Source organism: Melopsittacus undulatus, chromosome 1, assembly GCF_012275295.1.
Source record: "Melopsittacus undulatus isolate bMelUnd1 chromosome 1, bMelUnd1.mat.Z, whole genome shotgun sequence".
NCBI lineage: Eukaryota > Metazoa > Chordata > Aves > Psittaciformes > Psittaculidae > Melopsittacus > Melopsittacus undulatus.
The window spans coordinates 2,147,077-2,217,016 of record NC_047527.1 but is presented as its reverse complement, the minus strand read 5'-3'; the positions used below and the strand labels follow the sequence as shown (position 1 = coordinate 2,217,016).

General features: G+C 46.6%; 5 protein-coding genes across 5 annotated transcripts; all 5 read right to left on the bottom strand.

The window, feature by feature from the left end:
• Positions 1–3,124: 3,124 nt before the first annotated feature.
• Positions 3,125–9,008, bottom strand: LOC115947504 (ly6/PLAUR domain-containing protein 2-like). Its single transcript, XM_034068370.1, has 3 exons — positions 8,957–9,008; positions 4,521–4,640; positions 3,125–3,336 (listed from the first exon to the last, which is right to left on the bottom strand). The coding sequence occupies exons 1-3, from the start codon at positions 9,006–9,008 to the stop codon at positions 3,125–3,127; spliced, it is 384 nt and encodes a 127-aa protein (XP_033924261.1).
• A 15,348-nt stretch (positions 9,009–24,356) lies between these two features.
• LOC101869796 (lymphocyte antigen 6E) lies at positions 24,357–30,398 on the bottom strand. The gene is made up of 3 exons (XM_034060873.1): positions 30,265–30,398; positions 26,024–26,143; positions 24,357–25,184 (listed from the first exon to the last, which is right to left on the bottom strand). Exons 1-3 carry the CDS (start codon positions 30,314–30,316, stop codon positions 24,976–24,978), a joined length of 381 nt encoding a protein of 126 aa, XP_033916764.1. The 5' UTR covers positions 30,317–30,398; the 3' UTR covers positions 24,357–24,975.
• Positions 30,399–44,556: 14,158 nt separating this feature from the next.
• LOC101870076 (lymphocyte antigen 6E-like) lies at positions 44,557–50,630 on the bottom strand. The gene is made up of 3 exons (XM_005140796.3): positions 50,431–50,630; positions 46,177–46,296; positions 44,557–44,826 (listed from the first exon to the last, which is right to left on the bottom strand). Exons 1-3 carry the CDS (start codon positions 50,480–50,482, stop codon positions 44,615–44,617), a joined length of 384 nt encoding a protein of 127 aa, XP_005140853.2. The 5' UTR covers positions 50,483–50,630; the 3' UTR covers positions 44,557–44,614.
• A 5,341-nt stretch (positions 50,631–55,971) lies between these two features.
• Positions 55,972–61,509, bottom strand: LOC106023558 (lymphocyte antigen 6E-like). Its single transcript, XM_034066592.1, has 3 exons — positions 61,362–61,509; positions 57,087–57,206; positions 55,972–56,597 (listed from the first exon to the last, which is right to left on the bottom strand). Exons 1-3 carry the CDS (start codon positions 61,411–61,413, stop codon positions 56,389–56,391), a joined length of 381 nt encoding a protein of 126 aa, XP_033922483.1. The 5' UTR covers positions 61,414–61,509; the 3' UTR covers positions 55,972–56,388.
• A 3,940-nt stretch (positions 61,510–65,449) lies between these two features.
• On the bottom strand, positions 65,450–69,495 carry LOC115947219 (lymphocyte antigen 6E-like). Its single transcript, XM_034067642.1, has 3 exons — positions 69,371–69,495; positions 66,787–66,906; positions 65,450–65,930 (listed from the first exon to the last, which is right to left on the bottom strand). The coding sequence occupies exons 1-3, from the start codon at positions 69,420–69,422 to the stop codon at positions 65,722–65,724; spliced, it is 381 nt and encodes a 126-aa protein (XP_033923533.1). The 5' UTR covers positions 69,423–69,495; the 3' UTR covers positions 65,450–65,721.
• Positions 69,496–69,940: the final 445 nt, after the last annotated feature.

Below are 69,940 nucleotides of genomic sequence, written 5' to 3'. Positions count from 1 at the left end.
CCAGTGTCTGAAGGGGGCTACAAGGATGGTGGAGAGGGACTCTTCATCAGGGACTGCAGTGATAAGACAAGGGGTGATGGGCTCAGACTGAATATACACTGAAAATACACTGACAGCTGCCTTCACACTAAAAACACGTCTTCCCCTGTGTCGTCTCTCCCCAGAGCCCGGAGATTGGCAGCAGCCAGGAAAGATGGAAAACAACTTCAGGCTTGTTTTTAGCCCAGTTTTGTAAGGACACAGCTCATCTGATCGTGGGTTGGTGCATATGCAGGTAAACAACATATTGGTTGGTTTAAATTGGTTGCATGGCAAGAGTTCGTGAAGTCCCTTTGGGTTTCAGGAAAAGAGATATACAGATGGAAGAGACTTTACTGAAGCCTTCACTGGGACTGAAGACAGCTCAGCCCTTTTTAAGGCTTCAGAGGATCTGTAGTGAAGAGCTAATTGTTAATGAGGTGTCCTGGTGCCACCAGGAACCCAGACTCCACTGCCTGCTGTGGGCTGGTGCTCCTTGCATCTTGATTCCACTTGCATCTTTCATCTTGACCCCACTTGCAGCACTGTGTGCAGTTCTGGTGTCCTCAACATAAGAAGGACATGGAGCTGTTGGAGCAAGTCCAGAGAAGGCCAAGAGGATGCTCAGGGGCTGGAGCACCTCCTGTATGGAGACAGGTTGAGAACATTGGGGCTGTTCAGTCTGGAGAAGAGAAGCTGTGTGGAGACCTCAGAGCAGCTTCCAGTGTCTGAAGGGGGCTACAAGGATGCTGGAGAGGGACTCTTCATCAGGGACTGCAGTGATAGGACAAAGGGTGATGGGTTCAGACTGAAACAGGGGAAGTTCAGGTTGGAGATAAGGAAGAAGTTCTTTGCTGTGAGGGTGCTGAGGCACTGGCACAGGGTGCCCAAAGAAGTGGTGAATGCTCCACCCCTGTCAGTGTTCAAGGCCAGGCTGGACAGAGCCTTGGGTGACATGGTCTAGTGTGAGGTGTCCCTGCCCATCGCGGGGGGGTGGAACTGGATAATTCAGTCCAGGTTGGTTGTTTCCAAACCAAACCATTCTATGATTCTGTCTCTATGAGGAGAGTAGCTAAGTATTTTTACCACATCCGAAAGCCTCCATTTACAACAATGCAAATAAATGAGGCTCTCTTCATCTTTTTTTGGTGTAAGAAGATGAAGTAGGGTTTGTCACAAGTGGCTGTGGGTAGAGATGAGGAAATGCTTATCCACACATCTGGGCTCCAGCTTTGCTTTCAGGGAAACTTTGGTTTCTTCACATTGTAGAAGAAAGTTACCAGCTATGGTTAAGTGCACTGGGTTTCTGGATGCAGCAAACATCATTCAATGATGCAAAAAGAAGAGAGGTGACCATGACCAAACTCGCCACAAAGTGGCCTGTCACCATTGCATTTTACCAATGCATGAGTGTGTGTTAAATCTTAGCAACAGCAGAGCAAGAACACCAAGTGCTTACTTCACGTCTTGTCACTTGTCACATGCGGGAGTTGTAAGCATATCTGACACTCTTCTTTCCCTGTGGGATTCATTCAGGAATCTTAATGGTCCTCTGTACTGTACTCAGTATCTGGACTACAGATGGGTTCATGTACTCATGGGTTCATGAGCGATACCTGGATTTAGAGAAGTAATATTTGCCTTGGAAAATTGCTGCCAAGGTGGACATAGGGTTATATAGCATAAATGGTGTAGAAGGAATATAGAGAGGGAGCGGTCTCACTACTGCTTATCTGTCAGAACAAGGGGTGTGAATGAATCTGTGAGGCAAGGGGTTTGAAAGAGTTTGTTTGAAGCAAGCTACACTTAGTGAAATGATGGCATTAAGCCTAAAAGGGTGCTGTGAAGGCTGTGAGCATGAATAAAATTAACATGCAGTAAGACACATGGGTGATGTTTTGCTGTTGGTTACAATACACAGCGGTCCTGATGCAGCTTCTGGGACAGCAGGAACCCAAGAGTGCCAATTGTTGGAAGGGGCAGATAGAAAGGGAGAACCTCCATAAAGTTCCACAAGGCCAAATGCAAGGTCCTGCCCCTTGATCAGGCAACCCCAAGTATAGAGGCTGGTGGTGAATGGATGGAGCAGCCCTGAGAAGGACTTGGGGCTGTTCAATGAGGAGAAGCTCCCCATGACCCAGCTTCAGTGAGTGCTGGAGCCCAGAATCCCCCCATGTGCTGGGCTGCACCCCCAGAGCATGAGCAGCAGCTCAGGGAGGGGATCCTGCCTCTCTGTAGCATGAAGGGGAGACCTGAGGGCACCTCCAGAGTCTAAAGAGGCTGCAGGAAAGCTGGAGAGGGGCTTGGGAATGTAGGGACAGGCCAAGGCTTGAACCTGCCCGAGGGGAGACTGAGATTAAATATAAGGAAGAAATTATTTACTGTGAGGGTTGTGAGGCAATAAAATATAAATAATAATAATAATAATAAAATAAAGCAAATACAATTTAAAAAAAATAAAATTATAAAATTATAAAATATTCATCCAAGGATGTGTGCAGTATAAGTAACTTCAGTGATCACCACAGTTTTAACACAACCTTTTTATTGTTCTCAAGAGGGTAAAGAAAACAAGAGATTTCAGCCTCCTTGGATTAGATCACTGGCTTAAGAAGTTTCTTCTCCTGCCTCATATTTTGGACACAGAAGTGTCTCCTTAACTTATGGTGTGCAAGAAGGGAATCTAGACAGAACAAAAGCCTGGTGTGGAAAGGACCTGCCACATAACCGAGTTTCATCTGAGAAGCTTGGTCAGTTCTACTGGCTAACACCTGGGGGACAAAGTGCTCTAAGGAGGTATGGGATGCTCTCAGTGCAAGACTATTCTGCTTTTAATAAACTTCATACAGTTTAGTTCAAAACCAAACTGATTAGCACAGCAAAGACACTCCATTGTTAATTTTGTGGGAGCTTTTGAATGGATTAAGAAATGCAGGTCAGAACTTCCCGAGTTTGGTTTCTCTCTTGGTTGTGGGAAAAGGATGCTCAATGAAGTGATTCCTGGAGCTGTTGATGGTTGTCAGTGAGGCACCCAAGCAAAACGCTGGGCTAGTAGGGGTTTATTCTCACTGGGTTCTTCAGCATTAAAGACCTCGCCATCAGCTCTTCACAGTCTAGTCCAGAAGAGGATGCAGAGACAGCTTGCTAGCACCACAGCTGGCACAAAGCTGCTCCTCAGACTAGCTGCACCATCCACATTGCACAAGTCAGTATAACAGCAGGAGACGGGGCGCGTCAAGCCAATCCCATCCACATCGGACGGGATGCAGACGGAAGAGCACATCTTGGTGACAGTCAGGACTCCCGTGAAGGGATAAACTACAACACAGAAAGAAAGGAGGAACAGTTAGGAATGGGAGGAATGGAGGAGAAGTTCCCTTGTCCCTAGTGAAAGACTAGGTGCTTTCACCACCAGTCTTAGCTACATTTCAAACACAATTGATCTACTTCCTGTCAAGAACACAGCTCCCACTGAGTGGCCACAAGCTGAACAGCACTTTGCATCCTCTGTGTCTGGATCAGCTTTACCCTATAAAAGGTCAATTAGGCTCTTTTTCTGCCCTGCTTTAACTCTGCCTCTCCCATGCACAACCAGAGCAGGACCATGCAAAGACAAAGCATCCACCTTCACAGTGCATTTCTCTGTTTGGACAGGTTATGACCTGTAGGGTCACCAGTCCAACTGATGATGCCTTCCTGAGAGCTGTTTGGCCACCAGATGACCAGAAGTTGATGTCCCCACTTTACCAAGCCTTGCTCATCTCTATTGGCCTCTCTACTCCAACCATCTTTCATAGAAGCATAGAATAGGTAGGATTGGAAAGGACCTCAAGATCATCTAGTTTCAACCCCCCTGCCACTGGCAGGGACACCTCACACAAACAGATCTTGAGTCACAGCCATGTAAATGGCCTGGAGGGCCAGAACTCTTTATCTACAGGGATGCTGGTGAGGGACTCTTCATTAGGGACTATAGTGATAGGACAAGGGGTAATGGATTGAAACTTAAACAGCAGAGGTTTAGATTGGATATAGAGAAGAAGTTCTTTACTGTGAGGGTGCTGAGGCACTGGAATGGGTTGCCCAGGGAGGTTGTGAATGCTCCATCCCTGGCAGTGTTCAAGGCCATGTTGGATGAAGCCTTGGGTGATATGGTTTAGTGTGAGGTGTCCCTGCCCATGGCAGGGGGGTTGGAACTGGATGATCTTAAGGTCCTTTCCAGGCCTAACTATTCTATGATTCTATGTCTCAAGCTCAAGTCAACATATTTTTTCTAACCATTCTCAACACTGAGCATCAACTATGAGCTTGCATTCACTAAGTATTCATGCACATGAAGACTGCTTTCCACAGCAGCAGGAGGCTTCTCTATGCCTCTAAGAAGTTCTCTTCCAGGCTTACGTATTTAAGGGAGAAAAGGGTCTGCTTTCCACACAGGCAGTCTTCACATTAGAAACACTGACTCATGTTAAAAATATGAATAAAGGAGTAATTGCCCTTACCATCCTCCAGGGAATACATAGTTGTCTTGCACATGGTTTCATTACTCTTGCAAGTCTGGATTGTCGTACACTGATCGACACTGACAGGTTCAGGGCACGTGTAACATTCCAAGGTTTGCCCTGCAAGGAGGAAAAACATAGGTTGGCATTATGTTGTCCACCATATGCTGTTGGTGTTCCTTCAGCTACCTCTGGGGAGGGTATCTCCCCAAAATTCTTATACCAAGAAGAGGGATGGAATAGACAGAGGTATTTATACCAATGGGAATGAGTAATTCAGTAGACTGGTGGTCAAGTGCAGCCTCAGATGTGGGTTCAAACCCATGGTAACAAGGCGAGCAAGACAGAGTCACACACATTGAAGTCCCCATGATTCAGAATAGACCTTGCAGCTGGTATACCTCTACTCTGTTCTTACTTTGCATCTGTTTTTCTTCTTGCTTTTGCATTAGAAGAGCAGCAGAAAGAGATCATAAACTCACAGAACCACAGAATGATGCAGGTTGGAAGGAACATCTGTAAGTCATCTAGTCCAATCCTCATGCTCAAGCAGAACCACCTAACACCAGGTACCCAGGACTGTGTCTAGATGGGTTTTTACTAACTCCAAGGATGGAGACTCCCCAGCCTCCCTGGACAACCTTCCTGCTTAGTCACCATCACAGTAATAAAGTCTTTCCTGATGCTCAAAGGGAACCTCCTGTGTTTCTGTTTGTGCCATGTGCCCATTGCCTCCGGTCCTGTCACTGGGCACCACTGAAAAGTGTCTGGCTCTATCCTCTTTGCACCCTCCCTTCAAGTATTTATAGTCATTAATAGGTTTCCCCTTGAGCCTTCTCCATGTTGAACAGTCAGCTCAGAGGAAGTGGCTCTCCACTGAACTCTCTCCAGTCTGTCCATGTCTCTCTTGTACTGGGAAGCCCAGAACTGGACACAGGACCCCACATATGGCCTCACCAATGTTGAGTAGAGGGGATTAATCACCTCCCTCTACCTGCATTCTTCATCCAATGCAACCCAGATACCAGTAACCTTCTTTGTCACAAAGGCACATGGCTAGTTCATGTTCAACGTGGTGTCCACCAGGACCCCCAGATCCTTCCAGCTGGATGGCCTCCAGCATAGAGTGAAGCATGGGTTTGTTCTTTCCTATGGGCAGGACTCTGCACTTGTCCTGATGTTCCTGTCAGCTCAGTTCTAAAACCTGTCAATGTCCCTCTTGATGGCACCTATGGTGTATCACCCACTCCTCCCACTCTTGTGTCATCCACAAGCCTGCTAGGGATGAGCTCTGCCCTATCAGCTGAATCATTAATGATGGTGTTAAACAGGACTGGACCCAGCATTGACTTTTGGGGTCAATACTGGGTTAAGTTACTAATCTTCAAGTGGGCTTTGTGCTGCTGAGTACCACCCACTGATCTTGGCTATCCAGACAGTTCTCTATCCACTTCACTGTCTGTTCATCCAGTCCATACCTCAACAGCTCGTCTATGAGGATTCTATAGGAGACAGTGTCAAAGGTCTTCCTGAAGGCCAGATAGACAATATTCACTGCTCTCCCCTCATCTACCAGGCCAGACACTTCATCATAGGAGTTTATGAAGTTGGTCAAGCATGACTTCCCCTTGGTGAGGGATCTGGATACAAAGGGAAATCAGACTTGAATGTGGGTTACAGCAGGGAGGACTTTATCTGATGCTGTCCAGTCTGTCAGCTCTTTGCAAAGACTGGGAGCTCTCAGACAGGAGAGTGTCCCAGAGAGAAAGAACTGTCTCCATCAGATCCACTGAGCCATGAGAACAAAGTAAGCACAATCCTTCCTCTGTGCTGAGATTCTGGTTTTGCAAGAAGAATGTGTAAGAAGTCATTTTAAAAAGATGACAGTGACCACAATATGCACAGGGTATGTGCTGCTCTCAACAGAGACTATAGGAACAGACTTTGGTACCCAAGTCTCCAAACCCAGTTCAAATCCGCCCTGCTTCATCCTTCATCTATGCACTTCACCAGTGCGTAGATGCTCTTCATCACCTCCCTGTTGAGCTGCAAAGGCCCATGCAAGCCTGCAGGTGCCAACTGGCTCCTATACACACATCATAGCCACAGCCCAAGTCTTTCAGTGCCTAAAGTCTTTTGAGATGGAGAGATTTTAGACAAAGACACCAAAGATGCAAGTTGGTTGTTATGCAGTATTTCCAGAGCACTCCAAGCTAAACGTATTGAGCCAACACATCCCCAAGCCATTTTTGGACAAGCTTTTTGGGGTACTTTGCTTTTCTTTCTGAAGAAGCCAACAGCTGAGCTGGGTCCTTTCTTCCACCATCCTAGCAGATACCTGCATGTGTGTGCCTTACAGGCATAGCAATGCATTTTGATACCCTCATAGACAATCAGTCCCTCCTTGCTCTAGAAAGCAGTCCTTACCCCATCGATGTGACATCCTTGCTGAAATCCCTTTAAACCCCATTGAGGAGAAACAATTCAGCTTATCTCAGCACGCCTAAAGCAGGGTGTCACAACAGCAGGCTCAGTCAAGCAAGCCACCTTATGAAAACAGACAATGCAACTTCACCCTAACTAGTAAGCCAGAAAGAGCCCTTTTCTAAACAGACACAGTAATTCTCTTCCTTCTATTCAAAGCAAACTTTCTGGTTCTGTTTGCCCATTGTGGGTTACTGTTTTGCTTGCATTAATTCTACGTCTGACAGCTGTCAAATACAGCTTTAAGGAGAAAGCTTCATCGTTATTCTCAGATTTCATTATATTCATCACTGGATAAATCAAAGCCACAGGATTTGTGTTCCTCTTTAGAAAGAAAATTACGCTTGTCCCTCCCCTGCAAAATCTGCTTTCAGGCCCGATGGTGGAGGAGGGAAAACATCCTTACATAAGAAGGAAAGAAATACAAAGGAAAAGGTCCTAACATTGCTCCACATCCCAACCAGGCACAGATATAATCACACTTTACAGTGTCTGGACCTGGAAGAGTTGTGTGGAGCACTCTAATATAAAATCATAGAATGGTTTGGGTTGAAAAGGAACTTAAGATCACCTGGTTCCAATCCCTTGCCATGGGCAGGGACACTTCACCCTAGATCATGTCACCCGAGACTCTGGCCTTGAACACTGCCAAGGATGGAGCATTCACCACTTCTTTGGGCATCCTGTTCCAGCGCCTCACCACCCTCACAGTGAATACCTTCTTCCTTATATCTAATATCTACCTATCCTTATAGGTAATATCTCCATTAACATCTCCTGCACTGACCCTGCATAGAAGTTACCTTGGCCAACCAGGGTAACACCAACTTTGAGCTTGGAATCATCAGTATAAAATAAGGGGTTTGTGCAGGAAGTTATTCTGGTGGAAGCATGGAGGGATGGGGAGTCTATGCCATGACGCCCTTTCCACTGTGCAGTCACCTTCCACCAGTGGAGGTTACGGCATCACCACTCATGTGGGTCTGCCTGAAATGAGGGGATTTCCTGCTTTTTAGGGAATGAAAACGCCAATATCCCAAACATCCTCCCATGCTTGGCTTCATGGATATGGTGATGGAGAAGAAGCAACTGAATCCCATTGATGGAAACAGAAGGGTAAGATTAGCATGGCATTCCTGGACAGCCTAAACTCATATGGCTTGATCCCTACCTCCATATCCCATATAGGTCACCCCCAGTATCAGGGGTGGTTGCCTACCCAACTTTGACTGTGTGCTTCAAGCCTAACCCCTCCAGCAAGAAGATAGGGACAGAAAGGAGGGAGGAAGGATAGTGAGAGTCACTCCTTGTGGTGACAAACTCTTATATTCTGCTGCAAAGAGAAAGTCCCTGAGGAAAGTCCACAAAATGCTTCACATTTGGTTGTTTCCCAAGTAGAAAGCGTCTTTGACTTCATGCGAACCATCCCACTTCCAAATGGGTGAAGCTTAATAAACCACATGTACAACATATAACACACACTGCATTAAAGTGGCTGGATGGATTTCAGGGTTAAGTATCAAAACAGGAACAGAAAGTTAAATGTATGTATTTGATATATTTTTATTATTAAATATATATTTAAATATTTCTAATTCTATTTCTATTTATACTTATATTTATATTTGGTTTTGTATTATCAAGTAATATAATTTTTATAGAAAGCTGAGAGTGAAATGGAGCAAGAACACATGAAAGTGAGAGCTGAGATATGTATTAAAGAAATTACACAGTATAATTATGCTTTGCCTTGTAACACTTCCTAAAGAGCCTGAACTAACAATCCCGATGAGACCATGATGGTCTTTAACATGTGACAAGCTGGAGATATTCCAAAGGCAGATTGTGTTGCTGAAAACTGCTCAAAGTGGGAGGCACGGATTTGAGAGGGAAAAGGTCGATCCCACCCCATCATGCTGCATCTCCGAGGATAAATCAGAGCAGGAACTTACCAAACTCCACGTAGGTGATGGCAACCAACAGAAGAGACAGAACCACCTTCATCTTGCACAGACCCTTGTCTCCTGGTCACTGGGCTGCCACTGCTCTTCACCAGTGGCTTTAACGGCTCACGTCCTGTTGGCTTGCCATACACCGATTCTAACCCCCAATCCAATTCTACTGGAAGAACGAGTCTGATTGAGCTATAAATGAATCAAACGGGTTACAAATCAGGCCCCACCTCCTGCCATGCCGTCATCTCTTTTCATGTTCCTTGGAGAAGAAAATGAGGTTTTGTAGAGTGGACATTTTGTGAGATTTATTTAAGCCGGGTGATTTGTGGTTAGGCACGATAGGTAAGCCCAGGGGTGTTAAATAATCCCAGTGGCTGTGCCTTGCCTTTCAGCTTGGTGATGCTTCTGTTTCGCAGTTGTTTGAGCTACATCAGTGGTTTCCATGAATCCTGAGGAAGAAAACAATCTGTGAACAGCAAGACACTGAACCTCGTGTACTTCTCTCCTCTGGGTTTTACCCCCAGCAAGGGCCAGAGGTTATCAGGAGGAAAAGAAGTGGAGAGCTGATTTGCAGTCCCTTACTCACTTGGGGTTTTGGCACTGTAATATCTCTGCCCAAGCTATAGGATCAGGAGGCTGAGGGTTGGAGTGCACTGCCTCCCTCTCTCCTCTCCCTGCCCTTTACAGGCCAAGGTGGTAGGAACGCTTAGAAGACAGCATAGAATCATAGAACGGTTTGGTTTGGAAAGGACCTGAAGCTCATCCAGTTCCAATCCCCCTGCCAGGGATGCCTCACACTAGACCATGCCACCCAAGGCTCTGTCCAACCTGGCCTTGAACACTGCCAGGGATGGGGCATTCACCATTTCTTTGGGCACCCTGTGCCAGCACCTCAGCACACTCACAATAAAGAGCTTCTTCCTTATCTCCAACCTGAACTTCCCCTGTTCCACTTTGAACCCATCACCCCTTGTCCTATCACTACAGTCCCTGATGAAGAGTCCCTCTCCAGCATCCTTGTAGCCCCCTTCAGACACTGGAAGCTGCTCTGAGGTCTCCATGCAGCTTCTCTTCTCCAGGCTCAACAGCCCCAATGTTCTCAACCTGGCTCCATACAGGAGCTGCTCCAGCCTCTGAGCATCCTTGTGTCCTCCTCTAGACTTGTTCCAACAGCTCCATGTCCTCCTCATGCTGAGGACACCAGAACTGCACACAGTGCTGCAAGCGGGGTCACACAAGTGGAACAGAGCCAGGACATGAAAGTCTGAGCCGAAGGAGTTCCTCAGGTTCAGTCCATTCAGGGAAGACAGTACATGGAGAATCCCCTTTCTTCTGAGCCAGCCCTCTCTACGTGTGACAGCAAGCCCATGACCTATTTGCTTGCCAAGCAGCTTGGCTTTCCCATTCCTCGATCTTGCTGCTCCAGGCATCTTCCCACTTTTCCTGTGCCTCAGGCCAGTCCCATGTTAGTAAATCCTTCTACACTGTGTGATGAGCAAGTTTGATTGTGGAACTGCACAAACTAAGAAGAACTGTGGTTATGCCAAGTACCCACCCAAACCACACTTTTAGGAAGGAAACACAGGAGGGAAACCTGAAACAGAGAAAGTCTTGGAGATATTCCCAGCACTTACACTATCTATTACACCAACTTTAATTAGGGTTAGTATGACTCAAATTCTTGAAACATCAAAAGGTCTTCTGCTGTTCCAAGATAAATAACCCCATCATCATCTCTCCAAACCTAAAGCCCTTGTGGCAGTGCTCTCACCATTTTAGCAAGCTCAGCCTCATTTACAAAACCACTTCTGGGTGATCTATCCCTTCAGGAATTTGGACCCATTGTTTTCACACTTACCTCCATAATCATAGAATCTCAGACTGGTTTGGGCTGGAAAGGACCCTAAGATGATCCAGTTCTAACCCCCTGCCAGAGACAGGGACACTTCCCACTAGACCAGGTTGCTCCAAGCCCCTTCCAACCTGGCCTTGAACACTGCCAGGGATGGAGCATTCACCATTTCTTTGGGCAGCCCTGTTCCAGTGCCTCACTACCCTCACAGTAAAGAACTTCTTCCTTATCTACTGCAGTCATAATGTTGATCTTGAATGTTTGCCAGTTATTTCCAGCCCGAATTCATCTAGAGAAAGGCATTTAGGTGTATTCTTGGTTTGGAATTTCTCGTGTTTGGCAGAGAACTTCATAATCCTGTTAAGAAAGGAGAAATACGCTGATGGTGTCTCCTTTGTTCCTAAGGAAAGAAAAGAAAACCCTAAACATGGAAAGGGGTGTAGCTTCTGGTTTCTGGTATTAAGTGACCTCAACTAATGTGTGCAAGATGTTTGGTTTCACATGCACATCTGAAATGTGATCTTCATTACATTGTACGATTTGGGGTGGAAGAATAGATGCCAACACCCTGCTTAAATCCCGTGACCTTCTTCAGTGTGAAGGGATGTTTCTGGGGGGGGGGGGGGTGACAGCATACTTCACTTGTTTATAGTTTCAGTTGATCTTATCTGAGTCTTTAAACATGGCCTGAAATGTTTCCTCTTTTATGCACACCCTATGCAATTGCCTTGCAGTGCTGGCAAGCCACCAGAGAAATAACAACATGAGAAATGGGAACATCCAAACAGTGCTTTGTTGAATTCCTTTTGTTCTTTAGTGGGTAATCACAGCCACTTGTGTTGGGGGTTTTCCATTAATTACAGAGAAGAAAAACAACAAAGACACAAGCTGTATAAATCTGCTTCAACAACCCACAACTCTCAACAGCCTTTGAGAAAAGAAGGCATTTTGCAGTGTATTTGTTCAAGGGAAAACTGGGACAATAAATCTCTGCATTTCAGAGGAGTTTGTTATAATTTAGAGCTCAGAGTCAAATATTTACTTTGAGCCTGAGAAACCTGTGCTGATCCCCTCTCCTGTCCTACCTGGACAGCTGAGACAGTCTCTGATGGAGGCATCTTCATGTGATGTGCAGGCCTGCAGCAGTTGCATCCACTCTGGAAATAGTCTCCAATCATAGAATCATGGAATGGTTTGGGTTGGAAAGGACCTGAAGATCATCCAGTTCCAACCCCCTGCCATGGGCAGGGACACACTAAACCACGTCACCCAAAGCTCTGTCCAACCTGGCCTTTGAACACTGCCAGGGATGGAGCATTCACTACTTCTCTGGGCACCCTGTTCCAGTGCCTCATCACCATCACACTAAAGAACTTCTTCCTTATAGCTAACCTAATCATTTTAAACTCTCCATTTTCTTGGTTCTATTCAGCTCTTCATATATCTCCTAGGAATTCCCCAGCTTTCCAGTGCAGATTGATGTAGGAGCAAAAAGCAGTGATTGGATTCAAAGGTAGATGTAAACAGGTGCTGCTGTGACAGTATCATATGCTAGTGCTAAGCTTTGGCTGCACACCTACAAGTAGGTTAAACCCCAAACCACTCCTGAATGATGAGTAAATACGATTATCTCATCTCCTATTTTGTTATAAAATCAGATATCATGAAGCTGAGATGCAGAGAGGTTAATTGGGCTTGTGGATCAAGGCAGTAGTGTCTTCAGAAACAGAGCCAACATTGTATTCCACATGGGTTAACCATAGTTAATGCTCCTTTTTCATCAGTGCTCTTCAGCTCTTTTGCAACCCTGATAGGAGGTGCATGAGTTACTACAAGCAACAGTGCTGGCCTGAAAGCCACATACTTAGGGTTTTATCCTAAGCTCTGTCAATTATTTGCTACCTGGCCTTGGAAAATGAACCTCAGTTGCTCCATTCCAGGTATTAAGTTGGAACATGTTGCAAGGTTGATCATAACTACAATATAAGCTATGCATTAGAAAGGCTAAAGAGATTTGTGCAAACAATTCATGCTTTTCTCCTAGTGGCTTCAGAATAGTGTCAATCACAGAATCCCAGACTGGTTTGGGTTGGAAAGGACCTTAAAGCTCCAAGCCCTCTCCAAGAAATGATGAAAGCCAAAGAAGCCAATAGCAAGGATGGGTCAGTCTATTCAGCAAACCTGCTGGCATGAAATGTGCTGGGGATTAAACTACCATGAACTTCACCTCTGGTGCATCATATCCCCCATCTATCTTTTATAAGAATCATAATTCTTCAGATATGACAGCCACTTTGCACCAAAAAGAGAGGCATTAAACACCTACCTTTGCCCTCCTCCATTTCCTCCATTGAGAAGAAATGTCTTTAATAATTAAAAGAGAAACCTGAAAAAGCAAAGTAAAAACTAAGCAGTGCCAACCCTGAATGTGGCCTATCCCTATGAATAATGTATCAGGAATCCAACCCTGCAGCTCTTTTAGGGCCGTTTCCACTCAGGCATCACTCATTAGCTCATTAGTCACAGCAGCCTTATTCCTACTAATTGGTTTTACTACAATTCCCTACAATGTATGGCCAAGATCCAGCATGTCTCTGTCTGGCTTTAAAACCATTACATTGGCACAACTTTACAAGACACTTCAGCCCTTTTTCAAGCCTGTTGAGCATGTAAAGGTCGGATGATTCCTGGAACTGAGATGTTGGAAGGTGTCCTTGGGGAAAGGGCATGTGTCCCCTCAATATGAGGAGCAATAGGCTAAAGCATCCTGATGAGCAGAGAGATGTGATTGTCAAAGTCAGTAGTAGGTCAGTCTGCTATAAACTGCAGCTGCAGATGGGTACAGGAAGCTTGGTAGCTCTCCCCACATTGGTTTCCACCTTGGTACTGGAGTAGGACATGAGGGATGCTGGTTAGTGCAGGACCTGGAGCACAGATCAGACCAGACCATAAGTACAAAGGGTTTCTTCAATGCTGATGCTCCTACTATATTTCCACCAGACCTCACTGTATCTACCCCAGACATGTGCTGTGTGCCATGCCTGACAATTAGTGATGCTTTGTATAGTTGCCAGGTCAGGATGGAAGGAAACAAGATGATTTTATAAGGAGTCCTGTTCTTTGTATGTAATTATTCACCTGCTTTTTTTTTTCCCTTCCCAACCTGTTTTTTCCCCCTTTGAATTCAATGCAGGCACCTCTTATCTCTAGGATATTATTTAGACTAACTCTGTGTAGCACTGAACTCTTTCCAGATGGGACCTTCACATTTATCTCTTGCCTGGACAGTGGCCATCATATGGACACAGTGGATCCATGGGGGAATCCTACAGGACTTAATAACTGTTAAAGTGTGCTCTCCCTCTCTGTTCATAATGCATATGAAAGGATTGATCCTATATTTATAACTAGTGGGAATTTGTCATCCCTGTTAATGTTTTCTAGTTTCCTTTGTTCCTTTTGACTTCCAAGCTGGTATCTTTCCCCTTCCATCAACCATGACTGACTAAGGCAGTAATCACTTACCTTGAGATTATTTGTTCCATCCATCTTTCCAGGGCATTGTTAATGGTGAAGGAACTTAAATCACTTGTTCAGCATAGCTGTCACCTGCTTTAATTATCCCCTGCCTCCCTTCAAGACTTAATCCAATGAACAAGGGATACTTTCCTATCTGAGTCACTTCTCATTGACCCAGAAGGAGAGAACAAGGACAGCACATGTAAAACAGTAAATGAGGCAGCTTTGCCTCAAGGCCCTTTTCATCTTCCTCTAATACTGCAATGCTTGGCATTGAAGCTGGAAATATCCACATGTCTGGACTAGTATGAGCATGTTCTCTGTTCCAGTGTTCAAGGCCAGGTTGGACAGTCTTGGGTGACATGGTTTAGTGTGAGGTGTCCCTGCCCATGGCAGGGGGGTTGGAACTGGATAATCTTAAGGTCCTTTCCAATCCAAACCATTCTATGATTCTATGATTCTATTCTATGTTCTCAGGTTCAGTCTGTCCAAACCAGGAAAGTACCCAAGTGTCTTGAAGACACCTCCACTGCCCATGTGATAGGCTCAGCCTGATTCCCACCAGCAGCAAGACACATTCCAGGTTTGGCCTCCACATTGAAGATGCTTCTGACCCAAAAGCTTCTGGTTCCCAAAGCATTTCTCCCCAGTGAGGGAAGCAGCCCTATGGTGATGTTCCCCAGCCAGGTGAGCAGTGATGGTCCTGGAAAATGGGCAAAGGATGGTTCATGGGACACAAGAGCACTTTATGGGCACTTGTCACAAGGAGAGGAGCACAAACGCCTCCAGCCTTGCAGGGACCACTGGAGATTGTCTAGTCCAACCCCTCTGTTCAAAGTAGAGTCAGTACAGCAGATCAACCACAGCTGTGTCCAGTTGGGTTTGAACATCATCAAAGATGGAAACTCCATGGTTTCTCTGGGCAGGTTTTCCCAGCATTCAACCATACTTCTCATATTGAAATGAAAACTCCTGTGTTGAAGTTTATGCCTTCTTGTCCTGGCACTGAGCACTGCTGGAGTCTGACTCCATCCTTTTTGTACCCTCCCTTCAGTTATTTATAGGCTGATAAGAGGTAAGATCCTCCCTGAGCCTTTTGTTTTCCATAAGGAAAAGTCCCCATCTCTCAGCCTCTCCTCATAGAATAGATGCTCTATCCCCTTCACCATCTCCACAGCCCTTAACTGGATTTGTCTCCAGTATAATGATGTACCTTGTGTGCTAAGGAGACCAGAACTGAACATAGGATTCCAGATGTGGCCTCACAAGTGCTGAGTAGGGATGGAAGGATCGTCCCCATTGACCTGCTGTCAATGTTCTGCCTAATGCAGCTCAGTGGCCTTCTTTGCCTCCAAGAAACATTGCTGGCTTATGTGCAACTTGGTGTCCACCATGAGCCTCAATTCCTTCTCTGCAAAGCTGCTTTCTATACTACACAGCTCACAACCTGTCCTAGTGCCTGGGATTATTGCTCCCCAGATGCAAGGCTTTGCATTTCCATTTGCTGAATGTCCTGAGGTTCCTCTCTGTTCATTTCTCCAACCTGTTCACATCCCTCTGAATGGCAGCACACTCATCTGGTGTATTGGCCACTCCTGATATCATATATAAATCCTCATATATATATATATATATCATATATGCATCCATATATCATCTATACCATATATCAACTGCAAACTTGAGCTTTGCCACATCACCAAGGACATTAATGAAGGTGATGAACAGTATAGCCCTGGGGTACCCCACTAGTGACTTGCCTCCAACTGGACTTTGTGCCACTCATTTCAAGCCCCTTGGACCAATCGCTCCACCAGTTTTCAGTCCATTTCACTGCCCATTTATCTAACACATACTTTGTCAGCTTATCTATGTGGTTATTGTGGGAGACAGTGTTGAAAGCCTTAAGTTAGAGATAATGCCTTAAGTGAGAGATAACCATCATCCAAATCTGTCTCATCATACACCAAGCTGGTCAACTCATTGTTGAAGGCTATTAGACCAATGAGGACTAATTTCCCCATTGTGGGAAACCCATTCTGTCTCCAGGGTTGTGATGTTGCCTTTTATCTTGTTCCCCACTCTCAGCATCTTGGACTCCACCACCTCATGGTCACTGCAGCCAAGGCTGCTCCCAGCCTTCATATCCCTAACAAGTTCTTCCTTGTTTGCATATATGATGTCCATGAGAGTATCTCTTTGTGTTGGTTGCTCAGTGACCTGTGTTAGGAAGCTGTGGCTTCAGAAACCACCTATATAGCTACTGCTCTGCTGTGTTCCTCCTCCAGCAGATACTGGGATGCTCAAAGCCTTCCATGGGGACCAGGACTTGTGAATATGAGGCTTGTTCCCATTGTCTGAAGAAGGAAGACCTCATCTATATCTTTCTGATTAGGTAGTCTGTATCAGACACACAGTACAACATCACCTATGCTGACCTGCCTGCTCATCCTCACCCATAAGCTCTCACCCATCCTTAGGCAGCTGATCTCTCACATATAAAGCAATTCTCTTCCTTACCTTTCCTGCTTGCACTTCCTAAACAGCCTGTAACCAACCATGGTAGCACCCACTTATTTGAGCTATCCCACCATACCTCTGTGATCCCAAGTTTCATGTGGCTTGGACAGTGACTTGACCACAGGTAATGCAAAGATTTGTGCAGTTCTGGTGTCCTCAACATTAGAAGGACATGGAGCTGTTGGAACAAGTCCAGAGGAGGCCACGAGGATGCTCAGGGGCTGGAGCACCTCCTGTAAGGAGACAGGCTGAGAACATTGGGGCTGTTCAGCCTGGAGAAGAGAAGCTGCGTGGAGACCTCAGAGCAGCTTCCAGTGTCTGAAGGGGGCTACAAGGATCCTAGAGAGGGACTCTTCATCAGGGACTATAGCGGTAGGACAATGGGTGATAGGTTCAGAATGAAACAGGGGAAATTCAGGTTGGATATGAGGAAGAAGTTCTTTACTGTGAGGGTGCTGAGGCACTGGCACAGGATGCCTGGAGAAGTGGTGAATGCTCCATCCCTGGCAGTGTTCAAGGCCAGGCTTGGCAGAGCCTTGGGCAACATGGTTTAGTGTGAGCCGTCCCTGACCATTGCAAGGGTTTCCAACCCAAACCATTCTATGATTCTATGACCTAAAAGCTTGGATTGGACAGTCTGGAAAACAGGCTGAGAATGGGCTCAGGCAGTCTAACAGCATCTGACATACAAAGGGATTGAAGAGGAGGCTGAGCTGGACTCTCCTTGAAGATTCCCATTGACCACAAGTTGCAGGAAGGGAAATTCTGGTCACACACAATGAGAAAGATTCTCCATGTAAGTGTTCAAAAACTGAAGCAGGAAACCAGCACGGCTGTGGTGTCTCCATGGTTGGAATGTAGTGAAGAGCATGCTGAGCTAAAGCACCTCTTCCTCATCTCCAGGCTCCAGATGAACTTCTTTCTGCATCACGTCCCTTGGTATAAGGGGCTTGTCTTTATCGGTCAATACACCCATCCCAGGACATCCTTCAGGGATTGCACTGGGAAAACTGGGGCCTGCCGCTGCCACCTTCCGACAAGAGAAGAAAATGCAAACGCCTCTTCCCAGCCCAATTCCCAAGGATGGAATGGAAGAATTGTCAGGATTTATTCTGGTAGGGTTTAAGTTTTGCTGTTTCCAAACTTCGGGATCATTTGCTCCCAACCAGCTTTAGGACCAGATGCCTCCATGTGGAACTAAAACAGGGAGAAACACTCAGAACCTAACTTGCTTTGACCAAAGTATGAGTTGAATCCCACCTTGAGCAGCTACACCTCGCCCTTACAAAGAACCTGAGCTCTGCAAAGGCTTTGAACACTGCCTGCCACAATAACTTCATATACAAGGCACCATCACCCCATACCTATTCACTGCTCATATTTGGGTCTTTGCCATCTTTAATAGTTGGACCATGATATTAAATGGGTGCTGTTCCTGGAACCAACAGGTTTAACTGGTCTGAGCTCAGCAAGGGGTCATGATGCAAAACTCAGTCTCCCGTGTGAGAACGGGTGACTGAATCCCTGCTATTTTAGCCATGAGAATACAGAGTCAGAGGCAGGAGCACCTGGTCATGAGGGCATGAAAAGATTCTGGGTGAAATACAATGCACCAGTTGTTGCGTTTCATGATTGCATGGAGAAGGAGAGCAAGGCAGCTACTCACACCTCTTCCCCTATGGGTTTGGTGCTGTGTGTTGCCAGTCTAACTCCTTCTACACAAAGGACAAGAAGTATTCACTTGTTGAGGATGCCAAGTATTACAGGAAGCACCAGATCACCAATCCCAGTGAGACCAATGTACATTGTGCATCAGTTTAAATCCCTTTTCCTTGTGAAACAATGAACAGGAAGATTGGATACGTGCCACGTAAAGCACCTCCCATCATTCCACCATCCTCCCATTTCTGCTGCTGCTCAGGTCATCATTGCAGCCTGGAGGTGGCATCTTTCCCCTTGCTCCCCATAGCATGTGGACCTCAATGCCCATAAACTGGGATGGAAAGGAACCAAGAGGAAATGGAGAGGGTTAGCACTGGCAGGAAGGTGGAGCTCTTGCTTCAGTCATTTATTTCCTTTAGCACCACTCATTTTCACTTGCAAACCATCTCCCTACACACTTCCCTTGTCTCCTCCACCTCAAAACTAGCAAATAAAGCTGTTTTCTGGCAACTCACCAACCTATCTCTTCCTCCAGAACCTGTGCTTGCCATGGAGTCATGACTCCATAGACTGGAGGCATGTCCAGAGGGACAGTAAAAGGAAGGGATGGAGAAGAAGGAATTCCCCCACTTCAGACCCATTTGCTAGCACACTGTGTCTTGTACCCTGAGATTATCTGCATGGCCTTGGGATGACAGTGAGAAATGTCCACAGAGCCAAGTGAAACAGAACTGGCAACAGCCTGTGTTGTTTAGTCCCCAGAAAGACCTACAGGCATTGGGCATTACTGCATCTCTGAAGACCTTAACAAGGGAAGTTATGGACCTTAGCAAGGTCCATATTAAAATGGGCCTTAACATGGACCTTATATATGGCCTTAACAAGGTCCATATCTATAAACCTTAACAAGGGAAATATGGACCTTAACCAGGGAAGCAGCTCTATTACCTCTGTGTCATAGCATCAGTGGTATCCCCTTAGATCAGGAGAAATGGCACCATTTCCCTTAACTTTCTGGGCCTGCCTAAGGACAGACAGGTCTCCATGGAATAGCAGGAGCAGGGAATAGAAAGGAGAGGAATGCCAAGCAAAAGGGAGGTGTAACCTCTTAGGAGCAGGTTTCTTCTTTGATCACCATCTGTGCAATGCCATTCAGTCCCCAAAATACTCCCTATCACCATTGGTGCCTTCCCATCCCCAAAACCACTTACACATTGCAATATATTGATTGCAAGGAAGGAGAGCAGTGGAGAAGACCCTTTCCCAGGAAACAGATAGTCCAGGCTGGGGTTATCCAGGAAAAGGAATAAATACCTTTCTGCCTTTGTTTCAAGGCATAAAAAGAAGCTAAGAAACTCTTGAGAGCCCATTGCTGTTATTCTGCATATGTCTCACATTCCCCAGGGAACATCATCTCCTTCTCCCACGGGATCCAACCGTGCTCCCAGGAATAATAAAGCTTTAAACAAAGATCAGCATGACACATCTTTATGAAACAGCAGGAATTCTTGCTCCCAGATTCAGGCGCATGGGGGGGAGTTTCCAAAGCAACCAGCCCCATGTCTGTGTGTCCATGCGTGCATCTCCGCAGGCAGGAGTATGAACAGGGAGCCCCAGAATGCTCAGGAAGAGGAGCAGCTGCCCATGGACACCCACACAGGGGCCATTATGTGCCCAAAATAGCCGCACTCTCCAACAGGAAGAGCAGAGGCTCAAAAGACAAATCCCATCTCCATTCCCCATAAGGTCATGGACAAGTCAATGGTATTTATAAGCATGTCTGTTGAAGGCAAAGACAATCCCTGTTCTTTATCCATCACCAGGAAGAGACTCCAATGGCCTTGAGATGGCACATATGGATTTATCCCTCACTATATCCTATAGGGAGGGATAACTGTCATCCCTTTGGCCTGCAACCCCCAGCTCTGGGCTTTGAATCCAACCCAAGCACTTTGTTTTCACGCAGCAAATCCATAATATCTATAAAACCATCCAAAAACATTGTTTCAAGTGTACCTTTTTTATTAATTCCATATATTTTTATTAGAGTATAAGAAACAATATGTAACATACGCTACACTTATACTGGCGTTAATATATTTGAATGAATCAATGCTGCTTTATTCCGCTTATTGTGTTACAACAAAGGTAATACACGATTACAAATCTCACATACATGTATTAGTAAAATCAATGTTGCAGCGGAGCCATCTCAGTGAAATGAGATCATCCAACAAAGCTGAAATAAAAGGTGTCAATAGTTTTCCTGCAACACTTTATTGGCCTTATTATATTTGCATGGAGTGTTTCGGTTGTGATGAAAAGATAGGGTTTGGGCTGGAATAAAGTGTTCCTTTGGAAGATGTTGGACTTGGGAAACCTCTTTAAGCCTTCCATGTCTCAATTTACGCTATTCAATCAGACAAAACACTCAACCTCATCCTGATGTTGCTGATTTGCTGCTTCACATGCAGTTATATGGTCAACGGTAGCTTGCCCTTGACTCCCTATTCCCTCTTTCATATGCTAAGGGTTCCTCTTTGTGCAATCTGGGCTTCAAAGTTTCTCTACCAAGTCTACCAAAAGCCAGTAGATGGCAGGACAGACCCAGGGCTTGGCTTCCTTGTGTGCCACGACACTCCCACAATGCAAGATTGGGTGTGTCTATTCCCATTCCAGGTTGATAGCCCCAAACAGTGGCTTTCCAGGATCAAGGAAGGAGGCAGAGCCATCTTCATCCCAAACAGCCAAGATCCACAGCATGGCAATGAAAGCACAGGCCAGGCAATAGAAGCATTGAAGCGAGGTGCTTGTGATAGGGCCCTAAACCCACCATGCATCCAGATGTGCACACCTGCCTTTCCCATAAACAGGAGACCACGGATAACTGTATCTCATTCCTGCATGAAGGCACAGCCACCCGGACCTGAGCTACCAGGCTTCCCAAAGGCATGATGGGGTCACAGCCTCCTTCATGGCAAACAGGGATCCTGGGTGGCAAGTCATTTCAAACAACTTGAGCACATTAACAGCAAGCAAGGACATTCTTTGAATAACTATGTGGATCTTTTAAGTAATGATTAAACAACTCTGCCTTATTTGTTCTGGCTGTTTGTGCAAGGAAGTCACATCAGGTTCGTGTTATCCAAAAGGGGAAAACCGGTTGGAAGAGCCTCATTTCATTTTTCAGCCTTCCTTTTTGGCAAACAGCAAACCCAATGGACATGGATGGAAAGGGCTGGTGCTGCAGTGAGCTTTGAGCATGTACAGACAATAGACAACGAGAGCCCTTGTAATGCTGGCATAGTGGTAGACAGCAGCAGCTGCCATTGAAATACAGCCATTTCCAAGACAGAAGCACAGAAACCATACTCTCATTAGCTCCAGAATAGGCAGATACTTGACTTAAAGTCTTATTCCCCAACGAAAACTGTTCCAGGATATTTTACGCCTGTTTGGAGCATAGCTGCTTCCCTTTACAACCTCTCATCTTGTCAGGAAAGATGAAGATCTAAGTTCTCTGCTGAGATTTCCATCTCCAATTCCACAGACCAAGTAAACACATTCAAAGCACTTAAAAGGCTGTCCCACCATGGCCTTCAAGTTCCAAAGCAGGCATTTTGTTTAATAAGCCACCAGTTTCAGTGCTCTATAAATTCTGGGGTCTTACTATTTATTTCCTTATTATTATTATTAATGTTTTTAATTACTACAGCTGCATTTTCAGGCCTTTTACTCCTGGGCTTTAAAGGTTCTCACATATTTTCTGGTGCTGGGCATTTGAAGGCAAAGAAACATCCTCTATAGTAGGACCAGAAATGTGGTAGTTGACACAAACGATCATAGGATGCTTTGGATTCAATCACTGAGTAACTTCTCTCACATTTGACAAGCTGTCATAGCCTCCTGCTCTCCCAAATGTACATGTATCGGTCAAAGAGATCCTTGCCACATGTGTTTGAAATACCTCCTCTTCCATTTACAAAGGGCACAGGAATATAGCAGGAAGACAGTGAAGTGGGAAGAAAAACACAATCTATTAATCAACTATAGGCTTAAAAACACATGTGAACTGACCTTCAGTTCTGTCCCTTGGCAACAGCATGGATATAACTTGTTATTCACATAGGGCAAGTAGCTTTCTGAATGCTCCTCCCACCAGCCCTTGCTCCCCCTTGTACAACCAAGCCCTTGGCATGAGCAAATCTCTAATGCTGAGATAGGAAAGAGATGGCCATTAGAGAAGCCAGTCAGATCTCTCATAACCCTGCTTGTTGCTTCAGCCCAAAGGGTTGTCCAGTGTAGCAACCTGAATAGCCTCATAAAGGCATGAGCAAGCATTAGGACCCAGCTATGCTGAGGCATCAGGACATGGTTATGCTGATGGCTTTTCAATTGCTCACAGCAGAGGTGTTGCGAGTTCAAAACCAAGATACCTTTTACCAGGTGACTTGGAAGAGTTACAGCCTCATTACGTGCAAGGTAGAGTACTTCAGGTCCACCTTAGTCTCACTACAGCATCTACTCACAGCTAATGGCAAGGAACAACCCTGCAAATGAGATGTGTAACCCTCCTGGGAAAAAGGCTCAGGCAGAGGAAAACTAGGGAATATTTACTGTGTTTCTATTCATGTATTCCCCAGTTTTCCCTGTTCCTTATGTGCATAGCAGAGGTTGGTGGCACACCTCAAGCCCTGTGGTCCCAGCAGGCAAGGGAGGATGTATTAACCAGAGGAAGGCACATCCAAAGCCCAAGGAGACAAGCGATGCATTCTTACCAAGCTCATCACTTAATTGTGGGTCATGTCACAATGTGACCAGTCTCTCCTGTTGTAGAGGCTGTCATTAGAATGTGTCATTTTAATTAAAAGATGGGGAGAAAGAGGAGGAAAAAGCATGTAACCACTTTTGGTACCAGTATTTCCATACACCTGCACCCCCTCTCCCAAAAGAAGCTGTTTATCACTCACTTAAGTGGGGATAAAGGTGTAATTCAGTGTGTGCAGCTCGTGTTTCTTGTTTGACAGAAAAGAGAACCACATACAAGGAAGGCATGACTAAAGAGTGCCAATGTTACACCTCATTTTTTGCTGCTAGATGAAGCACAAAGCCCAGTGCACCTCTGATCCATCAGTGGAAGTGACAGCAAGCTTTCACCTGGCAGTTTAAGGCTCAATTTTGGCTTGGTTTGTGTTGAGCAGGTGCACAGGTAGGCAAAGCAGGTAGGAAACCAGCAGAAGTGGCAGGACACACTTCCCATGGGATGGCTGAGAACTCTGAGGAGCAACGTTGCTGGAAGACCTGGGAAGATGCTGGGAGCTGAAGGACAGCAGGAGTGGCTGGGTTGGTGGTGAAGTCACCTTCTGCAGTCCATGTGGCACCATCAGCCAGGGATTGCAGGTTGAACCTAAGGATCTTTGCCATTGACTTCACTATGTTTTGCAGACCTGTTGCCCTGGATCACTTAGGTATCGATGTCATTGTCACCATCATGAGTCCAAAGTGGGGAAACTGAGGCACCAAGTCTTTGTATCATGCACACTACATTAGAGGTCCTGTTCTTCACACACTTGCTCTTTTAGGAGTGATGGGGTTGATTCAGACCACGACAACTGGCATTTTCCACTGAATTGCACCTGGAAAAGGTGATTCCCAAGAGAGGTGAAGCAAGCTGTGGATCAGAGATGGACTTGCTGCTCAGAGGTGAACTGGAAGGAATGCTGAGATGAAGCCACTTGAGAGGGTAAGAAGCCCTCGTGCCGGGCATAACATTTGGGTTTTCCATAAGAGCTTTTCTAATCTCTGTGTCCGGAGCAAGGAAACACACACAGCACACGTCCCAGCTCAGGTAACAACAGGAGCATGTTTATTCAGGTCTGGCACTTACAGAGCTTGGAAGGACAAAAAGGACATGTCATTTTCCAGAAAAGTCAGCCCAGGATCAGAAGAAACAATAGGATTATATAAAAAAGAGACTGCAGCTGCAAGGGGCTGGGAATGTGTCTCCCTTTGGGTCATGCATTCCCAATCCCCCGCCATCCATGTGCTGGAGCACGCTGGTGCCAGGCACCTCCATAGAGGTGAGAGGCAGGAGGGTCTGAACACTCTGACCGGGTGGTGTCTGGGGTTCAGTCGGTTCTCAGCGAGTCCCAGCTTTGATTTAATCAACCTTAGAAACGAGGGTGAGGGGGAGTATTAGGTATAAAAGCAGAAACCCTTCCAAAACGATCCACCTTTGCCAAGGAGGTGTGAGAGTGCAGTGGGGTATGTCCATAGAAGGAAGAGAACAGCTTGGCCAAACCGCCCAGGTCTCCAATGCCGGAAGAGCATAAAGTCTGGGAAACAATCACCTTGGAAGCCTGTTGAGAAGTAGAGGATCTCCTTGCAGACAGCAACAGAGAAGATATTGGCTAATGAGACCTGCGACAGCCTATGGAAGACGGCTCTTCCTTGGCCAGCCCCATCACTCGCGAGCCCTGAGGATATAGATGAAGCTAACGAGGACCCCCAAGGCCAGGACCGTGTAGCTGGCTTTGACGCTGCTGGAACCACTGATGTTGCAGAGGAAGGAGTCGCAGCAGTACACGGAGGCAGCCGCTATGCCGAGGTTAACCCCAGCACTGGGACAAATGGGAGAGCATCCTTTCGAGATGGACTGGCCAGACTTGCTGCCTGTATTTAGGGTGAAGTAAAGAGGAGGAGAAAGAAAAGCAAAAAGAGGTGAGAATGTTTCACCTACTCTGCAAAGGAAGTAACAGCATGGAAACAGCCAAAGCATCACCCTGGGACTCCTCAAACAAGACATGGGGCGTGGAGCACCAAGGAGGCACTTAAGAGTAAAGTCTGTGTTTCAGCCGTTGCCTGCAAGAGGCACAGCCTACACTTAGCAGCAGGAAATAGGAAACCATTAGCACTGCACTAAGACAGGTTTATAAAAGCTCCCTGCCTCCATTTGTGCACGCACAATCCACCCACCATCAAGGGCTGTGCAACTCAAGACGTGCAGCATCCCTCCCTCTTGCAAGCTGGACTCTGGGCTCTGCAATGGTGCTTCCTTAGGAGAAGCATTCAGGAAGCACAGACCCAACCAGATCTTTCCTGTCTCTCAGGGAGGAGACCTGCAAACCTCCCTTCCTGGCAACCCCACCTCATCCACAGGGAGTGAAGAAGCAAAGGCAGGATTGAGGGATGAACTAAACCCAAGCACAGGGCAAAAACCAGGAAGGGCAACCCTGGAGTTTCCTCCAGAGGAAGCCTGCAGCATCCTCCACACTTTCACTTATTCATCAGCAAGCTCCCTGCCCCCATTCCGGAATTCCCTTTGGATTCCCTGCGTCGGTGCCCGCACGTGGGCTTTAACATGACTCCGTCTGGCAGCACATCCCTCCTATATCCCTTGGGATGGTCCGATCACATATCACCCAAAGGAAGGAAAACCTCCCCACAGCTCACAAGGAGACCCAGGAGAGCAGCCAAGAGGGGCAGAAGATGCTGGTCCTGTCAGCACTCACCGATTCCTACTCCGACGTACGTTGTCACACAGTAGTTTTCATTCTCCCCACAACTGACAGGCTTCAGGCAGGCCCAGTTGGAGGATGCATCCGAGCAGGAAAAGCAGACGAGTGTGTGGGCTGCAAGAGAAAAGCACACAGCAGTCAGGGGATGAAGGCAGGAGCTCTTGGCATGGTGGTCCCCATCTCTGACACATGGCACGCGGGCACAGCCACAATTGCTGTTTCGGCTGTATCAATCTACCTTAGGTTTTTCCCCCCCAAAAAATGGCCAAATGAAAGGTTCAAGCATAAGCAAGGGGTGATGGGTTTAAAGTTAAACAGGGGAAGTTCAGGTTGGATACAAGGAAGAAGTTCTTTACTGTGAGGGTGCTGAGGCACTGGCACAGGATGCCCAGAGAAGTGGTGAATGCTCCATCCCTGGCAGTGTTCAAGGCCAGGTTGGATAGGACTTGGAGCAATCTGCTCTAGTGGAAGGTGTCCCTGCCCATGGCAAGGTTTGGATCTGGATGATTTCAAGGTCCTTCCAACACAAAGCATTCTATGATCCTATGACAACGAATGCATTCTGAGCTCTTGCACGATCAACTGTCAACTAAAGCCTCAATACAACTGCAGGTAAACCTTTATGGCACGCTCCTGTTTGCACCACACGTGGGTTCAAGGTACAGCTACCATCCTGAAACTAAACAGCAGAGGCAAGTTCAGGCTTGTAATCTAGAGCCTGAGATCTGGGTTTATTCAGCTCAACTACCATGGGCATTGATGGGAAATGCTCCAGGCATGCCCACAGGTTTGAGCTTCCCATGACCTGCTTTTGGCAGCAGGGTACAAAGCTCAGGCTACGCTTCAGTTAGTGCACGTGGTGGAAACAAGTTCTTAGCTAGAGCAAGGCAGCACTGCAGCATGACCTGCAAGGACCTGCCCTGTCCCACTCCCCATGGAGTTATAACACTATGAAGGTAGCATATGCAACCAAGCTTTTAAGTTGGAGTAGGGGCATAGCAAAGAAACCTATGCTTTCCTCCATGGAAATGGCTTATCCTATGCCAGCAGGATGGACTGAACCAGCTGCTTCACATCCCTCATCCCTCATATCTACCCAAGGAAAAGACTGGAACATCCCATTCAGAGGTGGAGAATGGTTGCAGAAAGAGCCTGGACCTGTGACTCAGCAGGGACTTGTGCTCTCTGCAGTGGCCGGATGCTCTTGTCTGCATTTTACATACGAGAACATCACAGCCACACTGCAGTTGTTGACCTACATATGAAGACAGATCAGGTTTGTTTTGAGCACTCAGACAAGCCCTCCCATGAGGCACTGCCTTTCTCTGCTGTGTTAACAGGATGCAAAATGGAATGGGGGCTCATCTAAGATGGGAAGTGCAAGGCAGCATCATTCCTGCTCCTCCTATCTCTTACAGCCCCACCATGAACAGTTTATCCTAAGCCCTTTGTCCCTGTCATGGAGTATTTGGAAGAAGGGATAAATACTGGTCAGCGTGACCAATGGGACGGAATGACCTCTTGAGGTTCTCCTGATTACTGTTTCTATTGGGAAAATAAAGCTTTTTATTGGGGAAAAAATATCAACAGCTTTTTGAGGAATGACTTTTGAGCAGCCATGGCCAAGGCAGGGAAAGAAGAAACATAATCTTCAGGAAAGAGATTAAAACAGGTTAATGGGAGATCCTGAACACCACATCAGGACAGCCAAACTACTCTGCTTTGGAGACAAAAGCCAACACCACAACCCCCTAAGCACGAATTTCCTGGGCTGTCCCATACATATTCCAATGATCATCAGTGTGCCAATGACCCCTGCAACAAAACCAGAGCATGCCAATGCAGCAGCCACAACCTACACCCAGCACCAGCATTACAGGGCCACTAGTTGAGTCAAAAGCCCCAAGAGAGATGCATCAATGAACCTTGCCTCTGGATCTATGACAGGAGGAGAAGGACAGAGACAAGCATTAAGTCTACAGCCTGTCATTGTCCATGGGTGTCATTGTCCATGGGCTGGCCAAAACTCAGTCTGGAACCTCAGAGTAAAGCCCAGCTCCCTGCTGCTCCATTGTTCCCAGCACGTTTCTGCTCTCCAGTCTCTATCCCAATCCCTTCTCCTTGCAACCATCCTGAGGGCAAACTGAGGAGGCAAATTGACTCATCCCATTGCACAGGAACCCCGCCTGCAACCAGGAATGAAGTGGATTACAGGCTTCTTGTGGGCATTATGGCAGGACATATGTTCCCATATGCATTTGCTCACTACTCTGAATGCACGGGTCGAGGTGTGCAGTGGTATTCATTGAGGCTTAGAGATTCCAGCTACAAACACATCAGAAGTACTTGTACATGAACACAAAGGCACCTTTAGGCATGAAATTTACTGCCACGTGACTAAATCTATGCTCCTACCACAGCATCTCCTACCTATCCCCATGCTTTCCTTTGTCACACCTACACATTACCCCTTAATACAGACAAAATCTTCCCAGGAGAAGCAAGTCCTTCAATGTAGTTTAAGAGGGAATAACTTAGAACCGGTGCCAAGTTCTGCCCCAGCAAAGCACATCACTGCATAACCCACTGCAGAGTTAAAGAGAGCAAACAGGCTGAGTGCTCTGGACAAAAGGCACAAGAGGGGTGGCAGGATTGTGCCCCAGAAGAGATAGAGCAAAGAGTTGGAGCTCAGGGCTATAAGGAGGAAAAGGAGAGAAATAAAGGCCCAAGACTGAACAATGTGAAAGGGAAACCTCATATTCATCAAGTGCACAAGAATCCATGTGTTTATTCCTTTGCTGCTCGGCTCCTCCGAGGAACAAAGAGCTCCCAAAGCAGAGGGGATCAGTTGGGGGAATTCCTTAGGTAAGAGGTTGGATCCATTCTCACATAGAGCAAGGAGAAAAGGGAAAGAAAAGCCTTTAAAAGCCCACTCTGAAGCTGAGCAGCAGTGAAAAACGCTGTTGCTTCGGCATCTCTTCCATTCAGTCCCTGTGCCGAGCGCTCTTTCCTTTTCCATAGCTCTTAGTAAAGATCCTTATGTATATGCAAGATGTTTAGGACACTTGGAGCAGGAGGTAAAGCTCATCCACAATAGCTTTGGACGTGCTGGAAGCGTTTGGGGTTAACGCTACCTGGAACCAACCCTTTTGCCTGGCTAAGAACTTACTTTCAAGCTGAAAGGGGTTTTCTGGAAGGGGGGGAAATGAAACCTCTTAACAGCCTTGGCCTGGACAGCCCATCCTCCCAACTGGAACTGAACACACGCCAGCTGGCCTCAAACCAGACCCAACGCTTGGATTGCCAGTTCCTTCCCGGATCCCATAGGGAACGGGGCATGGGAAGGGCAGCAAACAACTAGTTTCTTCTCACCGGTATCCTCAGGAGACAAGGAGGGCCCAAAACCCCCCGTTTGCTCTTCGTTTGGCTTCTCCAAACATCGACATATGGAAACAATATGGGGGTTTGGACCGCCCCATGGAGTTTGGATAGTCAGAAATGGAGTCGATGGGAAAGGCGGGGATTGCAGACCCTGCAACTCGGATAACTTGCGGTTTAACACCCAGCAACAGGAAGCACGTTCTCCACAGCGTGGCTGGCAGCCCCAGGATGCTGCTCTACAGGGCATGGTCCCTTAGGGGTGACCGCCCCACATGTTGGCCACCATTGCCTGCCCCAAAGGATGATGATGATGGGGGGGGGGGGGGGGGGTGTGCAGCAGGAGCCAGAACCACGGCTGGCTCTGGCCAGGCTTTGCTCCATCAGACATTGCCGGGGCTGGGCTCCGTCTCCCCTCCACCCTCCTTCCCCTTGGCTACATCTCTGCCCGTTCCGGCGCCGTTATCCCGGCTCTCTGCACCGAAAACGGGGAGCGGAGCCGGCCCTGGTCTTTGTTCGAGCTGCAACTGGGAAAAGCTCCAAAATACCTCCATGCACAGCCGGAGATGCGCACTTACACAGGCACAGGAGCCCTGAAGTTCGTGCTTCAGGAGGGACACTGCTACGAGGCAGGTCTTGAAAAGACACCCCCGAACCCCGCACTAAACCCCAGCACGGCTCAGCTCTATCCCCCGCGGCTCCTTTGCAACCCTCAACTTCCAGAGCCCACCCTGCAAGACGCAGCACACACACACAGCCCCATCTGCTCCCAAATCCAAGGCTGGGGAAGGACTGGCGCACCTCGGGAAGAAGCGATGGTTGTGGGTAGGTAGCGTGAGCATCCCTCTCCCCCTTACCTCTCTCCACGCACAGCACCGCAGCCAGCACAGCGAGCACAAGCGCCTTCATGGTGCGACGGTGGGGCCAGCGAGATGCGCAAGGCAGCGAGCGGCGCGCAGGGCTGGCAGCAGGGGGCGGGGAAATGACAGCGGCCCCGCCCCGCGGGCCAACCCACGGCCCGCATCCCCTCCCCCGCCGCCTACCCCCGGCCTTGCCTGGTTTCGTTTCCCCGCTCCGGAGAACCGGGGCCGGAGGCCAGCCCCTTTCTGGCTCCGGATCGCCCGAGGCGGCCTCGCTTGGCAGCGCTCCTCGGGGGAGCGGACCCAGCTCTCTGCTTGTCTCACCCCGAAGACTTTTTCCATCCCCATTTTATGGAATAATAGCAAAAAAATAGGTTGGAAAATTATCTTTAAGCTCATCCAATCCAACCGTTCCCCAGCACTGCCAAGGCCACCACTAACCCATGGCACTGAGGCCTCGTCTCCACGCTGTGTGAACACTTGCAGGGATGGTGACTGCAGCCCTGCCCTGGGCAGCCTGTTCCAATGCCTGAGCACCCTCTGGGCAAGGAATTGTTCCTCAGCTCCATCTAAACCTGCCCTCGTGCAGCTTGAGGCCGTTTCCTCTTGTCCCATCCCTTGTTCCTTGGGAGCAGAGCCCAGCCCCTCCTGGCTCCATCCTGTCAGGCACTTGTAGGGAGCCATCAGGTCCCCCTTGAGTCTTCTCCGTCTGAACCCCCCAGGTCCCTCAGCCGTTCCCCATCACATTTGTGCTCTTTCAGGTCCTCTCTGTTTCCCTGAGGGAAGTGACAGGGGTAGGAAGGCTCCTTGCATTCTGGACCCCTATCATGCATAGCCCTTTTCAAGTGCATCCCTAATTCACTTCACCTGCAAGGACCTGCCACATTCATGCCTCCTCTTCTCATCTGTGCATCTTCATTCATAGATCCCCTGAGCACCACCCCATCACACATTCACAATCACCCTGAATGCACACGTCCTGCATATACAAACCCATGTGTGCAGGACTCCCTTTATGCATGGATCTCCTACAAGCAAGCCCCCTGCATGCATAACACCCCCTCTTCATATATAACCCCTCTGCATGTACAGCCCCATCCAAGACCTAAGCACATAGAGAACCAAGTTCCCTGGCTGTTTCCCAGAGCCTAAATGGGATTAGACATACAGGATTGGGAAGCTTAAAGATACAAGGGCTGTGGTGCAAGGGCTGGGCTGCTTGGTAGGATGAGTTTCAGAGTATAATACAACAGGAAGCTTGTTGAAGAGGCCCAGGTTCAGCAGGTCCCATAGAAATAACTGAAGTCCTCTAGGAAATGAGCTGCAGGGCATTCCAGGAGGGACCTTGGCTGTCAAGGAAGCCTGGGAGTAGAGGAAACGGCTGGTGAGCCAGCAAGACACGAGCAGGTTTGACAAACTGCATGCCACAGATGGGTTTAATTCTGCATAAGCAGCATTCCCTGGCAAATGCATCTGTCAGAAGAAATCCCAGCTCCTGACTTGTCAGAGTGCATTCAGAGTCCTCTACATGGAAACAAATCAGTGCCTGTTTCCCCCCCCCCCCCCCCCTTCTATTTGCTCTCCTATGGCTCAATGCTGTTTGCCATTGCCAGGTATTCCCAGCAGGAACTGACTGTGAGTGGTGTGTTCCTGTGGTCTAATAGCACTGGAACAGGCTGCTGGGACCATTTCATTCTCTGTTTTATAAAGCAAACACTAAGAAACTGGGAAGTTTCAGCTTTGTGGTGATTCAGGTGCACTCACAGGCCAAGGTTGTGCCCATAAGAGTCAATCTGGCTTTTTGTAGCCTATATATGAGCAACGACACAGGATTTATCTCAGCTTTGAGGTGCAGCACCTGAGGTTTAATATCTGGGTATCAGGAAAGCATAGAATCATAGAGACATGGAATGGGTTGGGTTGGAAAGGACCTTGAGATCATTCAGTTCCAGCTCCCCACTATGGGCAGGGATGCCTCACAGTAAAGCAGGTTGGTCCAAGCCCCATCCAACCTGGCCCTGAACACAGGGATGGAGCATTTACCACTTCTTTGGGCACCCTGTTCCAGCACCTCACCACCCTCACAGTAAAGAACCTTACCTCCAACCTGAACTTCCTCTGTTTCAGTTTGACCCCATCACCCATGACATGTTCCATCAGCTCTCCCATTCCTCCAATGTCCTGTACATTCCCCTCATCCCCATGAGATGTGAACAAGGGCCTTGAGCTTTCTGGTTTTCTCCCTACCACAATATAACCTTAACAGCTCCATTGTTTCCTGGAGATGACCTGTGTGCTGTTAGGAAGCAAAAGAGAGGACCTAGGAGTCATAAGGGACACAGCTCACCATGGGATCAGGAGTCATCCCGATACTGCTGAAATGGCTGGGTGGGGACAGCATTAATTACAGGATGCTGCAAAAAGAAGAGGTGGGCAGAGCAACTGGGGACCAATTGCTATGGTAGAAGATGCTCCAGGTAAAGGAAGCCCATTGGAAGCTTGCTGGTCTAAGCATGCATCTCCTACCTCCTTACCAAGGCTATGGTACAAAGCTCAACCCCCTGACTGATGTCAGGGCTTTCTATTCTAGACCATCACACAGCAAATCACTGCACTGAATGCTCCAGCCTTTCCTCTTGCACTTTGCTGGAGGGCTTCCTTGAGCCATTGGCTTCATAGTGTGAATGCAAGGCAAGGCAGCAGGGATGGAGTCCAGCAATAGGAATGTGGTCTGTGCTGGGGAGAGCTGGACACAGGCACATCAACATGCTTAAGGGAAAAGGAGGTAAGGAAACAGCTGGATCATAAAAGCAGAATGGTGCTGGAGTGAATCATGCAAGGTTTTCTTGCATGATGGGGTGAAATGGCTTGTTCTAAACTCAGGAGATGGAGAATATGGCAGCTCCATTCATGGATCAAGTAAGAAGGATAGCAGAGATGGGTACAGCAAGTAAAATTAGGCTTACTAGGCCTGCAAAGCTTCAGTGCTGAGTTTGAGCTTGAAACATGGGCCCACTGAAGGCTTGGTCAGCTTCAAAGGGGGTGAACCTGCCCCTTTACTCTGCTCTGGTGAGACCCCACTTGCAGCACCGAGTGCAGTTCTGGTGTCCTCAGCACAAGAAGGACATGGAGCTGTTGGAGCAAGTTCAGAGGAGGCCACAAGGATGAGCAGGGGCTGGAGCACTTCCTGTATGGAGCCAGGCTGAGAACATTGGGGCTGTTGAGCCTGGACAAGAGAAGCTGCATGGAGACCTCAGAGCAACTTCCAGTGTCTGAAGGGGGCTACAAGGATGCTGGAGAGGGACTCTTCATCAGGGACTGCAGTGATAGGACAAGGGGTGATGGGTTCAAAGTGAAACAGGGGAAGTTCAGGTTGGAGATAAGGCAGAAGCTCTTCCCTGTGAGGGTGCTGAGGCGCTGGCACAGGGTGCCCAGAGAAGCTGTGGCTGCCCCATCCCTGTCAGTGTTCAAGGCCAGGCTGGACAGAGCCTTGAGTGACATGGTCTAGTGTGAGATGTCCCTGCCCATGGCAGGGGGTTGGAACTGGATGATCTTCAGGTCCTTTCCAACCCAGACCATTCCATGACTGAGTGCAGCCAGGTGCCATGCAGTTTCCTCCACCTCCACGTTTCTGTTTCAGGGCTTGGGTGAGACTTCCTGATCCCAGCCAGGGCTGTGCACGTGGGTCTCTATGGTGCACCGAGACCCGAGGTGAGTTTGCAGATGAGGTGCTTCCCCAGTTAGTGGAACAGAGCTGGTTTGTGGAGCAAACCTGCTGAAACAGGGGAGGGGACAAACTCAGTCATTTTCAATAGTTACATCCTTCTCTGGAGATAAGAATCATCCAGACTCCACTTCTGCTGGAGAGGATGGAGTCTGCTCTATGGAAGAGTCCTGTCCCACCTCCCAAAGCTGTCTCGCTGTGACATGTGGGGTATTGTTTTTGCAGAGCAGAGGAGCAGGAGGACATGGTCTTCTCCAGCCTGAAAGAGGAGGATCCCAAGATCTCCATCCCTGCTGTGAGATGTTTCCTCTCAGTCTCCTATGCTCAGAGCAGTCTGCTGCAATGTACTCATGGCCTAAAGGCCCTCACTGCCCCAGATGTGACATAGCCTTCTACCCCACAAAGAGTGCTGGAGTTGTGATGTGCACCATCCCTGAGCCTCCTGCACACCCTGTCCTGCTCCATCTGCCTGAATGAGAAGGCTGACCATATGCCAGCCCTTCCCTATCATCCCACCCCTCAATGTTTCTCCTCCTGAAGCCTCTTCCCATTGCTCTGGATCAGAGTTGCCCAGAAGACCTTCAGGAACAATCTTGGATCACCCAAGGATGCTCCAGACACAGGTTTTTCCTGGGTTCCTGAAAAAGTGGGCACGTTACCAAGTGCACCTTTGGCTTTCATCTGCTCACTTAAAGCACAACCTCAGGATTCATGTACTTTCATTTCTGTTTGACATCAATGCTTTCGTTTTCCTTTTCTCCCAAGAGCTGTTAAGGTGAAGGCAGTTCACTGGCTGGTGCATGCTCAGTCGGTACTCAAGACATCCATATTCTCACACCTCCTCTGCATGACTCATCCTGTCCTACTTGTTTATGGTAGGCTTTCAACAGGAAAACGATTGTGAAGCTTTAAGGAGGGGTCATTAGGCTACAGTTTAAACCCTGGTTGCTGCTGTGATCTCTCCAGGTTTCTGGAAGTGTGCTGGAAGATCAGGATTGAAAGGTCGCTGAGTGTGATCCAGCATTATAAGAGATTATGAGAGATAATATCTCAGCATTATAAACTGGCTTCTCTATGAATGGGCTAATGTGGATCCATAGACCTTAAATGCCCTGACCAGACTCACCAGGGATCTCCCTTCAGACTGTGCCCATGGGTCCAAGAGCCCCATTTAAGCTCAAATCTGAGCCTTTTGTCCTTGCCAGGACTATGCTGTAAGTGTGCCCATCTCCAGGATGGACCTTGGACCTGTGCTGTAGGTAGCTTGTCTTCAGGCTCTGTTCCTGGCCTTCCCATAGCCACTGGGCTCTGGTTGTGACCTTGTCTCCCATCCTCTCAGCTGATGGCTTTTGAACTATGCAGGGGGTATACCTGTTTCCGATCCCATCTCCATCTCCTGGGTGAACTTTGGACCCATGTTGTAGCCCTGATTCCTGTCCTGGCCTCTTTTGACCCATCAATATCATTTTGCAGTAACCCGCAAAGGTTCCTGTGCCTGGGAGCATCTCTCTCACAGCAATGACCATTAAGTTGTTTTGGGGAGGGAAGAGGCTTTTCAGGCCTTTTCCCATCCCTTCCATCAATATATGTGCCTCTTGGTAGACAAGGAACTCACCAGGCTCCAGGGAAGCTGTAGGCAAGGTATTTGTACCACAAATATTAAGGTTGGCATGGAAGACATAGGAGTGGGAAGGTGCAAGTATATTAAAGCATGTGGAAGAACCAGCAGAGCAAGGGTTAAAAGGAAAGGCATGTGTTGGGTGGTGTTGAGCACCCTCCATCTGACTTCATTCAAATAAAAAGGAGGAACAAAGTGACCTTAGATAAGGGGACAAAGAACAGGGTGGGAGCCATAAAAGTCTTGGATAAAGGAAACAAAAGGGCTGGGAGATTCAGGAATTTCACTGAAGAGGAGCAAAATCAAAGGGAAAGAGAGCCAAAAACTGCATTCTTTCTGTAAAGGCTGTGCAAGACAAACCCAAGCACCTCGTGATGAGAACCACTTAGCTTCTCATCCTGGCTACCTGTGGCATAGAAGTGATACTGACCAGGTCATCATGTTGGTGCTTGTGAGAACAGGGATCAAATTAAGCCTGTACAGATGAGTGTAAAATGAACTTTGTATGAGATTTGGGATGATGAAATTACTTTCTTCTCCAGGAAGATACCACAGTAAGTTTTATTGCACTCATTTCCTGTAAGCTGCAGAAGGGAGTTTCTGCTTCCCAGGAACAGTGTCTGCACGTTATCTAATTGCTGGTTAATATCTAATGGTGGAGCAGGCCCTGGAGCTGGAGGAAGATTCCAGATGAGTTATTGTGAGCACTGGGCATAGAGCCAGTGTCTGTTACTGGCCTTTATGGGCTAAGGAGGATCCAGCCTGTCATCCCTTTGTGTGGTGCCTGGGGACTTCCATAGGTAAGAAATAAGCTGGAAAGGGAGAAAACCATCGTTCATGTTACACTCACTGCCTCAACACTACTATTGCTTTTACTGTTGATTTGAGGTGTTTTTGAGGTTGAACAACCTCTGGAGTAAAGTTCCTACATGATGTCAATGGAAAAGCATCTTTAGGTCACCTTTGCTTCAAGACATTGCAATATATTTGACTTTGAACAGCCCAGTCTAGTGGAAGGTGTTGCTGCCCATGGCAAGGGTTGGAACTGAATGAGCTGTAATGATCCTTCCAATGCAAACCATGCTGTGATTTTATGATAGGGCAAAGTCAAGCCTGAACACCACAGTTCTTCTCCAATGAAGGGGGTCAGCAGGGGTTCATAGGTACACAGGAATGGTACACAGGGTATATAGGAATGAAGCACAGGAAATGATCAGAAGAGACAACTGAGTCCATTCTCCAGCCCTTGTGGAGACATCAATGAAATGCTGAGGACTTCATTTTAGCCTACATAGAAGCTTCCCCACTGGAACTCAGAGCTTCTTCTCTCTTATTGTTCTGGTTTTGGCTGGGATAGTTGTTTTCTTCATAGTAGCTGGTATGGAGTTATGTTTGGGATTTGTTCTGGAAACAGTGGTGATAACACAGGGATGTTTTCATTATCACTGAGCAGAGCTTACACAGAGTCAAGGCCTTTTCTGCTCCTCACACCACCCCAGCAGCGAATGGGTTGTGGATGCAGAAGGAGTCAGGAGGGGACACAGCCAGGACAGCTGACCCCAACTGACCCAAGGGATGTTCCATGCTTTATGACATCATGCTCAGCATATAAAGCTCAGGGAAGAAGGAAAGAGGGGGCATTTGGAGTGATGGTGCTTGTCTTCCCAAGTCACCATTACACGTGATGGAGCCTTCCTGGAGATAGCTGACTCCCTGCCTGATGAGAGCAAGAGGTGAATGAATTCCTTGTTTTGCTTTGCTTGTCTGTGCAGCTTCTGCTTTACTTACTAATCTGTCTTTATCTCAACCCACAAGTTTCCTCACTTTTACTCCTCTGATTCTCTCCCCCATCCCACTCGGGTCAAGGTTAAACTATGACAGTCCTTTTTGGTACCCAATGTGAGGCTTGAAGGGTTTGAGATAATGACAGATTCGACTGGAATGTCCTGGTTTGAATTTATAGCTGTTATCACTATTTAGCTATTAATTGCCAGGCTTCTGTGCTTGACATGGGGCTTGCTTGTCTTGCTGTATATTAGGCTCTAGTGTTTGTTAGTGGCTGCTTTTTGTTTTCACTGCTTGTTGTACCATTGTGCTGCTTTATCATGTTACTCTGCTGTGCCTGGGACCGTTCTGATAAGGGCAATGGCCATGCGCCTGGGCTGGGAGATGGCCAAGGCATCGCTGCTCTTCCTGTGCTGCTGTACTGGACAGGCTGGAACTCCATTGATTGAAGGGACTGTGACCTATGGATGAGTCCAAGCAAGAGCAGGACACCCCGAAGAGACTGTGGTTATATCTATGCTGCAGCAGATGTAAGGATGCTGGAGAGGGACTCTTCATTAGGGACTGTAGTGATAGGACAAGGCATAATGGGTTAAAACTTAAACAGGGGAAGTTTAGATTGGATATAAGGAAGAAATTCTTTACTGTGAGGGTGCTGAGCACTGGAATGGGTTGCCCAAGGAAGTTGTGAATGCTCCATCCCTGGCAGTGTTCATGGCCAGGTTGGACAGAGCCTTGGGTGACGTGGTTTAGTGTGAGGTGTCCCTGCCCATGGCAGGGAGGTTAGAACTGAATGATCTTAAGGTCCTTTCCAACCCTATGATTCTATGCACCTTTGAAGGGATTGTGGTCCCAGCATAAGTATATGCTGGAGAAGCTACACCTCAAAGCATCCATGGTTGTGGATAAATCCATACTGCAGCAAGTACACCTTGATGCATCAGTGATTGTGCATGAGGCCAAGTTGGAGCAATTTAACTTCTGAAGGGACTGTGGCCCATAGATAAGACCACACTGGAACGTGTGCACCTCAGGGAGACTGTGGCTATGGAGAAGTCTGCATCACAGCAGAAATAGCCCTGAAGAGACCTTGGCTCATAGATAAAGCTTCATGTAGAGCAGGTACAACCCTAAGGGACTGCAGTCTGTGGATAAGTCCACACCAGAGCAGGGGCAAGAGGAGGAATTCATTGCAATGTTAGACCCAGTGGTCTGATCCAAAGGGACCATGATTGGATATTGTCATGGAAATACCTTTAAATTGTATAACATGGGACTTTAGTCACATGTTATAGGAATTACTACAGCAGGAACCACCTGAAGCAGTGGAGGGCAAATCCTACATGGAACAGCGTAAGTGCAGCAGTGATATTGGTGAGCTGGCACTGGTGCCCAGTAACTCCACACAACACACCACCTCTCCTGTCCTAAGTGACCACCATAACAGATGGAGCCCAAGGTCCCACCATGGGGGACTGAGCAAGAGACTGTGCTGGTTAAGGTTAGTTGCTGGTTAGGGCTAAACCAGGACACTGGTACAGCTCCACCCCATGAGCAATGCTGAGAATGTAGATAGAAAGAGGTCAGTGGATTTTTTCCATCACCGTGACATGAGTTGTTACTAGTGCTTCACCTGCAAAATAATGCCCCAGGCCCACAAATAGAGTCTTTGTCTATGAGCTAACAATATTCATACCCAGCCACATCCTCGGAGGTTGATCTGTTCTCAGAAGCTGAAGATGCTTTGAGGGCAGCAGCATCCGAAACAAATGCAGTTCAGTTGAGGTGTCTGAGCTATTACTGTGTCCTATCAACATCATGAGCATAATGTCAATGACATCTGGAATGAGCTGCTCTTCTGAAACCTTCTTCTCCATGTCCTTTTAAAGCCCATTCCTAAATGAGTCCCAGGAATGGATATGATTTTCTCTACCATCAGCCACTCAGCTCTTTGTCGGAAATAGTTGTGTTTTGTGGGGACATTTGATCTTGTACCTTCCAAGCCATCAGGAAGTGACTTTTTACAGGGGCCTATAGGGACATGCCAAGGGGAATGGCTTTAACCTGCCCGAGGGGAGACTGAGCTGAGCTCTTAGGCAGAAGCTGTTCCCTGTGAGGGTGCTGAGGTGCTGGCACAGGGTGCCCAGAGAAGCTGTGGCTGCCCCATCCCTGGCAGTGTTCAAGGCCAGGTTGGACACAGGGGCTTGGAGCAACCTGCTCCAGTGGAAGGTGTCCTTGCCCATGGCTGAGTATTGGAACTGGATGAGCTTTAAGGCCCTTTCCAACCCAATTCCATGATCCTGTGATAAAAAGCCTGAACATCCCAATTCTGCTCTAGTGAAGGGAACCAGCACCAGCAACAGGTACATGGGAATGAGAGAAAAGAGGCTGAGAGAACCAGGAGAGGCAACTGAATTCATTCTCAGCTCACAGTGGAGACACCAATAAGATGCTGAGGACAGTATTTTTCTCGCATGCTTTGATGCATCTTGGTAATGATGCTGAAGCTGCTGGTGCTCGAGGCAGTTCTGCAGCTCTTTACCATACATTTGACACTAGGAAGCCTTTCTGAACCTATCTAAAAGCTCCTTTGATGCTGTGTGAGCCCTAAAGCAAAAAATGGGGAGAATGGAGGTGCATAGGCCTTCCCTTTGGAGAAGAGACTGGGAAGATCTCACCCCATCACACACAAGTTTACACTTCCTAGTTTAATATGTAAGGGTTTCCAATGGATTGTAGTATTCAAAAAAGGAATTCTACCTTCTTTTTCCTAGTTTTTTTCCCTGTTTGACGTGTTAAACCTGTGACCAGTTAAAACTGCATCTTCTTTTTCTGACAGCTTGCTTCAAGGGGGACATCCTCCTCCTGCATTTGTGCCGATGCACGCCATCGGTAGAGCTCTGTGTTTGTCCTTCCTGAACTGCATCCTCCTCAAACCATCACTTCCATATCCCTGCATCACCCAGAACTCTCTTCTTTGCAAATTCTCTCCCTTTGTCACCCTCAAGCTCCATGAACTTATTCTCTAATCCATCATTCAAGCTGGTAATTAAAACATTGCATCGTACCAGAGCTGCGCCAAGCCGCAGAAGACCTTGTTTCATAGATCATTCCAGCTTGACAGCAAACTGTTGACAGTTATTTGCTCATGATTTCAGCTAGACAGTGTGTTTAGTTGTGCTGATGAGGCTGTCGTGATACGGTGCCAAAAGCTTTAGTAACACTGAGCTATGTGACAGGTACCACTTTTATCCTAACTTCAGATTTTGCCAGCTTGTCACAGGTGGGAATAACACCCATCTGTCACTGAGTTATTGCTGTTCATCCCCATCTCTTTGATAGCCCCTGCACATTGCTAATTGTATGATGATATGTTTAAGTGTTTTTTTCCAAGACCAGGGTCTGGGTTGACTCCTCTGTATGTCCCCAGTGTTTCCCCCATCCTCTATGATGATGGCAAGGGGGTGGAATTGGTTAATCTTAAGGTCCTTTCCAACCCTAACTGTTCCATGGATACTGCACTTGGTGGTATCCAGTCTTCTTAGATACCCAGATTCCCCTATTGCCAAATAACAGGAACAAGTGAAACAGGATGGGTGGCTACAATAGAAGCCAAATATTCTTTATATCAATATCTCTGTGCCCAGACACCACTTAGTTTGGCTGATATCCCTCATGGATTTGCATATTCATAGTGAAAACCCCACCTTTGATTTGCTTACACCTGTGTCTCAATTCATTCTAATGTTCTTGCTTTTGATGTGTTAGTTGGCTGATCCACGTTAACAGCAGCAAAGTAGCTCTGTTGCTCTTGTGTTAGATGTGGTTAACATCTGCATACCTATCTACCCTTTTACTCTGCACGTACTCCATGTTGGAAGCAGAAACACATCTCCTGACTCTCTGTGTGCAACTCAAATGTTGTTGTAAGAATCCTATGTTGAAGTTGCACCTCCAACCATCACCTGGACAAGAATAGCTAAGCCTAGGGAGCACCTCCAATGAAACCTCACATTGCATCTTCATTTGAAAAGGTGAATGTGACTGATTCTTCCCATGGAGGAAGGAGAGAGTTGGCTGTGCATAAGCTCCTACATCACAGGAGCTTTGATCTTTTACCTGCACCGTCTTCTAGCCACAGCTACCAGTGTGCAAAGGGAGCTTTGACCTTGTAGTCAGACCAACACGTACCCCATTTCTCACCCCCATCAAGAACAGCTTTCAAGTGTCCTTATTTCTTCTTTATTTGAAAGAGTTTCAGTGATTTCCCACTCAGAGCATCAGCTCTGGCAAAGTCCATTCATAAATCCTACCCCCATACTCACTGTCAGAGACCTTCAGCTCCTCATTCACAGTGGGCTTTCAGTCCAGGAACTGGATGGGTGTTGGCATGACTGGCAATGCAATGAGTAAATCCTTTTGAACTCAGTGCAAACCTGCATAATCCTGGTATGATCAGGTGCTTTGGCATCCAGAAACTTCCCGAAAAGAAAGGGTTCCTCTATATTTCTGGATAAGGATTCCCAAGAACCTCTCTGTTCATTTTATCTGGTGGGAGGCAACATCCGTTTGGGTGCTATCAGCAGGCAGCACTTGCATTGGTGTAGTGAAGAGGAGGGGAAGGGCTAGGGAAGCAATAATGGCCTGTAAGAAGTGATGATGCATGCAGTAATCTGCAAGCAGGAGAAAGTCCCTGTAGGCAGAACCAAGCAGCTTCCTTAGAGTGCCCAGTTGCCATGGATCCCAATGGAGAAGAGGAACATCACAAAAGGGAGTCCTCAGTCATGGCTGCTGATTTCACCTTGACTCAGAGCAGAGCATCTTTCCTTCCAAATCCTGCAGCAATTCCCACTCTACTGCTCTACAACACGGATGAGGTTTGCTCTCCCTCATTTTCTCTGCCCATCCTGGTCCCCCACATGCCACCAGCCTCAATGGACTTCTCTTGACTCATTTCCTCCCCACCAGCTGGTCTTACCCACCAAGTCTTTGCCTTGCGACATCCACTGAAACTGGTGGAGATATAAATTGCTCCTTCTGCTTCCCCTCTCCTGTACCAGCTTGCCTGGTGGTTAAGACAGTAATGGCTTTGGCCCTGAGCCCACCTTTCCTGGAGGTTTCTGAAGGCACATGATGTATTTTCAGGCAAGAAGTGCCTTCCTTCTGTGTGGAGTATTTGTGGAGCACGTGCTCATGGCATTGGGATACAGTATGACCATAGACCCTACCAGTGTTGCCAGCCCATGCCCTTAGCAGCCAGACATCTCTACCTCCCTTTAGGTTTAAAAAGTCTTTTCCTTCCCCTTCTCCTTCTCTTTTGTGGCTGTCTTTGGTGAGAGAAAATCAATGTGTTCTAATGGCACGTTTATATCTGTCCCTTTTGACATCTGTCATCTCTGGATATGGATCACCACTCAGATCAATGGGAGTCAGCATCTTCTTGCCCCGGCCCCACGCTGTGGTGTCACCTCCTTCATTTGCTTCGTTTCCCTCTTGTTCACTAAAGATAATAGGTAAAAACCAGGCACCAGGCTTCAGGGTTTACAATATGAAACATGAAGCTGATGGAGCATATTAGGCTGATTGTCCTCCTGGGAAACCAGTTGCTTTATTAATCCATGTGAAACATCACAAGGGAGCCTACAAGGATGCTGGGGAGGGACTTATAGTACCTCTGGAGTGGTAGGACAAGGGGTGATGGGTTCAAACTGAAATGGGAAGTTCAGGTTGGAGATAAGGAAGAAGTTCTTTACTGTGAGGGTGCTGAGGCACTGGAATGGGTTGCCCAGGGAGGTAGTGAATGCTCCATCCCTGGCAGTGTTCAATGCTGGGTTGGATGAAGCCTTGGGTGACATGGTCTAGTGTGAGGTGTTCCTGCCTATGGCAGGGGGTTGGAAGTGGATGATCTTAAGGTCCTTTCCAACCCTGACTGTTCTATGAAATCGATGTGCCTCCTTCCACAAGTGCAACCAAAACACAACAGAATTCCAAGGCAATGCTTCAGACAAACCACATTTAGCCATACCCCCCCCCCATGAAAACTAAAAGGAAAACCCCCAAACAGACAAAAAACAGCACCAACAACAAGAATGACCCACACACATGCAAGAAAAACACGCTCTGATTGTTTGGACAAGTTCTGGTTTCCCTATAACACAGCTGAGCTACTGATGCTGCCAACTCGCTTTGTTTTGCTTTCCAGAATAAGAGCTTGCACAGGGATATGATTGAGGAGCTCTGGGCTGTTTGTGCTAGTCGCTGGCTGCCTGCCCTTCTTCTTCTTTGTAGACACCCTTAAGTGTTCTACAGAGCTTTTCTGCCTTCCCCTTAGCTACAGCTCTCTCAGGGAGACGAGGGAGCAAGAACCAAACAAAGCCCAGCACAATCAGTCATTTCTAGGCCAGGAACGTGGTTTTGTAGAAGCCATCTCACTAAATAGCTTGGCTTGGCAACCGCTGTCAGGTTGGTTTGGCCCTGCAGAAGAAGAGGGAAATAGATATGGGGGACATCATTTCCAGCTGGACCAGGTCCATGAGGAGCAAGTGTGCAGGCAGTTCCCAGCACAGTGCTCACCATGCTGCTTCCCTTCTCCCTTCCATCTCCCTACTCATACCCTGCTGATGCCTTTTCCTCTCTCAGCCACATTTGCTGCTCTCTGCCTTTTCCCTAAGCTCAGCCAATACATTGGAGCTGGGCGATAAAGGATGCTCATTGCAAAATGAGAGCAAAGAGCCAATGGAGCCAGAAATTGCTCCCCACTGAGGCTGAAGGAATGTCAAAACTACTACCAGGAATAAGCTTCACCTTTACTTACTTGATTTTGACCTGCTTGACTGATGTGTGATAACCAACTGACTGTGAACAGAAGATACTGAAGTGCTGACATAACTACTGAGCTATTACACGTGTTTCAAGCAGGTTGGGTTGTTATTCCTTACAGTGCTTTGAAACCTTAAGAGACAAAAATATATCTTCGAGCATCTCTTCAGAGCTGGGACAATTTGAAACCCAAACATACCAAGAGGTCTGTCTTTTCTCTGTTTTGTTTAGTGACTTGAATGTCTGGGAACACTTAGGATTCAAGCAGGCTTAGGAAATCAATGGGAGTTCAGGACCCAACTTGTTTAGATTCTCTCAAAGCACAACTCTTTGATAGCAGCAGTTATCCCAGAGCAACACGCTTTTATTTCAGCCAACAAAGCCATCATGGAGAGTTTTTCCTAACCCATCACAGTCCACATGTAAGTGATACTGACTAGGGCACCTAGGGACATCACTCCATAGCTGCTTTGCTTGCTGCTGACTCCATTCACATTGCATAGTGGCTTCTCACAGCAAGAAACATTCTGATAGTGTGGGGTTTGCTGCTGGCTTGTTGCAGGACACGTTGGAGAACACATCTTGGAGATGACATATTTAGGCTTGTTGGGCTCTAATGCAGAAGAGAAGGGTGAAAAAAAGAAAGGGTAGAATGTAAGAATCATGGTTAAATGTTTCCATGGCTAAATCTGCATTGGTGAATAAAGGAAGGGTAGGCACAAGTCCCCAGGGCAAATATATCCTCTGCTCAGGACTAGCAACAGCCTGTCCATGTCTACATTGCTGCAGCATGATGCTGATTCCCCTGGGCTCCATGTTTCATGTGTCCCTATAGTGGATGCATGAATGGATGGCTTCTAGTTCAAGTTGCCTGAAGTGATGCTTGTGCTGGGTTGCTGACCTCTAAGATGGTTCTCCCTGAGCATAAAACCAGGGGAAATGTATTGCATGACCTGAGATTTGTCCTGAGAGCACATGGAGCTCTTTGAGGGTACAGAGCCCCAAGGACAGATATGAAGGATTTTACATGGCAGAGGGAGTCAGCCATGGTGCAGTTTACATAGAATCATAGAATGGTTTATGTTGGAAGGGACCTTAAAGCTCATCCAGTTCCGATACCCAGACATGGGCAGGGACACCTTCCATAGAGCAGGGTGCTCCAAGCCCCTGTGTCCAACCTGGCCTTGAACACTGCCAGGGATGGGGCAGCCACAGCTTCTCTGGGCACCCTGTGCCAGCACCTCAGCACCCTCACAGGGAAGAGTTTGTGCCTAAGAGCTCAGCTCAGTCTCCCCTCGGGCAGGTTCAAGCCATTCCCCTTGTCCTGTCCCTACAGGCCCTTGTCCCAAGCCCCTCTCCAGGTTTCCTGCAGCCCCTTTAGGCACTGGAGCTGCTCTCAGGTCTCCCCTTCAGGAGCCTTCTCTTGTTCAGGCTGCCCCAGCCCAGCTCTCTCAGCCTGGCTCCAGAGCAGAGCTGCTCCAGACTCCTGAGCATCTTTATGGCCCTCTTCTTTTGCCCAGACTCCTTTGGAAACAACCCTGAGAGTGAATATTGCCATGGCAATCTTGGATGATATGGTTTAGTGTTAGGTATCCCTGCCCGTGGCAGGGGATTGGAACTAGATGATTTTAAGGTCATTTCCAACCCTAACTATTCTATGATTCTATGATTCTATGATTAGGGTCAGCAGAAAGCTGGGGGGAAGTTAATAGTGAAGCAGTGCACAGACCTCAGGCTTGATTTCATTCTTACTGCTGCATATCTTTAATTTCCCCAACTCCTGGTAACAACATCAAATATTTAATGACACTGCAGTGACTCTAACAGTGAGCAACAAGGTGGATGGTTCCTCACTGTTGGTGATCATGAGCTATTGTTTCCATATGTGGCCAAGACTGGGATGAGAGCCCATTCCTAGGACTGTTCTTCCACAGCACAAACAAAGCAGTGTTCAGTAACATACCTGTTCCAATGTTGTTACGAATAGTCACACAGTATTTGTCTTCCTTTGAGCACATGGAAATGGTCAAACAGTCCTTGTTGGACTCCTGTTCTTGGCACACATAGCACATAAATGAGTAAGCTAGGAGAAAAAAATAACAGAGAAAAAGCACATTAGATGGTTTAGGAACCACAATCTCTACAATCTAGATATCTTCATTTTTCTTGTTATAGACTGATGAATGTTTGTGTGTGAATGACCAGTGACTTTCTTTATCCCTTGACCTGTGGCAGCAGTTAAATCCCTCTCTGTCTCATATGTCTCAGACTGCAAAGTGTTATCGATCTGTTTGCAACCTCTGGCAGCAGTAGATGTGAGTGGAATTCAAGGACTTGGGGTCTTTTATGATGGAGATTATCACTGAGCTTCTCTGTCCTGAGGGCTCTGCCATGTGAATTGCCAACTACTACTCGGTTGCTTCTCCTTTACAAATTTAGGTAGGGCTTTCTAGGGAGAATTTGAGGATGCTTGGAACATTTCAATGTGGATAATGCCCAGTGTCCTACTTGTCTTTCATTTGGCTAAGAGATTACTGTCACGTATCCTTTCTTGTGGTTGAATGCCACTACCTGAAACTGGCCTAACCTCAGTCCTAGGAAGTCTGCTGAGAGGAGTCAGATGCCTTGTTGAATGTCTGCATACTACTGTGAGGTAGAGAATAAATGGGAAGTCTTAACCAAAAGGATGGTTTAACTGGTAAATGGAGGTTTGCTGAGGTAATTCATACATCTACAATAAAGACGAAGGGCAGGCAGCGATGAGTTGTCTTTCCTGTCAAGAATGTATACACTTACCCTCAAATCCAGAAGGTGGTAGGACAGACCTCTGTAAAGTAGTGATAAAAAGGAAGAGCAAAAACGCAGTCTGGATGAGAAACCACACGACAGTGTCTGCAGAACACTCCCCAGCAAGACACATTTAAAGGTTTTATGGTGGTGGTTTGGTTCTGAGCTTGCAAAATCACCCAGAGCAAAAGCATGTGTTTGTGTATGTGGGAAAGGGGATGAGTTACTGTAAGAGCACAGATGTTTTTGGAAAGGGAAGCAAACACATTGCTAAATGCTTGCTAAGTTCCTGGTAAGCCTGGGGAGAGTCTGCCAGTATGGAAAGGGCAGAAAGCAACTAGAGGACACCTTCCTGTGAGTGCAGTTTTGCCTGATAAGAAGTTGGCAGTAAGAAAGTTGAATCTTCATGTACAGAATAGAGGAGATGCAGAGTTTTCCCAAAACTTGAATGACATTGTTCTGATCAAGCCCAGGAAACAAGTGAGTGAAAACAAATACAACAGACTGGGTGCAAAGCCAGACGTGAAAACACCCTCACAGGGTAGCTCACAATGGTTATTGGTCCAACCAGCTGAAGCAATGCAACTCGTAAGGTTCTCCAGAGCTCTGCTTGGGCTCAGGTCTGTACAGTATCATCACTTAGTGAGAGTAGGAATGGGACAGAGGATGCAGATAGAATCGTAGGATAATTAGGGCTGGGCCACAGGGATGCTCAGGGGCTGGAGCAGCTCCTGTATGGAGCCAGGCTGAGAGCATTGGGGCTGTTGAGCCTGGAGAAAAGAAGCTGTGTGGAGACCTCAGAGCAGCTTCCAGTGTCTGAAGGGGGCTACAAGGATACTGGAGAGGGACTCTTCATTAGGGACTGTAGCGACAGGACAAGGGGTGATGGGTTCAGACTGAAACAGGGGAAGTTCAGGTTGGAGATAAGGAAGAAGTTCTTTACTGTGAGGGTTCTGAGGCGCTGGCACAGGGTGCCCAAAGAAGTAGTAAATGCTTCATCCCTGGCAGTGTACATCATATTTTCAGATGATACTACAGCCAAAATAGCTGAAAACAGACTGCAAGTAGAGTTCTAAGTGATTTTGACAGATTGATGCAATAAAAGAAAGAAAAAAAAAGAATGGATTTAGTTCAATAAAAAGAAATATTTTGCAATAAGATAGAAGTGAGCCACGTAAATGTCAGATGAAGAACAAGTGTTTGAGTTACAAGTAAGGACTGTGGTGTAAACAGCAGGAGTCAACCGTGTCACACTGCAGCGATGAAAACAAACGTCATCCAAGAGAACACGAGCAGCAATGTCATGTGCAAGATATGCAAAGTGGCCTTTCCACCCTGGCAAGGCTTTGGCTGGAAGGCTGGTGACCAAATCTGTGTGTAGCACTTCAAAAGCTATGCGAAGCATTTGGAGAGAGACCAGAGGAGAGGGAGGAGAAATGGTCCTCATAGAAAATGTGACCTCATAGAAAAGGTTGGAAATGTTTAGTTTGCTTATTAAAAGTGATAAAATGCAGAGGAAAGACAAAGTAACCTTCTTCATGCAAGCAAAATAAGCTGCAAAGGAGAAAGTAACGAGGTGTTCTACACATCCTATGGTGAAAATACAGCACTGGACAAAAAGAGATGTTCAAATATGAGTCTGAGCACTTCCAGGCTGTGGAATTTGTGTTGAATACTTCCAAGGACACATTAGACAAACATCTGCCTGGTTTGGTTCAGCATTGAAGCAGGGAAAAGGATTAAGACCTTTTAAGTTTTCTTCTAGATATAATGTAATCATAGAATCAACCAGGTTGGAAAATAAGATCATCAAGCCCAACCATTACCCCAGGACTGCCAAGACCAGCACTAAACCATATCACTGAGAGCCTCATCTACATGGTAATGGTGAATTCCTGGATGCAAATGGCAACGGATCCTCTTTGGGAGGCTGAGACACCAACAGTTTTGATCCCAAGTTGCTTATTAGGGTCTTATCAGGGATCCCACATACATGAGAAAGATCATCTCCAAGTTTTCCTTTGTTCCTGTGCTAGGCCAGATAGCGGCAATCTCTTATTCTTGGATATGGAAGCCTTGATATTAGAATTACCAGCTTTCTGGGCTGTAGAAAGGTGCCCAGTAAAAGACTGCCCTTAAGTATATTTGGAAACTGATGCTGATATAAAATGTAATCATAATGTATCCTGCCCTGAATAATGGGTTCAAACTGAAGCAGGGAAAGTTCAGGTTAGATATAAGGCAGAAGTTCTTCCCTGTGAGGGTGCTGAGGCACTGGCACAGGGTGGCCAGAGAAGTGGTAAATGCTCCATCTCTGCAGTGTTCAAGGCCAGCTTGGACAGAGCCTTGGGTGACATGGTCTAGTGTGAGGTGTCCCTGCCCATGGCAGGGGCTTGGAACTGGATGATCTTAAGGTCCTTCCCAACCACACCATTCTATGATTCTATGTGCCACCGGAGTCTTGGATCTCTATTAGCTTTCTACTTAAACCTGGGTTACACTGAGGACGTTGCCTTTGACAATGACTCTCCTCTGTCCATGTTGTGTCACTGCATCCAGGAATTACAGGCACAAAACCCTTTCCTTTTTTAAGAACTGGATACTTTTCCCACCCCAAAACTGAACGAAGCTTCTGATCTTCCAGACTTGCTGCAGAACCATCTGTCCATAAAATGTAGGAGTAGGGGGTTGATCCATGAGAAAGCAAGAACTAATTGGATGCCTCTTTCTCAACCCCTGCTAGATATGTATCATAGTTTCTGGGATACCATCAGGTGTGGGGGAAATATTGGCAATCTGGTCATGATTCCTATGTGCAAGCAGCGATGTAGCAACACATGCGGATCAGTCCCAGAAGGAGGACAACATTCAGAGGAGCTCAGACTTCCCTTTGGGAGAAGGATGCCTTTAACATGACATATGCATAGAAAAGCAATTTCACCTCTGCCTCTGATTTCATCTATAAGAATTCTCACTGCTGTGCTTCCTAAGAAGCAAGGCACATGGCAAACCATGTGGAGGAAGAAGCAGTGCTGAAAATTCTGTATAATAATACTATATTAAATACTCAAAACCTGACATGGATAAATAAATCTGTAAGTAAATCCATAAGTAAATCTATGTTATGCTTTCTGACACTTCCAACATGCACCGTTTGGGAAGATCCCGTAGACTATATGGATTTAACCTGGCATACAGTGCTGTACCATTAGAGCTCTTTCATTCAGTATTACCTGCTGTAAAGAAGAATTAGTCTATCAAGTTCTTAATTCTGAAGCTAATCGTCAAGGTACAAAAGGAAGCTGATGACAGCATGGCTGTAATGATGTAATACTGCAAAGTTGGGGACAGGTCACTGAATTTATGCCACATTAAACCCTTTCACCATCTACAACCCTTATCTGAAGTAGTAACAACATGAGAGGCTCACCTTGCTCCACACACAGAACAGCAGCCAGCAAGGTGACAAGAGTAGACTTCATCTCCACTAGATCTTCTCAGCTGGTCTGGGAAGATGTTTGGAGGGCAGGTTATATACCTTTTGAATGGCAGCAGTCTTACAGGTTCCAGATGGCTCACAGGTGGACATGAAATCAACCCAAGGGTGTGTAATATGTATGTGGGAGTTCATGCTGGTGCCCATGGAACCTTGGGGAAAAGTCCCTTTAGCAGCACATTTCTTGCTTTGCCGGTTGTATCAGTGATGGGAAATGAGGCTCTGCTCTCTTCTCTTCCAAGCTTCTTCCTTTCCTTTCTCCCAGCAGAAGCAGCAGCTGTGCTGATGAAATAGCAGAGCCCGGAGGCATAGGAAGATAGTCCTAGCAGTGCATTTTCCTTATCCCTTTGGATAGACAGCATGGGATGTATCAGGATCTATACCATTTGTTTTCATTATTCCATTGTACCAGAAGCTCAGGCTTAAACAGCCTACACTGGTTTATCTGCAATGAAATCAATGTCTTTTACACTGAAAGATATTAGCTAATGGTTAGTTAAACAGATTTCCCTCAAATGTTAATGTTAGTCCTCAATTCTTTCTGTTCTTCCATTACTTGTAGTTAATCCCTCTGCTTGCTCTTCTCTTGGTTGTAATTCTCAAATATCCTAAATACCTTTTATTTAATGAAGTTTTGCTCTATTTCAGGGATTCTTTAGCAGCTCTGCTTTCCTCTATACCCAGTGGTTTCTGGAAATCACCCCTCCATTTACAATACCAACCACTGGCCTCCTGGAATTGCTTTTCCACCTGGAAAAAAGCCATCTCTCAAACTGTCTCCTTTTCAATCCCTCCTCTAAAGTCAATCCTTTTTTCCCCCTATTCCTCTGTGTTGCTCTCCTCTGTATTTCTTGCAATCTCTTTCTGACAGTCTAGAAAATAGACCTTAACACAAGATGCATCTTGTGGGTCTTTGAGCTGACATCTCAATGGAGCTTCTTCCAAAGGGAGATTAGTCCTGGACAGCAGGTAGCAAAATGTGCAATAGCAAAATATGCCAAACCCCTTCTTTTGCTGGCAATTATGGGATAACTTCACAGGTGCTTCCCTAGAATTAGCCATCAGTAGGGTGTTTTGGTCTGTTTCTAATATGAATCACAACACTGGATGATTTCCTTATCCATGAGAGTCTTGACACTTTATCAGGCTCTCCTTAATCTGATCCTAGAATGACATCATCAGGTGGTAAATTCCAGAGTTGTTCAAGCTTGATGTCAAAATAGACATAGAATCATAGAATGGTTTGGGTTGGAAAAGGACCTTGAGATCATCCAGTTCCAATCCCCTGCCATGGGCAGGGATGCCTCAAACATCCCTGCTCTTGTGTTTGGGGGTTTCTGTGGTCAGCAAGGGATGAGCTGGCGGTGATCTGCTTCACAGAAGGCAATGCAGTTTACTGCCCAAGTGTCTTATAAACAGGTTGCTCATCATAATTATTAGGTGTGTTTTCTTGCTGATATTTGGCAATGAGGATAAAAGGAAGCAACCATCTTCTTTCTTGTGATCTTATTAATTATCCCATAGACTACTGTTGTGTATGTTCCTTTTCCCTTCCTTCATGGATGAAAGAGTGCTCTAATTATTGCCATATCCCCGTTTGTGTTGACTTTGCCAGCATCTGTTTTTCCCTGCATTAACCTTCATGCAATAGGATGTTGGCTCAGTGCAAGTCAGCTTTGAAACAGTGGTGAGGCTAAAACATCCTCAGAACTGCAACAAATGTGTGTTGAGAAGATTGAGTAGAAATCAAGCTTTTCTATATCAAATGATCAGAGGGCTGGAGCAGCTCTGCTCTGGAGCCAGGCTGAGAGAGCTGGGCTGGGACAGCCTGGACAAGAGAAGGCTCCTGAAGGGGAGACCTGAGAGCAGCTCCAGTGCCTAAAGGGGCTGCAGGAAACGTGGAGAGGGGCTTGGGACAAGGGCCTGTAGGGACAGGCCAAGGGGAATGGCTTGAACCTGCCCGAGGGGAGACTGAGCTGAGGTCTTAGGCAGAAGCTGTTCCCTGTGAGGGTGCTGAGGCGCTGGCACAGGGTGCCCAGAGAAGCTGTGGCTGCCCCATCCCTGGCAGTGTTCAAGGCCAGGTTGGACACAGGGGCTTGGAGCACCCTGCTCCAGTAGAAGGTGTCCCTGCTCATGTCTGGGTATTAGAACTGGATGAGCTTTAAGCTCCTTTCAAACCCAAACCATTGCCTGATTCTATGAAGCCATTATCTGGGAGCTGTCCCCAGGACATTAATATCTCTGTTAGTACCTGGGTGCACTAATGCTGGAGCATGACCTCTTCCCAGTATCTGGAGAGGGGTAATTTTGCAGCACAATGACTGGGTCACAGTGATTCCTTCTTTCTCAAGAGGACAGATTATGAAACTCAAAAGCAGTCAGAGGCAACACTTAGCAGCTGGTGTGGGAAGCTGCCCAGCATCACAGCCTTCAGCCTGGAGGAGCTCTTGGAGCAGGGGGCACCAATTGAGAAGTATAGTTGGACTTGATGATCTTAAAGGTCTTTTCCAACCTAGTCAATGATATGATTCTAATGAAGAATGAAGGAGACTGCAAAATAGCCAAGGAAGCTATTTCTTATAAATTCTTGGATATAAGGAAGAAGTTCTTTACTGTGAGGGTGCTGAGGTACTGGAATGGGTTGCCCAGGGAGGTTGTGAATGCTCCATCCCTGGCAGTGTTCAAGCTCAGGTTGGACGAAGCCTTGCGTGGCATGCTTTAGTGTGAAGTGTCCCTGCCCATGGCAGGGAATTGGAACTAGATGATCTTAAGGTGATTTCCAACCCAAACCATTCTATGATTCTAAGCTGAGTCTGAGTCACCTCTGAAGAGCAACTTCATTGCTACCCATTTGTGAAAACTAGAATGAGACTCAAAATGGATCCATGAGGTGTCTGTATGGCACCAGAGCACCAGATAATTTTGAGGAAGGGATGCTTTTGTCGCTTTCCATGGATTACAAAAGCTTTCTAGACCCAGCAAAGACCTTGCTTTGACCTTTTGCATTCATATTGTCTCTTGCTTTGTCATCAGCTCGCTGGGTGTTTATCAGATCTGTGTAAAGAAGCAAACAGAAAGGGAAAAGGTTTTATGTTGTGAGGGAAAAGGCAGCCAAATTATGCAAGGAGAGCAGAAGGTCCTTCAGAATCAATGGTGATAAAGCCCCGAGTGAGGGAATGGAAAAGCCAAAGTTCTACCACCTCCTAGAGGTGCCTTATTCAGGCAGGGAAAGGCCTGCTTGGCTGGTTCAGGTCCTGGTGCAGTGACTCAGAGCACTGAAAACCAAGCTCTTAGATAATCCTCACAGAGAGACCCAGCCAGAATGCCCCAGCATTCCCAACTGTTTGAATGAGATGCTCATTTTCCTCCACAAACCACAGATGTCTCTGCAGGGCAGCTCGACATTGCCATGGATGGAACATGCAACCGTGGGAGCCAGCAGATACTAAACGCTGGGAGGAGGGATGTGGAATTAGGCAGCAGCATCTGTGTGGGAGCTGTCACATCAGGGTTTCTCAGGGAGGCTGGCACAATACCCACTTCTTACACAATACCCACTGCCAAGGGAGGGTTTATGGGTTTAGGACCTCCTATGCCTCAGGGCAACTGATGCTCTCATCTCCAGATAAGGACTCTTTTATGCAAGGGTCCTTATCTTGAGATGCAGGTCAGTATTGCACATAAACACGCACTTGTTGTGTTGCTGGGCAATAGGGAGTGCAAAACCTATGGGATCAGGAAGAAACCAGGCTGGGGCCCATGGATTGAGCTGCTCCCTTAGGGATGGAACCCTTGGCTCTCCAGCTCTGTTCCTAACTTAGTGCAACAGTCATAAGGAGAAACTTTCCACAGCAGAAGCAGGTTCTACCACATGCCTTCATCTCCTTTGCCCACGCATTTTAATACCTTCCTTCACATGCCAGCTTCCCTCCCAACTCAAAACAGAGGCACCTGCCAAGTGCAGGTAACACAAGACATGACCTTTTAAACCTAGATGGTGAGAGCAGGTCTATATTCACAAGCTCAGCAGGACAAGACCTGGGGCAGTACTAGCCCCAACTCTCCTTTGCCAACTGGCATTGTTCCTAAGACATCCTAAATCCATGGATAACTGAACTTGAAGTCTGTTTCAAATAGTTCAGTTGTTTCCATGTTATGATTTGGGTACAGGGCAGAATACAGCCATCCAAACCCACAGAACAGTTCTTGGCTCATTCAAGGGGTTTAAATGCGTGTGTGACTTGAATATCTCTAAATCTGGCAGGAGAGGAAGAACACTGGATTGGGCAGAAGACTGGAGCCAGCTCAGCTGGGGGATGGCAGAGCAATAGCAACCATGGGGACAACAGACAGCCTCATGGCTAAAGACTGAGCTCTGGCTCTCACGACTGAATTCTTGGGCAACCTCATAGTTGCACCAAGGGGAAATAAATGAACTGAGGCTCTAGTAAGAAAATAGAGGTTGGAGGTAAAGCCCAGATTAAGGCTGGATAACAGAGCCAATGAGGAAGGCTGGGAGAGAGGAAAGAGCCAGGGAATGCATAGCTGGGGTTGAACTGGATGGGAGTAAGGATGGATAAGCAGGATAAGAGCAGGTCTATGTGAGCTGAAGCCATGAGACCACAAGAGATCAGGCTGCTTCTGAGCGGTGTTCCTCTGCTCTCAGCAAGTACCCAGCAGGGTGAGCAATGCATGTAGCTGCTCTCCCTGTGCCATGAGGCTATAGAGGGAAAACCAGTTGGGTGAGCTGCACCCAGCTAATTACCCTGGAAGATCTTTGCTGGGCTATAGGAGAGCTTCATCAGCTCAGGAGAAAGCTTTTCAGCCTCCTGTGACTCGCTTGGAAGGGTTTGAATGAGCAAATCTCTCATTCCTAAGATTATCCGTAAGGAAGGTCAATACGTGGCAATGATTTCCTTCAATATTAACCACGCTGAGCGCTTGATTTGCGGACACAAAAGATTTATTTCCATTTTGTTAGTATTTTGTTATAAATGAAGCTGAAATTTCCAGATTCCACAGTAGAAACCATCTGTCTTTTCTGATAGTTTTCCTTTAAGCACCATGCAGGATACTTTCTCCCTTTCAAAATAATCTATAATGCTTATAAAGCAATTTCCACTGGAAGATATCCAAAAGACTTAATGCTCAAGATGCCTTCACATTGGGACCCACCTTGTCCCCCTCTGTTTGCCTGCTGGAGAACTCAACAGCCATTTCCTTTCAGCCTGCTGACCCAGAAGAGAAACTGAGAGCAAGTTAAATAGAATAGAACTGGAGTCACAGAAATGACATTTCTGCCAATGCAAGGGAAAAGAATAATCTGGGAAGAGGCTTCCTGAAGTGAATGCAAAGCAATTGCAATTTATTCCAGCATCATATCAATTCCACTTGCAGACTAACTCCTCTGCTTCTGTTGCTAACATGGATGCATCCAGCCGCTACACCCAATGTACTGTACCACACAGTCACACAATAGAATAAAATAACACTTTATTGTGCCCAGCTTCTGTTTAACAACTGTAATATCCTTGGAGCAAAATGGTACAGAAAATAGTATAAAGGGAAAAAATGGCATAAGAGAATGGCAGGAATAAAATGAAGGGGAAAAAATGCATGGAGTTATAAAAGCCAATAGTAGGAGAGATGGTGACTATATGATGCCCTTCTCTATAGGCAGGGCTCCACATCATGCCTTTCTCTTCCAAGCACCATTTTGAGGTAGGGCTGTGCTCTTATGCACTGTCATCAGAGCATGGAATGAGCAAAACTATTTGCTGATGGGATGTGACATTCCAGGTAGGAGAAACAGGGCAGCATTCAGACTGTACAGATGAGAGCTCAACCCTTTACAATGCAAGGCCAAGCAACCTTTATCTCCCTCTAACCTCTTTAAAAACCCATCCGGAGGATGCAGGCGAGACTGGCCAAGACACCCAGTGCTATCATGGTGTAGCTGGTTTTCACACTGCTGGCACCACTGATGTTGCACAAGGAGGTCTCACAGCAGCTGGTAGCGACACCAGCTATGCCGATATTCAGGTCAATTGTTGGGCAAAAGGTAGAGCATCTCTTGGTGATACGCTGGTTGCGGTCACTGCCTGAAGGGGGAGAGAGAAAACAAAAGGAAAAGTCGGGGGTGTGTGTTATAATATATATTTTTAATATATTTTATATAATTCTTACAGATTTTAATCTGTACAGTATCCACTGGAGAATAAGTTGTTTGTGTTAGTTTTCTCCTGGGCTTTATCACACTGCTTCATTACTTGTATATATGTGACTGATGGAGAACATCTCCAGCCTTACAACTCCTCTGCTGTTTTCAGTGCCAGAGAAGTGCAGCCTAGAGCAAGAATTTATAGACTCACAGAATCATGGAATGGTTTGTGTTGGAAGGGGCCTTAAGGCTCCTCCAGTTCCAACCCCTGCCATGGGCATGGACACCTTCCACTAGAGCAGCTTGCTCCAAGCCCATCCAACATCACCTTGAACACCTCCACCACACCTCATGGTGGGAGAAGGCTCTGCATTCAGCCTAACCTGACCCCCATCTTGTCATCAGAACCTTGGAAAAGGTCCACACTCACCCATTCCCGTGGTAGAATAGGTTGTGAGACAGTACTTCTCATGGTCAGAGCACGTGGTCGTACTGAGGCAATGCAGGTTGGAAGGTGCATCTTTGCAGGAGAAACATGTCAAGGAGAAAGCTGCAAAAGAAACACACAAAGCCCATCAATCCCATCTAGAAATATCCATAGGAGCCCAAAACCGGTGCTGCTGGTGCAGATGGAGGATGTCAAGCCCAGTGGCCCCAGGCAGACAACCTGGGTGTGCAAAACTTGGCCCTAAATCACTTGAAGCTCAGATTCCTGACACTGATGTGATTTGCTCATTTAGTATCCCTCCAGGGATCTTCCTTCTGGATATATATGGAGCCTCCCTTGAATCCATTTAAATGTATGGCACCCCCAGTGGGCTTTTGGAAAGCACGCCCCAGTCTACAACCACTCGCAGCAGGAAGCTCTTGTGGTTTCTTTCCAACCTGTTCCTCCAAGACTCAGTCGCTGGCTACTAATTTTGTATGGAACCAGTGGATTCCTGTCCATATCCTTTCACATCCTCTTCAAGTCATCAATTCTGCACATCCTTTCTCAGAGCACACAGACCATGCCCCCACAATGAATCTCAAATAAGGGATGAGTGACCTAAACCTGCTCTTCTGTGTTGGTGAGCAGCAGGTCAAAGGAGGTGATCCTACTCTACCCCTCTGCTCTTGTGAGACCTCACTTGGAGCATTATGTGCAGTTCTGGTGCCCTCAACATAAAAAGGACATGGAACTGTTAGAACCAGTCCAGAGGAGGTCATGAGGATGATCAGGGGCTGCAGCACCTCCTGTATGGAGACAGGCTGAGAAAGTTGGGGCTGTTCAGCCTGGAGAAGAAAAGGCTGCGTGGAGACCTCAGAGCAGCTTCCAGTGTCTGAAGGGGGCCTACAGGGATGCTGGAGAGGGACTATTCATTAGGGACTGTAGTGATAGGACAAGGGGTAATGGGTTGAAACTTAAACAGCAGAGGTTTAGACTGGATATAAGGAAGAAATTCTTTACTGTTAGGGTGGTGAGGTACTGGAATGGGTTGCCCAGGGAGGTTGTGAATGCTCCATCCCTGGCAGTGTTCAAGGCCAGGTTGGATGAAGCCTTGGGTGATATGGTTTAGTGTGAGGTGTCCCTGCCCATGGCAGGGGGGTTGGAACTGGATAATCTTAAGGTCCTTTCCAACCCTAACTATTCTATGATTCTATGATTCTATAAGATGGATGCTTCCCTTTATATAGCTCATTTTCACAGCTCTCCTCTAGAAGACAGGGCTTAGCAAACCACTCCCTTGGCTGAAACAGATCCCTTTTTACAGCCATCCATGGGCAATGACTGCCTAACACCACAAAATGTGTACATCTCTAACACTGCATCTGCAGAGCGCCGTGCTAATAGGAATGAATGGAAACAGCCTGCACTACAGTAAGCTAAAGCAGTCATTTATAGCAAAGAGATCCTTGGGGAAGGTTTCTTTGCATGATAAGGGGAATTTCCTACTCCTCTGTTTATCAGGAGCAAACACTCCTGCAGTAATGTCACCCACTGGGGAGCAGACTCATGTTCTCATTTCCAGGGTATCTCTATCTATGGACAATTAAACCCCATCTTATTCTTGTACCAGCTCTGTTCTTTCACGTTGCTGTACTTGCCCCTCATCTCCCTCACTCTTCTCCTTTGTCTGAGCTTTTTTGCCATCTTTTCAATGCAATAATTTGCCATCATTAGTGCTTTTGCCAGCGATGTCCCAACCTCATTGCTGCCCCTGTTTGACCTTAGACCTGGTCCAAACAGGCTCTGCCCTGCTTAGTTTCCTGCCAGCCCAGACCCGTCCCAGACTGTGACCCAAGTATGACACTGTATGTCATAGGAAGCCACAAAAATGCTTTTTAGGGCACTATTCACCCTTCTCTGTGTGTCTTCTCTCCCCATTCCATCTAACAAACAGCCCCTTCTCCCTTTCCATGGTCACCCAGCACTGACCTTCACTTTCCTCTTGTGGTCCATAGTCCTCAGAGCTCCTACCCTCCCTCTGTTGTCTCTTGCAGGACACAGAGACCAGGCAACTGGGCTTGCAGTGGCTCAGATCTTATCTCCCTCTGTTCTCATGCTCCCCTTATGATTTCAGCAGCCTCAGCCCTGGCACTCTGCTCGCTCTGACTTAATACCAAGACCATTGCAATTTGGTTCCTACCTTGGTCACTTCCATCTCCATAAGCTCTCAACTGTCCTGCCTGCCTCTGGTATTCAATGTTCTGATAGTACAGGCTATGTTTATATGTATTTTAAAGTCTGGTACCCTCATTTAGACCATCGGCACACAAACTTGTGTGGCTTCGTTCTCTTTCCTTTTGCAAACTCTGGACAAGAACATTCCTATTTCACCATGCTGGGAAACACCCTTTCCTCCCAGAATAACCATACACCAGAGCAGAGTCCCCAAACTGGGTTTTCCAGACATGCAGCTCATTTTATTCCTTAATTAATGCAGCTTCTTTAATCAAGCCTATTCCAAGAACTTCCTTAATCTATGCAGGAAACACTGGTGCTTGTTGCATGCCCAAGTCCTGTTTCATCCCAACCTCCCAAAGATGCTGATTTCAGAGCCCAGATGCCCTGGGACCCTTCAAGCCAGGAAAGGGGACAAGCTCTCTGATTTTGCCAACCTCTCTCTGTGCACAAGAAATTTCTGACTCGCCATTTACTACAGAGGACTCTGGATATGTATGGATGTATATGGATGTGTATGGATGCATATGTATACATTAAGACATGAAGTCGGATAGGAGAATTTTGCTCATGCTACTGAAAATGACTCTGATTTTATTGCATCCATGGAGATATCTGTTGCAGTAAGGACTGAGTGGGGAAGGGAACAGCACGTCCCACTCAGGATGGTTAAACCAGGCTGCCTTCGGCTATCTCCTCTCTGTACCTAGCAAGACCTCTGCTAACACTGAATAAGAACATTCCTCAAGGAAGATCTTCATGTGAATAATTCAAGCCAAATAGCTTCAACTTGTAAAGCATTAGCAAGTGCCAGCAGACTTAGGATTTACACCGTTAAAATCAGCCAGGTTCAGGATTAATTGGAACAGCAACCAGCCTTCTGGCTACATTGCACAGCAAAGTGGTGCTGCGAATGTGCTCATTTCCACTGACTCCTTTGCTAAGTTTGCTGCCTCATTACGTGATCTCTTCAAAATATGTGATTATAGCTGATGATAAGCTGCAGGAAAAGAATCCTTTTATTGCCCTTGACTTTCTCAGCCCCATTGATCACGATGATTTAGCACATGCCAAGTTTAAAGCCCGTGAAGTCCCACAGTAAGATCATTTACAGCCTCAAATTAAGTGTGAGCCTCAGTGTTCTATTAAACCAGGATCAGAATGATCAGTAATGTGCAGGTAAAACCCTACAGCAGAGCCTGACAAAAAGTCAGCTTGCAACAAGGCAAAAGCTCCCCTAGCTAAGGGCATTAAGCGGATATTCCATATCCTCTGGAATAGCCATAGGGATACTCATGGCTGCATCCTCTATTCCTTGCCTCCCACAGCCCATGGCAAACAAGGCATATCCTAGAGGCAAAGGAATCGGTCTTGGGCAGACCCCAATCATGCAAAACGAAAGTGCAGGTTCCCAGCGCATCCTGATTTATGGAACAGAACTTCACAACTCACAAAGATCTATAAAGCAGGTATGCATTAAAAAACACAATTATCAGAATGAGAATGGGACATCTCCATCCCAGACCTGGGATCATCATCGGCAAAGTTGCACCTCAAAGAAACAAGCTGCAAGAAAGAGATGGGAGACAGAATTGCATCTTCTTGTGGCACAACCATCTCTACCAGATTAGGTAATGATGGTTTGTTCTTGCAACCAAACCAGTAAGTGGAAATATGTCAGATCTGCAGCTTTATTGCCTATATTCATTCCTTGTCCAGCTCTTTATATTTCTCAATTAACAAGCCTTGTCATGGAGCTGCACTAAGGAATCTCAGCTGCCTTCTCTGTGCCACTCCAAGGGCTGGGTTGAGACTCCATGCATGAGGGGACGTGGGTATCTCACTCCCAACTTCAGATCCTCAGCATCCTTCCAGCTTCTGATGGGGATATATTCCCTGGCTTCTTACCCATTCATATTGTCTAGAGCCTAATAATCCTTCAGCTTTGCCATTCACACTGCAAAATCCCCTCATCATCCTGCAATGTCAAAGACATGATCTGGGGATCTCACTAATGCAAATAAATCCTTGGAGACTCACCACTCTCGGTGCACAGGGCTATGACAAGCACGACAAGAAGAGAAGTCTTCATCCTTTATAGGTGTTGCAGCCTCCAAAACAAGCAGGTCTCACACAGGGCAGGTTTTATACCTCTGCAGTGTTTGCTTTGATGCGGGGATAATAAATATAGGGTTGCTGTGCCAGGTGATGGATAATTGAGAGGAGCGTGTCAGCACTCGTATGTGGAAGTATGTAAGTCTGAACAAGCAAATGCTCTCCCCCCTCATTTTTTCCCTACTTGTTTCACAATGCAGCTTGTTAATCTGGTGCCAACTATGCACCAGATTCTAATTCTGGAGAAGTGGAGGAAAAGCAAGGCACAGAAACAAAACAGTATCCACGTGAGAAGAGGGATGTTTCCCTTTCCAGGCCTGCCTGGATCTTAAAGCAAGCTGCATCCGGAAGGATCCTATCCTCACAGGCTGTTTTAGTGCATATGGAAATGGATTGAATTTGAAATTGAAATTGGGATTGAAACAGCTACCGGATGTCTCCCAGGATTGTCAACACAGCTAGATCAGAAGAGAGTATTCTTTTACTGCTTCTCATAGGGGAGCAGGCATCATTTTCTATGGGTATTTCAAGAAAGCAGTTCAAAATCATAAATGTTTCTGTTAAAACACTCGATATTTTATATGAGGGAAAATGTTTTCTTCTCTTCTTGGAAAAATACATTTGCCTAGCAAGGAAAATGGTCACTTCAATTAAAAAATAGAAATAACAAAATAACGCTCACTCCCATCATATTAAGCTGGGATTTTATTTCACAAACTGCAAAAAAAGAAGTATCAGTGACTAAAACCAAAATCAGTTAAGCATGGAGAATGAGGGGTTAGAATCATGGAATGGTTTGGGTTACAAAGGACCTTAAGGTCATCCAGTTCCAACCCCATGCCATGGGCAGGGACACCTCACACTAGACTGTGTCACGCAAGGCTCTGCCCAGCCTGGCCTTGAACACTGCCAGGGATGGAGCATTTAACACTTCCTGGGCTTCCGGGTGCCTGATCAAGGATCCGAACTCATTAAGTCTTCAGAGAAATAAATTATAGCCAAAACCATGTGAAATGCCACATAGGAACATTCCACTGGATTTCCACACGGTGCTCTTTATTCCTCCTTTTTTATCTTGTTTCATCCTATCTCTCTGTATAAAACCAGAGTCTTTCCCATCTTCTCCTGGTTGCTGTTGCTTTTTCCTCCCACCATTGCCTTTCTGCCATCTGATTGTGGGGATGGAGGAACAGTCCCAGAAATGGTCCATCTGGATCCCTTTCGTGTGACGCTCGTAGCTGCAGGAGCAACCTGAATGCCCCAAACCTCTGCCAGCCACTCTGCCCCATGCTGCTCTCCATCTGTTTCATTTCCCTTTCTTTTTAGCCTCAAAGTCACCCACATTTCCATCTCCCATTCAATATTTTGGCCTCCACCTACAGTTATCGTCTCATCCATAAGGCATGTTAGTTCTTGAGGTGAGTAAGTCTTTCCAACACCCCTAAATTGGATGCATAAATATTGTTCGTATGGAGAACCTGCATGACTAAGGTGAGGAAATTTGTGCTTTCTCAATAGGTAGAGCATGAAACTCAGTTGGAACAGAGGTGGCAATTAACCAAGAAAGCTCAAAGGAGGGGCGTTGTTTGGCTTTGAAAGGCCAATGCCTTTGTAAGGCACCAAGCAGGAGGAAAACAGAAGCTGGCACCTTCCATGCAATGCAACCCTCTCTTGCTTGTGTAATGTTTTGTTTTCCCCTCTCCAGAAGAGATTTAATGAGTCTTTATTAGTAAATGATCTTTTATTGCCTACTACTTGAGGTACTAAGAGGAAAGGGAGCTCTAGTGACACGGCGATGCCATTCTGCAGCCGTTGCACTGCAGAAGCAGCCCACATTCAGATTTATCTCAGCCAACAGCATCCATTAACAGGTACAGAAATAGCAGCTCAGCCAGGCACTTGGGCTTTTTTCCCTCCTCCCTCGTAGTCTCATCCAAGCAAAACCTAAAATATCTCTTGCCTCCTGCAAGCTGCTGAGATTTGGAGATGACAAGGCTCTATTTCTTAAAGGAGTTATTGCAGGATTTCTGACAGTTGAGATTTTCCATTACATGGTCCTGCACTCTTCCAGCTGGTCCCATGTGTCCCTCTGATAAAGTTATCTTCATCCCTCACCGGTGCCAGGTAAGATAAACCTAAACGAACACATAGGGTGGAAAGGACACAGATGATTGGGACACTAAAGGGGCTGAGGAAACAGGAGATAATATCAGGGTTTACAAGTATTTGGAAGTTATGAACTTCAAGAAGATTTGGGAAAGAGTAACAGGGGATTTAACTGGAGGTGGAGAGTGTGGTGTAAAGATTTAATTCCTTAACACTCGCTGAGTGGAGAAGTAAGGGGAGTGTTTTGCTCATCTTGTTCTAACCCTGGCTGAAATCACCTTGTGAGAAGGGCAAATGATTTCTTTTGGTGTAAATATGTCTTTTTCAAGCTGAATTTGAACAGTAATTATGAAAACCAGAGGGTTTTACTAAATGTGGATTTTCAAGTTTGCTAAATGCTTTGGGAATCATTTCAGAAATTGTTCTGATTAACATATAAGAAAAACTATGGGAAAAGTGATTAAAAGTTAAGTGCAAAAAAACAAGTTTCTGCTGGTCCTTCAGAACAGAAATAGAATCACAGAATGGTTTAGGTTGGAAAGGAGAAAGGTCCTTAAGATCATCCAGCTCCAACCCCCGGCCATGGGCAGGGATGTCTCACACAAGACCGTGACACCCAAGGCTCTGTCCAGCCTGGCCTTGAACACTGCCAGGGATGGAGCATTTACCACTTCTATAACAGTTAGCCCATCTTGCATTTAAATAAATGCCAGAACACCCTCCTTGCCCAGAAATTAAATCTTTATAGGATGATTAAACCTAACAGCATCTTCATAGCCTTTGGCCAGTGCTGCTGTTTATCCCTGTTGCACAGAAGCACATGGGCTTTGAAGCCCATCCTGAAAACTGATGGAGCAGGATTCCCCCTCAAATCCAGCTGGGCTGCAAATATGAGGGCTTTTTTCCAGGTGCCACTTCCACACAAGCCCTCCCAAAATGAAGAGCTGCACTTTAAGCTGTTCAATTGGAAATTACTCACCATCCAAGTGTGCGTGTATTTTGCCCATCTTAGCTATAGGTTTGCTCCAAGAGCTGCAGAGGATCTCCACCCCAAGAGTTGCAGGGGATCTCCACCCCATATCCTCCATCCCCAAGCTTAGAAATACAGCACTGACAGAGGGATCACAGATTCAGAGAACACCAGGTTGGAAGGGACCTCAAGGATCATCTGGGCCAACCTTTCTAGTCAAAGCATGACCTAGACTAGATGGTCCAGCACCTTGTCCAGCTGAATCTAACAGCGTCCAACGCTGGGGAGTCCATCACTTCCCTGGGAACATTATTCCAAGGACTGATTGTTCTCATTGTGATAAAATAAGGAAGGGAAGGAGCAGATCAGCCATTTACCTCTGTTGGGGTCTTTCAGCCCATTTCCCCTGTCCTTGCAGGGAAGTCATAAGCGATCATTCAGACAGTAACATATTCTCCAAGCACAGTTCCCTTTCCATGAGGACAGATTCCAGCAGCATCCTCATCTCAACTTGCACACCTCCAGCATGTTGGGGTGGGACTTCTACCTCTTTTAGACACCAAAACCACCCACCCATCAGAGAATTTTCCAGCATAGCCAGGAGCACACCTAATACCTGCCAAACCCCAGTCCCGTGTGTTAGCAGTTACAAAACAGCTCTTGCCATTGTTTGCAATGGGAACAACACAATCATCTTTGACATTTCCAGACTGACACCTTCATTCCTTAGCACTGAGTGATTGGGCAGAACATCTGGCTTTATGGAGTGTCTGCCTTGAGCTGCTGGATGCAACGGAGCCAAGTGAGAAAGGCAGCCAGGAGAGGACTCCCACGTGCTAAAAAGAAGAATTGAATGTGAAGGAGAGATTCAGACAAGAGCCCTTTCTGGTAGAGCTGTTTTCTCAGGCTGATCTTAGTGTGGATATAGCAAACACACTCTAGAATAACATAAATCTTTATTTTGCCTGGCGATTGTCACACACATGCTATCAAAAGAGCATTCCCAGGGAAAATCAGTATAAAACAACAATACTGAGGGAAAAACGGGAGCTACACTGCTGTGCCATTTCTGTGGATGGAATCTGAAGCAGTGCCTTGGAATAAGCAAGCTAGCATAGACCCTGTGGGAAACACTTGACAGAGGACGTTGGTTGGTATTGGGGAATACCTTGTAGGTTCTTGGGTTGCCACATCTTCTCCCACCCCTTATCACAGTCCTGCCTTGATGACACAGATCAAACTAGCCACAACTCCCAGCAACATCGCGGCGTAGCTGATCTTGATGCTGTTGGCACCACTGAAATTGCACAGGGAGGTACTACAGCATTTGGTGGAATAAGCAGCCACACCGAAGTTCACGTTTGTCTCAGGACAGTCTGCAGAACACTTCTTGGTGATGCGGTGTCCCATGTCCTTGCCTGGATGGGGAATAGGCAAGAAAGGAGAGCTGTGATTTAAGGTTCTTTTGCAAGAGCTGACCAGAGGATGATAAGAGGAGGTATATTGCACTATGCTTAATTGCAATGCTATGAGTGGATGTGATGAGTGCTGGATGAGTATCCACACAACGTGAATTAAATGCATGACACTAGAAACTCCTTGACTGAAATCCATACTCTTGTTTCCTGTAGGACAGCAAGAAAAAATCACTGCCAGGGCATTTTTGCTTTTCTTTTGCTTTACTCCATTACAAAGCATGTGTTTGCAGTAGGGTTTGCTCACGAAAATCTGTGTGCCACAGAGTGGTAAGGAATGGACCCCAGAGCATCACTGAGCATCACTCACATGTTGTGATACTTCAACCTCAGTGGTCCATTCTTTCCAACAAGACCAACTACTGCCCTAAAGAACTATTGCCCATCTGTCCCTGGAAGAACAATGTTGGATCTGCAAGCTGTCCTGTTCCTGCTGTGTGGATAATTAAAGAAGAAGAAGAAGAATTGCTGATAGTGCACCTGGGTCTTGAGCAAGCCAGGGAGTGTTTGTGTGCATGGGTGCAAGGTTGGGATGGCAAACAGCCTGAGGAGTGATTGTTTATAGAATGGAATTTAGAGTGACTGAAGACAGTCACTGTGATGGATGTGGTCTCTGTCTGGCTTCATAGCTCAGACCTGTATCTGCATGCTATGTAGTACCATGCTGGAGTGCATAAAGTGGAACTAGCTGTGGAAGCATGGTGAGTGTGTGTGTGTGTTTAGCCTCTTTCTTTCCACACTCCACAGACCAAGGAAACCATTAGGAAACTAAAAGCCTTGACATGTTGCTGGTACTCACCAAGGCCAGCAGAGCTATATGTGGTTGTACAGTATTTCTCATTGTCTTCACACTTGTAGGTTTTAAGACAGTTCCAGTTGGAGTGCTCGTTATCACATACGTAGCAAAACAGCGAGGAAGCTGGAGAGAAAGAATGTGCATAACACTTGTTAGTGCTTTCCAGCAACATCCTCCTGGGAAGGAGGTGTCAAAAGCCATGTCCCTTCTTGGAGAATACAAGGTGAAAAGCATGTTACGAACAACTTCTTGTGACGAGTGAAATAAGACATTGGTTTTGATTCACGAAGCTGAAGGAGCCAAACAAACAGAACAAGTTTTCTCTCTTTACTCAACATTTGCAGTGATTAAACCTGAAACCCCATTTTTCAGCCCGAGAAGCACTTCTTCCCTTCCTTCTCCCCTGGGTCCACATTGACCTGGTTGAGAGCCAAGCTGCAAAAGCAGACTTGCCCTGCCAGGTCTAGTATGATTCTGGCAAGGAGAGGATAGACACTGTTCTCAAGTAAGAGCTTGGTTTTTGGTGTTATTCAGACAGCATCTGCAAAACGCTGTAGAGACATGATTTAATTAAAGCCTATGACACCCCTGTGAGCTAAATCACTGAGCACAGAGCCACATTAAAGGGAGTTCCCTGGGAGAGATTGCTCTGGACAATAGAGAGATTATATTTCTACCAGTGCCTGGAACGATGAGTTCTCAGTGATATTATTAGCAGGGCTGAGCCAGGTCTATACAAAGCCAGAAGGAGGTAAGATAGGAGCAATACTGAAGTGAATTGAGTCAAGCTTCCAAGCTAGGCAGCTGGCCATGCTGGAAACACAGGCATGTGCCATCCTGTTCCCTGGACATGGATTCACAATTGGTGGGAACTCATTCCCTCCTGTTCAGAGTCCCATGAAATGCTTCTTATTTCTGAGCAGGGGTGATAGATGCAGTTGAAGTGCTCTCAGGAAAACCTATACCATTGTCTATACCATAGAGCGGTGGAGAGCTCTAAGTTGATGGTGACCAAATTGCAAACCAAGGAGGATCCTCCTGAAATTATCCCTGTTTCAGTTCCTCTTGGTTTTCTCAACCCAGAAACCCTCTTATTTCTGCACAGAGTAGCCCATTTTGATTGAATTTGAACCTATTTTTAACACAGGAACTCCTCCCAGGGATTGTCCAAAGAGTAGCTGCTGTTGATTCAAATTCACCTCTGAAGTTAAACCTGCCCATACCACTTGGTTAGACAATTCCAGAGCAGTTTTAAGACATTTTAGGCTCAAACTACCCCAAGTAGGAGAGGAAAATGCCTCTACTCTATGATATGGGGAGCTTGGGTGCCTTGGGTCCAGCTCAGATGCCTTGGGTACATCTCTGAAGCCAGCTCTGGGTGCCTTAGCATGAGACTGACCATCCTGCTCCAAAACCTACCCCGATGCTTTTTTCTAGTGCCAAGTGTTGAAAGTACAGATGTTCTCTGCATCATCAGATAAAATCATCCTTGTTCCATCTTGGTTTTAACGTCTCTTTAACCATTCAACACGCGCTGTTTCTCCATCATATGGATAAATTAAACCTCTCACCTCTCCTCACGGTTCCCTAACCTGAGCTGTGGGCTATGTCCTTTCACAGCCCATGCCAGAGCTATCCCAGACACGCTGCCCAGCAGGTGTGATTGCATTTACAAACCCTGCAGTTCTTTCTGATCTGCTTTTCTGCCAAATCTCACAAAGTTCAAACCACTTCCTGCTGCAGATGGAGCCAAGACCCCAGCATGTGAACAACAGCGACTGAAATGCACTCCTGATGCAAGGAAAATCCCTCCCAGTCAGGAAACAATAACAGCTTAAACCATTGTAGCTGTTATAAAGCCTTGTCTGCATCTGGCCTCCACTTTCCGTTAGCTCTAGTTTTGTGAAGGCATCCAGGAATAGCTTTAACGGTGCAAAAGGGCTTGCAGTGCTCCTTGGGATTGCAAATACAAGCACAGAGTCAATGTTTCTCAACTGGGTATTTCTACACTATGATCTACTTATATCTGCATCTCCTTTTGAATGAGGAACCAGCTTTGAGGTTCCCATTGCAAACACCAGACACTTAGAAAAGCTCTTCAAACCTATGAGCAAAGAGCTTTCAGGTTTCCAAATGCCTGCCAACAATCTGGTTTAATTGTAATGTCATTGTGGGGAACAAAGTGCAAAGCTGGCAGAGGATGCTGTGTTGATGCCAGCATTACCTTTATGAACAGCAACTCAAGTTTCATTCAGGAGCAAGAATAAAACCAAAGGCTCAAAACTGTGAGCCCAGTTTAATTCCCAGTACAATTATTCAGTTGCCAGGTCTGTCTTTAGGTGTGAGTAGTCAGACCTTGATATCTGAGGGTGTGAGAAACCGAAGCGGCGAGCTCATCTTCTGTGGTTATGGCTACATTAGCAGAACTCACCCAGAAGCTAATACTGAACCACACTAAATATCACTTCTGACACCAAAGAACTCTGCTACTAAAACCTCACCAAATGCAATAAATGCTGTCCCTGTGTTACCTCTAACTCTTCTTCATCCTCTCCATCTAGCTCTTCCAGCCTCCATAGCTCCTTACCTTGCTCAACACACAGGACTGCAGCCAGCAGGGCAATCAGAACAGCCTTCATGGTCGTTGTGCCCTCAGAGCCTGAACAATGTGGGATGGTGCACCACGGGATGGTTTTATACCAGGACCATGATCACTATAGCTTCCTTTGATTACAGTAATTTGAGGTTTGGGGAGTGACAGCACATGAGATGTGATCAGCAATGGGTGTGTTTGTGCGTAGGAACCTCTTACAAGACTCCAGATAGCTCTTTTTTTTCCCTACATTTAATTCAGGTCCAATTTTTTTTCATTCCCAGGCTTTCTCCTGCTGCCTGTGTCTGCACTGCTGGTCTGGGGAACAGTTTATCTGATTCAAACATCAGAATCCCTTCTTATTTCATTGGGTTGAACTGCGAAACCTGAAGCAAAGCAGAGGGAGGTGTGCCAGGCTGGCCTGGCGCATTGCTTGCATAGCAGGCATCACATAACATCCTCCACCCTTTCTCTCTGCCATGATATAAGAGCTTCATAACTGTGGGAAATGGGAGAGGAGGCAAAAAGGATTTTTGCTGGATTGTCCACAGTTATTCAGAATGA

Coding starts and splice junctions, on each gene's coding strand:
- LOC115947504 (XM_034068370.1), bottom strand. CDS start 9,008: ATGAAGGTGGTTCTGTCTCTTCTGTTGGTTGCCATCACCTACGTGGAG. Junction 4,641..8,956: donor CATCACCTACGTGGAGTTTG/GTAAGTTCCTGC, acceptor TCCTCCTTGCAG/GGCAAACCTTGGAATGTTAC. Junction 3,337..4,520: donor TATGTATTCCCTGGAGGATG/GTAAGGGCAATT, acceptor TCTGTGTTGTAG/TTTATCCCTTCACGGGAGTC.
- LOC101869796 (XM_034060873.1), bottom strand. CDS start 30,316: ATGAAGGCGCTTGTGCTCGCTGTGCTGGCTGCGGTGCTGTGCGTGGAG. Junction 26,144..30,264: donor GGTGCTGTGCGTGGAGAGAG/GTAAGGGGGAGA, acceptor TTTCTCTTGCAG/CCCACACACTCGTCTGCTTT. Junction 25,185..26,023: donor GTACGTCGGAGTAGGAATCG/GTGAGTGCTGAC, acceptor CCCTAAATACAG/GCAGCAAGTCTGGCCAGTCC.
- LOC115947219 (XM_034067642.1), bottom strand. CDS start 69,422: ATGAAGGCTGTTCTGATTGCCCTGCTGGCTGCAGTCCTGTGTGTTGAG. Junction 66,907..69,370: donor AGTCCTGTGTGTTGAGCAAG/GTAAGGAGCTAT, acceptor CTTTCTCTCCAG/CTTCCTCGCTGTTTTGCTAC. Junction 65,931..66,786: donor ATATAGCTCTGCTGGCCTTG/GTGAGTACCAGC, acceptor TTCCCCATCCAG/GCAAGGACATGGGACACCGC.
- LOC106023558 (XM_034066592.1), bottom strand. CDS start 61,413: ATGAAGACTTCTCTTCTTGTCGTGCTTGTCATAGCCCTGTGCACCGAG. Junction 57,207..61,361: donor AGCCCTGTGCACCGAGAGTG/GTGAGTCTCCAA, acceptor TTTCTTTTGCAG/CTTTCTCCTTGACATGTTTC. Junction 56,598..57,086: donor CTATTCTACCACGGGAATGG/GTGAGTGTGGAC, acceptor CTCCCCCTTCAG/GCAGTGACCGCAACCAGCGT.
- LOC101870076 (XM_005140796.3), bottom strand. CDS start 50,482: ATGAAGTCTACTCTTGTCACCTTGCTGGCTGCTGTTCTGTGTGTGGAG. Junction 46,297..50,430: donor TGTTCTGTGTGTGGAGCAAG/GTGAGCCTCTCA, acceptor TTTTTCTCCTAG/CTTACTCATTTATGTGCTAT. Junction 44,827..46,176: donor TCGTAACAACATTGGAACAG/GTATGTTACTGA, acceptor CTTCTGCATTAG/AGCCCAACAAGCCTAAATAT.